The sequence below is a fragment of the Nelusetta ayraudi genome, unplaced genomic scaffold (assembly GCF_046127955.1).
Source record: "Nelusetta ayraudi isolate G7.1 ecotype Tasmania unplaced genomic scaffold, CSIRO-AGI_Nayr_v1 ptg000023l, whole genome shotgun sequence".
Lineage (NCBI taxonomy): Eukaryota > Metazoa > Chordata > Actinopteri > Tetraodontiformes > Monacanthidae > Nelusetta > Nelusetta ayraudi.
The window spans coordinates 1,525,674-1,596,465 of NW_027466073.1; the positions used below are offsets into that span (position 1 = coordinate 1,525,674).

Genomic DNA, 70,792 nt, shown 5'->3' on the forward strand with positions numbered 1-70,792 from the left:
AAATACTCAATATCTACCTCTACATGTTTGTCTTCCAGCCGGCTGTGAATCACACCAAAGTCATCAATGAAGTTGTGGAAATCACTGTTGGGAACGAGATTGTTACTGACTTAACCGACCCAATTACCATTGACTTCTACCATGATGTCATAGATGTAAGTCTGTGGGTGCTCTGTATATTTGTTTATATATATATATATATATATGCATGCATACATACATACATACATACATACATACATACATACATACATATGTGTGTGTGTGTGTGTGTGTGTATATATACATATATATATATGTATATATATATATATATATATATATATATATATATACATACATATATGGTGGTGGGGGGGTTTCTATGTCTGTTATGCTTTCCTGAACCACTTTGACTTCTGAAGCAAATTATTACGGAACCCTGACCAACTGCAACAGTTTGCGCACTGATGAACACGCACACGTCGCGACTGTGGTTTCCTTTACGTTGTTCCCATGGCCTTTCTTGTTCTTTCTTTTTTCGTTCATTGACATCTGCGTGACTGCTGGGAAACCGCTCAGTTTCTTTTTGTGCCACGTTGTGAAATTTCCGTGTGTCCCACAAACACTTTCGTTATTAGCAACTGAAAATAATTGTTGGCCCTTTTTCACTAAGCCATTATTTGGAAATGTATATATTAACAGTAACTGCTTCCATGATTTTGAAACGTGATTATGAAGAAGCGTGGGCTCTGCCTCCTGTGTAACTTCTCGCATCTCCTCCTCCTTCTTTTTCATTTCAGAGAAATTACTCAAGAAAATGTGTTTCATGGGACACCAATAAAGGTCTGAGCGCTTTTGGAATCTTTTCAACAATACGCACAGCACACAGTTACATTTTCCTTGTCCTATCTCGAGCTGTCTTTCCACCATGCTTCAGTGTGTGTGTGTGTGTGTGTGTGTCGTCTCCATGTGCAGATCCACTGCAGGTCAACTGGCTGCTTGACGGTTGCGAGACACTCGAGCACGGAGGACAGCACACAGAGTGTCGCTGCAATCACCTGACCTACTTCTCTATCCTAGTGGTGAGACAAGCGTGAGACGTGCTCCCTTTTTTTTGATGATGAAACAAGAAACATGGTTTCCTGAAATGGCTTTGTTCCCCTCCCACAACAGCAACTGGAGGCACGGCCGGTTCACCACCTCTTGGCGCTGACGATCATTACGTCTTTGGGCTGCGCTGTGTCTCTGATCTGCTGCATCGCCCTCATCATCCACCTCTGCAGGAAGAGGTAGCACCACGCATTTAGACCGGGGGGGGCAAACTTTTTGTCTTTTTAGTGGGCCTTGTCAATTTAATGTCAATTTAATATGCACCAAAGCAAAGTTACAACCAAAATCTGTCTTTGAATCCCCATGGTATTTAGCTCTTTATTAAATGACTTCTAAAACACTGGAAAAAATGTATGAATTACAGCTTATTCTTTACTGAGTAGTAGTTTGCCCACCACGTGCCTGCTTTAGGGTCTCAGGGGAGTTTGGCGAGATGAATCTTTTTCAACAAATATGTAACCAACCCTGTGAAGTGTTTGGATGCCAGCCGAGCGGGGGTCGTGATTAGGGATGCACCAATACTGATCTGGGATTGAGTTCTCCACTCTGCAATGATACCAGCTGTATATGCATGTATATGACTGTTTTGTTCAATTTGTGTTTGTACTGCAGTGAAACTTGTTCTAGAAAAACAGGCTGAAGAATGTTGTTCAAATAAGAGAAAAATCCAAGTAATTCTATCACAAGGCCTGTCAATGGCCTTATTAAGTACTCGCTATTGATATCTGTGAGTACTGAAATGAGTACTGAAATGCTAGATAGATAGTTTAAACATACACAACATATATATTGCAATACATATACTGGTAAGTTATATATTGTGTGACATGTCATTCTGATGGCTTTGTGTCTCGCTCTCCTTGCAGCAGGAGATCCAATGATCAGTCCATTCCCATTCACCTGGGTTTGGCCTCCTCGATGGCCTCCCTCTACCTCGTCTTCTTCCTTTCACCCATCCTGGCCAATGCCGGCGGGGAGGGCGTGTGCCTCTGGGTGGCGCCATTGCTCCACTACGCCCTGCTCACCTCACTTACCTGGATGGGCCTTGAAGTCTTCCACACCTTCTGGTTGGTCTACGTGGTTTTCAACACCTCCCGGAAACCCCACATCTGGAATGTGATTGGCTTCGGTGAGTGTGGGAAATGAAGTCGGGATCCAGCATTTTTTCCATTGATGATGTAGTTGCTACACTATAAAATGTGCCCTTTCAAACGTTTTCCCAGTTTTTCCTGCTGTTCCTGTTCTCATCCTGATCAGTGTGGGTGACATCTACGGCCTCAGAGAGGTCCATCAATACGAAGACCCGTCCGAACCTTACCTGATGTGAGCAAATCGATGTTATCTTTAAAGATCCAGTGTGTAATATTTGGAGATTTTGAAGAAGAAACGGCGACATCAAGTGGCTATATTTTAGACTGCAGCGTCTTTAAGTCCTGTTAGGGCAGTGGTTCTCGACTGGTGGAGTCTCAGGACCCACATTTTTGTCCTTATAGTTTAGTCGCGACCAAAAAAATTATATATATATATACATATAATATATATATATATATACACATCTATATATATATATTTATGTATGTTTTTATGTGCTGTATGTTAAGCTTTGCCCATATTGAAAAATCTGAAATTAAGCCAGATTTTACACACTGGACCTTTAAATAAGGTCAAATAAATCCTCTAAATCTCCAGTTTAAACCTTGAAATGTAGAGGATCTATCAGTCCTTCTGTAATAATATTTTTGTTGAATATTTGCTTTTCCTGTTTGCTGTCTCCAGGTGCTGGATGAAGAGCTCGCAGAAGGCCATGCTGGCTCACTACTGCACCAACATGACGGCGCTGGTTCTTCTCCTCTGCTCCGGCCTCGTGACGCTCTACATGGTTTACAGGCAGATCCGCACCAGGGACGAGTGGAAGCAGAACCGCGTGGCCTTTTTCAGCATCTGGGGCCTCAGCTGCCTCTTTGGGACGTCGTGGTGTCTGACCTTCCTAGACGTTGGATTCCTCTCCACTTCTGTCCTCTTTCTTTTCTGCATCCTCAACTCCTTTCAAGGTCTGTACAAGCAGGAAAAGAAAAAAAAATGTTGCTCTATCACAAATGTGGATACAGATATGTTACGTTAAGATTATTCTGCGTGATCAGACTGTGTGGCTGCTAGATAGGGTTCTATTGTTGACTGTGAGATTGTTGACTGTGCGTGGGTCCATTGTATCAGTGTGGGAACCACACAATGGCTGTGGTTAATCAAGGCCTTGTGTGAAGGGTGCCCGTTTCCTCTCGTATGTTTTTGGCTTTTGGTTTGCTCCTTGTTTGCTGGTGATTTAGTAGCAGCCTCTGACAGTTCAGCCTTGAGTCATTAGTAGCACGCATGAAGAAAGAATAAGCAAGGATGATATAATAAAAATGCACAGACATAAATATAAATGTGCCAACATTGTGCCAACTTTAAAATGATCACAAGTCCTTCACTTGTAAACTCCCCACTCCCACAGAAATACAGCCATTTCATGACTTACAGTCAATATCATTTCTTCAAGTTCAGCGGGCCGGATTAAAAAGTTTGACAGGCTGCATATGGCCCCAGGGCCATAGTTTGCCCACATCTGTTTTTGGGAAATCACGGATTGAACTATCAGAGATTGCAATACAAATGAGGACAGCAGCAAAAAAAACACTTTTGTTTGATGCCAACAACAGAACCATGATGGTATAAATGTGAAAGACGTGGCACAGGAAGGCACAATGGGAATACAAGAGTACACAATAAATACAGAAACATATGATCTGGCTGTACCATCTCCAACACATCGTCAACAGTGTGTACAACATGTACATGATACATTTTTAGAATGGAGAAACAAATCGGCAAAATGATGTTATGGCTTAACATCTGTATGACTGAACTGTCACCTCTGTGTTTGCAGGCCTGCTGCTGATGCTGCGCTTCTGCATGGTGGACTGGATGCGGAAACGCACGTCAAGCTCTTCCTCTGTGGGCAGCAGCTCCTCTGGTTCCACCAGGCAGCACATGCTGCAGTCGCAGGAGAAATGTTGAGGCACCCAGAAAACTAAGTACATTTACGGGGAAAAAAAACAAAAAACAAACCAAACTGTACGTGGACTGTAAGTGGAAAACCCGCCTCATTGTCTTAGCAATTTACTGGAAGGAACAAGCTGCACAACACACTGACATTTTAGAGTCAGTCGGTCGCCTTGGTGACAACATGCAGCTGTCAGTGGTCATTGAGAATTGCTGTAAAGATAGAAATACTTGAATATGTGTATATATATGTGTATATATATATATATATATATATATATATATATATATATATATATATATATATATATGTATATGTATATGTATATATATATGTATATGTATATGTATATATATATATATATGTATATGTATATGTATATATATATATATATATATGTATATATATATATATGTATATATATATATATGCATATATATATATGCATATATATATGCATATATATATATGTATATATATATATGTATATATATATATATGCATATATATATATGCATATATATATATGTATATATATATATATGCATATATATATATGCATATATATATATATATATATACATATATATATATATATATATATATATGTATATATGTATATATGCATATATATATATATATATATATATATGTATATATATATATGCATATATATATGTATATATGCATGTATGTATATATGCATATATATATACACACATATATATATATGTATATGTATATATACATACATACATACATACGTATACTATACAGTATAGTATATATACTTCTGTTGGCAGAGCCAAAACTGGTTACATAGTTTTATGCAAATGCAGCTCTCATGACCTCTTAAGATTCTTATGACCTTGACCTTTGCAAACTATTTTTTGGGCATTTGTTTTTTGAAACAGATTTTGCAAGTCTTTGCCATCAACACAGGTTAGATTTAGTGTTGTCTGGTGTAGAAGAAAATAAAAGACCCCACTCAGGAACTCTTCTCTCACTCAGGCCTGGAGCCTGATTGGATACTTAGACTGGGTGCAGTCAACGAAGGGAAATTGAGGGCATTGTTTTTTAAATCAGCTGATGATGTAATTAAACTTTTTTTTTTCCCTGGAAGGAAAACTTCAGGGAAGTGAACACAGTTCACAGTCTGCTGCTGCACTGTGATCTTCCATGGCATTAGTCTATATGTGACTGTGGAGAGAAATCTCTTTTTATCATACTTTTTAAGGCACTCAATAAGCTTTTTTTTTCTTTTTACTATCTGTGATTCTGTATCTCATAGGCATTTGGTTTTGAAATGAGTTCAATATAGCACTTTCTTTTATTTTTACTTCATTTTTTTCATAGTACTTGTCTTATTTGGTAAACTGTATACATATATATACTTTCATTGCTGAATGTTGAATAATTTGTACCCACTGTGTTTCCCCACAGTCAAAAAGTAGTGAAAGACATTTTTACAGCAACTCAGTTATTATATATATTTTTTAAATACTGTGACATTTGCACTTATTTCCCTTTGTTTGATTTGTCCCCATTGTGTTACTGCATTTATTGTGTGTTTTTACAGTTTGTAAATGTATGAAGACTTGTATGCATAATGACAGTAAATATCGGCTGTGTGTTTATCATGTTTCCAAGTGAAAAGTAAACACATGAAAGGTGGGGGGGATCTTAATGTGCTGTTTTTTTCCTCCACTGTACACATGCAGCTTGTTTTTCCCTCCATGTGGGACTAAAAACACAACACTCAGATCAGGGCAGAGAAGCAGCACGAGACTGATACTAATCAGGGTGATATACAGTATAAAGTGAGTGTTCGCTTTGACCGCCGGTACAGACGCGTTGCTGTGAAGTCGTTCTGAAACATCTTGTTGCGTTGACGGGAATGGACACTGCTGTGACACCCGAGTTACCTGCAGGGGGCGCCAGTTCTCTCTTGTCGTGACAAACCAGCCGCAATTTCTCTTATGAAAAGTACTACCTGCTACACCAGTTAGTGTCAGTCATGTGAGAGTTAATAATGATAATAATAATAATAATAATAATAATAATAGATTATACAAGCGCCATTCTGAACACTAAAGGACACTTAAGATAAAAACAAATGCTCTCCTGGGATCTATTCAAGTTGTCGTAGAGCGAAGGCAGGGTGACACCCTGGACAAGTGGCCTCTTCATTGCAGGGCCTAAGTAATAAACATTCATTCATTCATTCATTCATCTTCTATACCTGCTTATTCCTATTCAGGGTCAGGGGGGTCTGCTGGAGCCTCTCCCAGCTGTCATAGGGCGAAGGCAGGGTGACACCCTGGACAAGTCGCCAGTTCATCGCAGGGCCACATAGAGACAAACAACCATTCACACTCACATGCACATCTACGGACAATTCAGAATGTTCAATTGACCTCACATGCATGTTTTTGGAGTGTGGGAGGAAGCCGGAGAACCCGGAGAGAACCCACGCAGACACAGGGAGAAAGTAATAAACAATCAAATCAAATGAAATAAAGAAATGAAATAAAATGGAACAACACAGACAGGCAGAGTCGGCCTGTATGAACAGATGACTTTTTGGTCCAGATTTGAACAGAGTAAGAGAGTCCATGTTATGGATGTCTGATTGGAGTGACTTCCAGAGTCGGGAAGCAGCAGAGCGGCTAAAAGCTCTGAGACGGGAGGAGAGTAGAGAGAGAGACGAGGAGGGAGGAGGAAGACCTCAGGCTGCAAGGAGAAAGGGTGACAACACAGAGGAGATCAGACAGATAGGAGGGGATTTTGCCTTAAACGTTTGACAGAAGAACTTGAAGAAGTTGATTCTGAATTTGACCAGCAGCCAGTGAAGCTGCTGCACTGCTGACGGGGGGGGGGGGGGGGCAAACTTTTTGACTTTTTGGTGGGCCACAATGAGTTCTAAAATTTGACAGGAGAAGGGAGAGCAGGAAGAAAAAAATATATATCTTGGGATATGGAGAAAACGTGTTTCAATGCCAATTGAAAACGAACCAAAGCAAAGTTACAACAAAATCCCCACAGTATTTAGCTCTTTATTGAAATGACTCTTAAAACACTGATAAAATGGATGAAATGCAGCTATTTTATGACTCACTAACTATTAATATAATTTCTTCAAGCTTGAGAAGCTTTAATGGGCCACATATGGGCCCCCGGGCCACATATGGGCCCCCGGGCCATAGTTTACCTATGCCTGACCTACTCTATAAGAAAGCAGCGTAAGAGTCTCTCTGTGGTGTTGGTGAAATGGTGGTGGAGGAAACAAACTGAACAACACGTCGGCACAAATCCCCCCAAGTGTCTCCAGACATGAAATAAACCACAGTGGCCTCTGCTGCTGCTGCTGCTGTGCTGCTCTGCAAACAGCCCGCAAACCAGTTGTGCAAGTGTGTACGGTAGGTCTTAACTTACACCTCCTGACTATGACAATGGCACCTAGTGCTGAAGTACAGTCCCCCCCAGCCAACCCAACCCACCTGCCCCCCCCCCCCTCTCCCCCCCTCCTTGGCCTCTTGCCCCCTGGCAGGATGACTCTAATTACATCTCTGCTCCTCCCACAGCAGAGACGGAATCCACAACAGTTTCATGCAAGAGGGCTTTTCAAAATAGTTGATGACAGGAATTTGCAGCATTTCAGCTACATTAACATATATGCTGTTTATAGATTTTTCTGAACCATAGTTAATATTTTTAGTTATTTTATCATTGTTAGTTTTTATTCTATTATTATTATTATTATTATTATTATTATTATTATTATTATTATTATTATTATTATTAATTTGTCATAGTTTTTTTTTTTTTTTTTAACTCAGCCTAAGAAATCTCTTACAAAGACAACTAATGTTTTTGTCTTATTATACATCTAAAACCAGATACAAAATACGCCTACAGGACCAACACAACTTTGTTGATGGTGGTTTTATTCCCCCCCGCCCCCATAAACTTGTTATTCCACAGTTTGGGCTTCCTGACTTTGGCCGGGACCTGGCAGGTCTGGAGCTGCACCACAAGTCTCCCAAGGCTGCCAGCTAGTGTGTAGCCTCAGGAGATACAACATAGATCATAATTTCTCAACTTGTGAGTTGCGACCCACTTTTGGGTAATGAATTCAATAATTCATCGACTGGACATAATAGTGAGCTAGCGTTTGCATTTTTTTTTAGAATAAGTTTGGGTCCTGCGACTTCATGATAAGAAATAAGAAAAAATGTTGTGGGCCCTGAGACTCAGGCAATTGAAACCCACTGCCATAGATCGATAGCATCACTGTAACTGCCTCTTCAAAAGTTTTATTTTTTAAGTAATATTGTAAAGAATAGAGGGGCTCCTCAAGGTACTGCCACTCATGCTATTGTGTAATATTAAAAAATAAATAAATAAATAACAGAAGTCAAGTCAAACTTGACAACTTATTGCATCGCCTCGAAATTCTCCTATAAACCTGTTTAGACGCAGTTGATTGAACATCAGTGAGGATGTCTTCACCAGACTCACTCCACCTCCCTGACCCCCCCCCCCCCCACTCCACCTCCCTGACCCCCCAACCCCCTTAAACTGAGACAGACTGTTTAAACAAACAAAAAAAAGTGATTAAATGTATGAAATACTGACAAGTTGTTTAAATTCTTGGAGAATTTACCCTCCAACTTCTATTGACTATTGACATTTTTTCCTCCCACAGTAATGCTGTTAGTGTTTTATTTTCCCTGATAGTGCACTGACACCCCAGTGCGCGCGCACTGACACACTGCGCACAACCGCAAGAGACAGTGTGATTAAGACGAAATAACCAGGTCACGTGAGGCAATAGATTGCGCAACAAACATTGAGGAAAATCAGACGCTTAACAGAATATTTTAGTACTTTCTGTGCTGCACATTTTTGTTTGCACACACACACACACACACACACACACACACACACGTCGTGTAGCCTATTGATGTTGCAACGTTGCGCTTGAAATAAATTGAAAATGCCCGTGTGTTGCCCCACCTGCCTCGGTGTTTTAACGGCGGCGTGCGCAGCTGCGTCATATGACGTCTCCCCCCTTTGTGCAGCAGCGGCTGGTTGTTTACGGGACTGATGCTTGTGTGAGTGAGTGTGTGTGTGTATGTCTGTGTGTGTGTGTCTATGTGAGCTAAACCCCCTGTTGGAACCACCGTCAGACCCCACCGAGGCCCAGGACGGACGGACGGACAGAGCCGCTCAGGTGGGTCCATTCCACAACCCTTTCTGTGGGTCGAACCGCGGTGCTGTGCTGCGTGTTTCAGTTCAGGTTCGAGTGGTGCTGCCCGGACCAACAGGGAAGTGGGATTCTCCCTGTTGACACAAAGCCGCAGAATTTGGAAATTAAAACGAGCTTCCGCCACTCCTCACTCGCAAATTAAGCAGGGGAACGCTTCCATTGGATTAATGACAATGGAAGCGTGTGCGTGTGCGTGTGCGTGTGCGTGTGTGTGTGCGTGTGTGTGTGTGTGTGTGTGTGTGTGTGTGTGTGTGTGTGTGTGTGATGCGCTAAGATCAAAGAATGCCGGCCGGCAAGCTAACTTTGCCGACGGTTCTGTTCGATAACGTTCAGGTACCGTCAAGTCACACGATTGGACTACTAACCTATATACGGTATAGTTTTTTTGTTTTAAATAAAGCGCATTGGCTTGTTCCTTTGCACCGTTTTTGCCCGTTTAACAGCGCAGATGTCTATGATTTGACGTCCATGCTGTCTCACCAGTGGTCGGCGTCCCTCTTTAGAACTAACTGGTGTTTCTGCTCCGTCAACGTAGCGCGAAGCCAGTTGGAAATTGTTGAATTGTCAAATATTTTTTTGCAGCACAAACGTCGATTATTTCTTTTTCTTTTTTTTTCCTCGACAAAAAGCAAAAACAAGAGTCTTTATTGTGAAGGAAACGGAAGTCGCTGGTAGTGCTCCGCCGGGTAACTTGACACAGGATGCTGCGCTGCTATGTGTTTGTTTTTCCCCTTTCAGTTTTTGTGTGTGTGTTCTATCTTCAATCTTAGACACTGGTTCCCCATGCATCTGAGGTTTCATTGACCTCATTAGTTTTATTGATTGTGTTGGTTTTATTGCTCAAAAGTGACGTTTTCTGCTTTCTGTTCTGGCGAGGAATGACTCAAAGTCAGCATGTTCGTTGCAGGTTTTATAGAAAATGTTGGGCATTTATTTTACTGGACACACAATTCAATTCAATCGTTTTAAAGATTTGCCTCGACGTGATAGAAAGTGGGTTAGTGTTTTATTTATGTTGAATGAATTTGGGTCGCAACTTCATGATAAGGAAAAAAGAAATGATGTGTGTCCCGAGACTCCACCACTGGTCTGAAGTATTTATATTTTTTAATTGTTAATTCTATTTCAAATAGAATTATTAAACATACTTTTTATATTGATCAAGAACTGTAGTCATTTTTTTTTTAAACTTTTTTTTTTTTTATTCTCTCAGTTCTGTGAAGAGAAGTGGCTTCACAAACCAGTCCTCGCCGCTTTATAGTGTCTAACATCCTCAGTTTCAGAAAAGTGATTTCCACCGCACTGATTCCCAAAGCTGCTGCCCTGTGAGCCTTTGTCTAAAAAGAAAGAGCAATGCTCATTTGACAAAGGAAAAAGAGGGAACCTCACAGTTGTGTGAAAAGTGTGTAGGAGCTTTGTGTCCTCGTGGCAGTGGCTTCTATTATTGGATTTACGATACGCACGTTCTTGCTAACGTGAAATGTCACACAGTCGTACCATGTGGGGGAAAACCTATTACTGCGGTGGAACAAGTGGACAAAGTGTCACAGGGTTAACTGAAACGGCCTTGTTTGCCTCACCATTGCTCAGCCTTGTATGATTCCATAGTTGGATAGAGGGGGTGTGGTGCAGGTGGCAGGTATGCTCTTCTATCGGTGGCCAACGGTGGGCAAACCTTTTGTGGGCCACATTGGCTTCTAAAATTTTACAGAGGCAGGGCCAGAGCAGGAACAGATGCATGGAGTGTTTTGGTGACCCCCCTCATATGAGAAAAAATATTTCATGGGATGTGTAGAAAACGTGCTTTAATGTCAATTGAAAATGAACAAAGGCAAAAAGTTGCAACAAAATCAGTGTCTTTGAAACCCCGGTATTTAGCTCTTTATTGAAATGACCATTAAAACACAAAAAATAGATGAAATACAGCTATTTTATGACTCACTAGTAATATAATTTTGTGAAGTTCGGTGGGCCGGATTAAAAAGCTAAATGGGCCACATATGGCCCCCGGGCGTAGTTTGCCCATGCCTGCCATAAGAGAAACACTATCCACACTTGATAGCCAACTCATAGAAAGCTGCTTTTTTTATTGGTCAGTGGGTGAGGTACAGTGTGTAAAATTCTGCCTTCTTGTGGTCAGATTTTAGATTGCAGTGCTCATTCGCTCCCCCTCCCTCTGCTTCTCCCAAGCTTTTGCCAGTGAACTACAGTGGTCTGCACACCCAAACCTGGATTCTTCTTCTTCTTCTTCTTCTTCTTCTTCTTCTGCTGCAAGACCCTTACTGATCTATGGATATTCTGATATACGTATACATAAGAAACCATATAACTTTTATTGTACTGTGAGTATATATGCTTTTATTAATATATTTACGGGCAGTATATTGAGCTTTTACCAATTTAAAAATAATAAATCAGGCCAAATTTTACACAATGGACCTTTAACGCTTTTCCATTTTTGCTTTTGTCCTGTTTACTGATAAGCATATTGTGTTTGGCTGAGATCAAGTGATTTCTTTGCTACTGTAAAAAAAAATAAAAAAATCACATGAACACACAAGACCGTTTGAAAGGCTCACACCAGTACGTCCAGATGTTTTCATTTGCATCATGAGATCTTTCTTTGACTCATGATCACTTCTGCTATACTTAGTCTGAGTAAGTCCATTTTCTACGTCATAAGAATGAATGAAATCTTTCTTCTCTGCGATTCCCCTCAGTATTTCGGTCTCTTCCAACCCAAGACTTTCACACAGTTTCACATACAGTGAATGAACTCTTGGAACTGCTCGATTCGTGCGGACGTTCTTTATAACAAAAAAAACCCCAATAACCCAAACATTTCACAGAGATTATGTGTATTTTATTTTAGGTGGGAGGGGAGGGGGTTGGCGGCACGTTAGTGTTTAATGTAGTTGTGGCAGGTGGTGGAACAAAGCTGTTTGTGAGCTCACTAAACCCCTTTGCTCTGTTGTTTAGGCAACGCTGGTCAATGTGCACAAGTTTCATTATGTTTGAATGTTTTTTCAATTCTATTCTTTCTAAAGTATCCACATTTTTTTTCTGTTCATTTTATTTCAAGTACATTTATTAAACATACTTTTTTATATAGGTCAACAGTTCAAACAGATGATGATGATGATGATGATGATGACCGGGGTGTGAAATGTTCTTCATGATGTCTTTTGCCTCTTGAGAGTATGCGATTGCATCGTCATATTGCACAATAAAACAAAACAAAACAAAACAAAAAAATAACTGAGATCTGAATCTGTCCCTCGCAGGTCTCTGGGCAAGCTTTCCACTCGCCAACGTCCTACCTCCCCCTCCCCCCGTCCCCCCCCACCCCACCCCCCACCCCCCCTTTCCGGGACAGTGGGTCAGAGAGCGCGGCGCCATGGCGGCGGGTGATGCAGCATCGGAGCAGGCTTGTGGCGGTGGCACCAAGGAGACGGTGCAGCTGAAGAAGGAGATCTCGCTGCTCAACGGCGTCAGCCTGATCGTGGGCAACATGATCGGCTCGGGCATCTTCGTCTCGCCCAAGGGCGTGCTCATCTACAGCTCCTCCTACGGCCTGTCGCTGGTGGTGTGGGCGCTGGGCGGCGTCTTCTCGGTGGTGGGGGCGCTGTGCTACGCCGAGCTGGGCACCACCGTCACCAAGTCGGGCGCCTCCTACGCCTACATCCTGGAGGCCTTCGGCGGCTTCCTGGCCTTCGTGAGGCTGTGGACGTCGCTGCTGATCATCGAGCCCACCAGCCAGGCCGTCATCGCCATCACCTTCGCCAACTACCTCATGCAGCCGCTCTTCCCCACCTGCGAACCGCCCTTCACCGCTGCCAGGCTGGTCGCCGCTGCCTGCATATGTAAGAGCTCGACTCCGATGGTGGGAGGTGCTGGTGGCCAAGTTGAAGGTCCAGCGTGCGCAATAATAATTGGAGATTTTTGAGGAATAGGATAGAATAGAAAAGAGCTTGCCAGTGAACTACAGTGGCCCTGCGCACCCAAACGCGCTGTCAGGCAGCTGCATTGTCCACACCAGGCTTCCTTAGAAATATGCAAGCTAACTGGGAGCAAAATCCTAGGGTAGGAAAACCAAATTACTTTTATTGTATACTGCGAGTATACACTTGTAGTAATGTATTTATGGGCAGTATGTTAAGCTTTAACCAATATAAAAATGATAAAACAAGTCAAATATTACACAGTGGACCTTTAAGTAGATTTTTCAGGTATTTATACTTTAATACTTCTTACAATGTTTTATTTTGACTCCCTACATTTGAACACAAATATTTGTACTTTCTACTTCCTACAATGGAAAAACATTGTTACTTTTATGTTCAAAAGTCTTTGAAGGATACAAATTCTGTTCAAAGTCATTCACGTATTTGTAGTTGTTGTTGCTTAAAGTTGAATCAATTTTACTTTTACCAGAGCATTTTTTTTTACACAAGTGCCGGTGTCTGTAATTTTACAGAAGTACAGAAAGTGAGTAGTTTCGACACCTCTGGTTCTCGTGCAGTCTTTGCTCTGTCACTCTCGTGTTTCTTCCGTCCCCGGCTCTGAAGGGACTCGGTAAACCTGCTTCCACCCCCCCACCCTCACACCAAACCCCACCCCTCCACAGGCTTGCTAACGTTCATCAATGCTGCTTATGTGAAGTGGGGAACCCGAGTGCAGGACATCTTCACCTACGCCAAGGTGGCTGCTCTCATCGTCATCATCATCACGGGCATCGTCAAGCTGTGTCAGGGTGAGTTCAAAGGTCGCGCCCTCTGGTCCGGCACATTTACACGTCTTAATTTTCACCCGGGACTAAATAAATAAATAAATAAATAAATAAAACCCTGAAAAGATCTTAACTCACTCCCACACAAGCAGAACACTAGGCGTTGTTATTTTATGATTATATGTATTTAGTGTGCCGTTTTTGAGTCACAGAAAATGTTCCATTTCATGTTGGATGACTGGGCAATGAAGTTTTCTGGGTTGGAGCTCTGAGACTCGCTACAGATGTCCAGAAAGTGTTGTTGCAGCAGAACTACAGCCCAGTTTAAGCTTCCTGACCCACAAACACACAATGTTCTTGTATGTTTTCATACCAGGATTTAATGAAGCCACTCCGCTTAAACTCAATATTACTATCCCCCCCCGCCCCCCCCAGGTTACACTGACAACTTTGAGTCGTCCTTCCATGGATCGAGCACCGATCCCGGCAACATCGCCCTGGCGCTCTACTCCGCATTATTCTCCTACTCTGGCTGGGACACGCTCAACTTTGTCACAGAGGAGATCAAAAACCCAGAGAGGTATTTTGTCCTTTTTAAATATGTGCCTTTCTTTCGCCGCGGAGGCGGTAGAGTCGGGCCGCTTGGTTTTGAATCCGCCCCAAACGAGCCTCAAATGCCATTTCAGAAACCTTCCCCTAGCCATCGCCATCTCCATGCCCATCGTCACCACCATCTACATCCTTACCAATGTGGCCTACTACGCCGTCCTGGATGTGGGCTCCATCCTGGCTAGCGACGCCGTTGCAGTGGTGAGTCAACCAGGTGTGAATGAAGGCTGGAGGAGGAGGTGAAAAAGATGTGTCAGCGGAAAAAAAAAACGAATACCGGGCTGTGTGTATCCGTCCTCAGACGTTTGCAGACCACACCCTGGGCGTGATGAGCTGGATCATCCCTGTGGCTGTGGCTCTGTCCTGCTACGGAGGTCTCAATGCCTCCATCATAGCAGCCTCCAGGTACTGTTGCTGCTTCTCCACGTAGTCACGTGAGGGTGTTTTCTGAGGTTTTGGGGCTGAGCTCGACAAAAGACTGGCTCGAACGAACCTCGAGCCAGTCTTGCGCAAGGACGAATGTTTTTCGTCTTCTTCGTCTGTTTTCTTCTTCTTCCTCTGCTTCTTCTTCCGTGTCTTTCTACCTCATTTTGACACCCTTAACAAACTCCAAAATCAGCAAAATTTGGCAAGCATGTCAGGACTGGTGTAAGATTTTAGAAAATGCAAAAATGAAAACTGTTGGTGCTTCATAGCACCACCTACAGGCAAAAAAAAACAAACTGTCTCAGACCAGAATGGCCCTATGGCCACTAGGAAGGTCGTAGAGACATGGGACAAAGACCCACGTGCTCTTCTCTACACACGCTCTGACTTTTGGTCCTTTTTTGTTGCTGTTGTTGTTGTTTCATTCTTCCGTTGTGTTCTTGCTACATCCAGGTTGTTCTTTGTGGGCTCCCGCGAGGGTCACCTTCCAGACGCCCTGTCCATGATCCACATCGAGAGATTCACACCCATCCCTGCTCTCCTCTTCAATGTATGAAAATAGATTCCTGTAATGTTTAAGGTTGTGAAGCTTTTGAACACAAAACATGCCATGTTCCCTATACTGGGGGTTGATTTGTCTTTTAGCCTCAAAGGTCCAGTGTGCAAAATTCGCAATGTATGCTTTTTATATTGTTTAGTCACAGTACAATGAAAATAATTTGGTCTTCTAATACACCAACAAAGAAGAAGAAGTTTAGACGAGGTATTCAGCTTTGGGCTCGCAAGTCCAAAGCAGTTCGGGAGGGGTAATTTACAGAGGCCCTGAGGGTACATAAGCGAAAGAGCACTGCAATCTAAAATGTCATCACTTGATGTTGCCGTTTCTTCTTAAAAATCTCCAAATATTACACACTTCACCTTTAAAGCCTTTTTTCAGATAATACTTTTTTAAATTTAATGATTTTTGCTCATTTGCTCCATTCTTCTCCATTTAGTCAAGTCTTACTTAGGCTGCTTTGCCACAGATATGCTTTATCTCAAAAGGCCCAAATCAACAAAATGGCAGTGGACTCATCATATGTTGTTTTTGCGCTTTCTTTTTTTATCCTTTGTCCAGTGTCTCATGTCTTTGATCTACCTGACCGTGGAGGACGTCTTCCAGCTCATCAACTACTACAGCTTCAGCTACTGGTTCTTCATGGGTCTGTCCATTGCTGGGCAAATTTACCTGCGCTGGAAGCAGCCGGACAGACCTCGACCTCTTAAGGTGAGAACAGTGAAGACCCTTTTTTGCAAAGGACACAGTCAGTCAGTCAGTTGCTAGTTTAGGGGTGGGCAAAAGTTTTGACTGGTGGGCCACAACGGGTTGTAAAATTTGAGGCAGATGAATGGAGTGTTTTGGTGAAAAAACATATCATGGGATATGTAGAAAACGTGTGCTTTCATGTCATTTGAAAATGAACAAAAGCAAACTTCCAACAAAATCTGTGTCTTTTGAGCCCTATGGCATTTAGCTCATTAATTCAAATGACTCTTAAAACACTGAAAAACTGGATGAAATACAGCTAGTTTATGACTTACTGACTATTAATATAATCTTCAAGTTCGGCAGGCCGGATTAAAATGCTGGGCTGAGGCCCATGAAGGACAGGCTTGAACGAGTCTTGGCAAAAGACTATTGTATTTGTTGTTGTTTTGTTTTGTTTACCAATTGCATTATATTAATTGTTATTACCAGTTTATTGCCACATTATTGACATTGTTATTCATTTTTCTTTGATTGAATTGTCTGGGCCTTGCACCGCTTTAACATTAATATTTTTATTTGAGAGTGAGTGTTTCTATTTTCTTTAGTCTGCATTACTTTGAAATGAAGGAAAACATATTTTTTCACTCAGGTTTGTGGCTTGCAGGAGAGGGTCAATGTTGTCCATTAATTAACCTTTATACTTCAATGTGTAATGTAAACCTATTCTATTTTTCGTTCATTATTTGGAAACTGCAACCAGCAGTTACCATCGTACCATCTTTTCGTGCACAAATGGAGAAGATCTCGCTGCACTTGCAGTGGTCAGTCTGATTCACTGTCATGTATCCTGCTGACTCATTCCGAAGTCACTTCCTCCTGCCCTCAGTGTTGTGGTTGCAGTTGGAGCCTTTCCTGGCTTCCTCCGGGCGGAGGCTGGGTTCATGGTTACACCCTGAACAAACTGCAAGCGCTCATTAGCACTCGCACTCACACCTCGGGGCAACTCAGAGCTCCCAATGCACCTCACAGTGCACGACACCTTCTGGTGGATTGTGAAGAAGACAGAGAACCCCTTCCGTGTGTGTGTATGTACAGTACTACCCAGAAAATTAGAATATCCTGAAAAGGTTGTAGTATTTCTGCAACTCAACTTAAAAGGTGAGTTTGACATCTTATATACATGAATAATATGCAAATCAATATATTTCAAGTTTTTATTTCTTTGGATTTTGCTGATCAGGTCTTGCAGCTTAAAAAAAACCCACTCAAATTCAAAAACTCAGAAATTTAGAATATTACATAAAGTCAAATCTTTATGAAAAAATTAATCAGCAAAGTTACAACAAGGAACTGCTTGAGATATGTCAAATTGCGTGTAATGGCTCAATAAAATGTGTTGGTTTCATCTTTTATGTTAAATTGCCAAAATAAAACAACTTTTACTTGATATTCTAATTTTTCTGGGTAGTACCTATGTATGGATGTATTGATGTACGAACGTACGTACGTACATCCTGCTTTGTGAATGTTACTTCAGTATACCAGAGAGCACTCCTGGTATCATAAGGTGGCACGTTTGATATATATATATATATAATATATATATATATATATATATATATATATATATATATATATATATATATATATATGTGTATATATATATATATATATATATATATATATATGTGTGTATATATATATATATATATATATGTGTGTATATATATATATATATATATGTGTATATGTGTATATATATATATATATATATATGTGTATATGTGTATATATATATATATATGTGTATATGTGTATATGTATATATATATATATATATATATATGTGTATATATATATATATATATATATATATGTGTATATGTATATATATATATATATATATGTGTATATGTATATATATATATATATATATGTGTATATGTATATATATATATATATATATATATATATGTGTATATGTATATGTATATATATGTATATGTATATGTATATATATGTGTATACACATTACCTCCTGAGGTAATGTTGCTGATCAATTTGAATTTATTATTAATTATTGATTTTATTTAATTTTATTTTTCAGCTTTAAATAGTCAAAAAATGTTTATAGTTTAAATAAGGATTTTTTTTTTTTTTAAATTGCAGGCAAATTGATGCACTTTAAATCTTTTCTGTTACAGACTACAGAACATTGTTAATAAAGTTATTTGTTGTAAGTGGATCTGGTTGATCTGATGATCTGTGGGGGCGGGGGGCAAATGTTTTCTTCTTCGTAGGAGTGCATAACAGAAAGTAATTGAGAGGCACTGATGTATACATATATATTTATATATATTTTTAAATCCCCTTTATTAAAAAAATAAATAATAATAAGAAACTGCCTACAAAGCTGTGACGCAATCAAAACAGCTCGGGGACCCACATTTGGGTCGCAACCCACTTGTTGAGAAACCCCCCCCCCCACTATTGCTGACCGCTTGTGCCCCCTGGGGGTCTCCTTCTCCACAGTTCACGCTGGCCTACCCGGTGGTGTTCTGCCTGTGCAGCGTCTTCCTGGTGGCCGTGCCGCTGTACTGCGACACCATCAACTCTCTGATTGGCATAGCCATCGCCCTGTCGGGGGTCCCCGTCTACTTCCTGGGGGTCTACCTGCCAGAGTCCCGACGCCCCCCGCTGCTCACCAAGCTGCTGCGTGAGTCTCCGCCTCCACCGCCCCACCAACCCCATCTGTTCACCACTTCCTGTTTCCTCAGGGTTACTCATCGTCTGGCTGTCTGTCTGTCTGTCTGTGCGTGTGTGTTCCCCTGCAGGTGCTGTGACCAGATTGACCCAGATGACGTGTTTCTGCGTCCTCACTGAGTGGGACAAGAGTGAGTAGTAGCCAGAGATCTGCTGCCCCTGAACCCACCAGGGTCCCTGAACGCACCAGGGTCCCTGAACCAGGAGGACCACCAGAACCCACCAAGGTCCCCTAAATCCACCAAGGTCCACTAAACCCACCACGGACCCCTGACCCACCAGGGTCCGCTGAACCCACCATGGTCCCTGAACCAAGAGGGTTCCAGGACCCACCAGGGTCCCGTGAACCCACCAGAACCCCTGAACCTCAGTGACTCTGAGGCTCTCTGACCCCCACCGACCCGTTTACAAAAACACTAAAGACAGATTTACGTGCTGGCTTGAATGATTCTGTGATTTGACAACCTCGGTCCCTCAGGATGAACAGCATGAACCTTCAAGCAGATCATCGTCTCACTCTTGAACCTCTGTTCCCAAGCGTTTTGCCTTGTTACTACTATCTGTACGTTACTCCGTTCATTTTCTGGATGTATTTCTGCCGGTGAGATTTGCATGGATTCAGGAGGATGTTTGCTGTGCGTGCGTGCGTGCGTGCGTGCGTGCGTGTGCCTCACCTGGGAATTAAGGCTTTCATTTCTTCAAGAAGGGAAAAAAAAACTAAATGTTGCTGATGCATTGACCTGCTGCTATGTCCACATTTTGAAGGGGAGAACCCCCCCCCCCCTCCACATTGTAGCTTTATTTATTCTGGTTATTTATGTTTCACATTTCACATTGTGAAACAAGGTGTCACTGTAGATCAGCAGCAGCTGCCCTGTTCCGTCTTCTGCTCCCGTCAGCTATGCAGCACTAGAGCCACCTAAGAGTTTGTTTTAGTCAGTGTTGTATATCACCTGATGTCCAGGTAGTTTGGATTCCACTGTGGCGCTCGACCGGCACCCCGCTGTTATAATTTCACTCAGGTAAAGGACTGCTTTGGATCGTAGAGACTTCTATTTTTTTGGTTCATTAAGTTCTTCACACCTACCCACACACACATTCACATAGTGGTGAATGAAGTTGGTGTAACCAAGAAAAAGATGAATTTAATTTCAGCTGAGGGATTTTTTTCTATTTCAATAACTAAATCAAATAAAGCCTTTGCAATTTCGACGAGTTACGTTTTACTGTTTTTGTTAGAAACTACAAACATTACTTCCTCTCCACTCAACAAGGTGGTTTTAGGTTCTCTTGAAAATCACTACCGCCCCTACTGATGGGGACAAGGATAGGCGGGGGCTCCTCTCTGCCACCAAACAATTTTGCTTCCCTCCTGATGTTGTGATGCTGTATGTCTGATGTTTGTACAATATAAATTCAGTTTCACCCCCTTTTTTTTAAAAAAAAAATTAGGATTACAGTCAGATTTAAAGATGTTTTATTGTGAATTTCGAATTAATATTTTAATATTAATATATTAATTTATATTTGACAGAATTCCCAAACAGTTTGAGTGACATCAAGCGTGATCCATAGTGAGTGAAAACTCTTTTTAAACTTACATCTCTCAAATTTTACTAATTGAATAAAAAAAAAAAATGAATTTAAACAAAGAAATCTGCACAGCCGTCTCAAGTTTATTTCAAAGCTTTCTTTTTATACACATCTACATATTTACAGTGTTTAATTCAACAAGCTTCCAAGACAATCAAACTCAAACTTCAAAAAAGAGGAATTTGTGAACCTGCAACTTCACTCGCTTACGTACCCACACACAACAGAACAAATGCACCACTCTCACATGTTCATGTCACAAGTTTTACACACCTACACACACAACCATGCACAAACACCCTAAAAATGCAAACACACACACACACGCACACGCAGCCCAAAAATGTTGCACTAACAAAAGTGTTGACAGCGCAAACCGAAAACCAAACAACAAAACACGCAACATTTCTAACACACATTCACTGAAGAACAAACACCCACACAAGTTCACTCCACTAGAGTTAAAAGTCACTCTGGAACGTCATTAAACAACACCTACTCCATCACCTGTGTAGCGTGAGAGGGTGGGGGAGGGGTGATGGTGGTGGTGGGGTCACTAAACTCTGAAGCAGGGGCGGTGGGACGCTGATCTCGACATTAAAGCGGAACAACTTGGTTTACTCTCACAACTTTGTCGGCCGAGTGGAGAGTAAATTGGCTTCCAACGCAGTAACTGGTGGCTACACATGAAGAGCTACGGTCTGGATTTCCTGGAGGACCACTTGGTTCCCACTTGGTTCCCCAGAACGTCCACAGAGGGCCGGCGTCATTGGTCGAGAGGGCTTTGGGTGGCTTCACTGTCGGGGTGGGGGTGGGGGTGGGGCAGAGTTGGGACCGGATCAGTCAGAGTCATATTTATTGCCCTCCTCGTCATCCTCGTCCTCCTCTTCGCCCCGGCAGCTCAGCTCCTGCAGGACTTCCCTCTGGTACTGCGACCAGGTCCTCTGGCTGTACGAGTGCTCCTCCTCCCAGTAGCCTGCAAGAAACCAGCAACAGGAAGAGACAAAATGTGATGATGATGATGATGATGATGATCGTGAGAGCTTGTAAAAGTTAACTGGTGGCCTAAAAAAACCATGTGGGGCCATTTTCAATGGGATTCAAAAAGCCAACACAAACCTAAAAACATAAAGAACCACACTTCCTTGGTTTTTACTGCCAGCTGACTGACTGCTCTCTGCGTGTTTGTGTGCACGTGGCCCCACCTAGTGGACAAGTTGATTATGACACCATCATAGTCCAGTCGGTGACACAACTTCTAAAGGACACACTAAGCATGAATGCGTTTCTAGATTCCTGACTGACGAACGCAGGCAGTGCATAATAAACAGTGAAGCAATGCAAAGCGTCTTTCATACTGCATCAGCACTACCTGGCACATTGAAAAACAGTCAGTCGCATGCTTGCACTGATGACGAGGTGTCGTGAGTAAATGAGCTGCCACGTATACTCGATGATTGTGCGTGTGATATGGTCCGTCAGTGTGCACACACACCAAATGCTAATCAATTTCTTCCCTGAATTAAAACAAAGACATCTCTTTTCTGTTTCCATGAATCACGCAACCAACGGCGCGGTTCACTTCTCACTGGCGCGTTGGCCACTTCCTGTTTATTGACACCTGGCGGCCAAACACCTGGCGTCCACCACCGACTGCACACAGTACGTACCGCCGTAGCGCTCCTCTCGCCCGCCGTCTGAATCGCTCTCCTCGTCGGGGTAGTCGTTCCTCCAGTTCCCCTCCTCGTTCTCGTCGTCCTCGTCTTCGTACACCTCCTCTTCGTGAACCACCAGGTCGGGCACCTGAGACAAGCACTGTTCAAGAACCTCTGCTCGCAAAAAACATCAGGAAAAAAAAAAATCCTAAAGTGTTTTTTTCCCCCCTGACCGCAATACCGCCTGCACCTACTGCATTTAAAAGGGCCTGTTGATGTAGAAATCAGGTCAATGAAAGGTTTATCCACACGTGGCCTCGTGCCTCCTACCAAGAGACCGTCGCTCTCCTTCTATCCTCGATGCATTGCTTTCACTTCGACCCTCCTTCGCAAATCAGGGAGTTGCTTGTGCTTCCATTCGCAGCATGAAGCCGCCAAGCCCAGGGGTGGGCAAACTATGACCTGGGGGGCCACGTGCGGCCCGTTAAGCCTTTTTAATCCGGCCCGCTGAACTTGAAGAAATGATATTAATAGTCAGCAAGTCGTAGATTAGCTGCTTGTCATCATCAGCCACGGGGCTTCAAAGACACTGATTCTGTTGCAACGCTTTGTTCATTTCCAATTAACATCAAAGCACATGTTGCCCACGCCTGGTATCGATGTAGGGTTGATGAACGGTTTATCCACATGTGGCCTCGTGTCTCCTACCAAGTGCCCTTTGTTCTCCTTCCACCCTCAATGCTTTTCAGCTCAATGATTTTCTTCAGAAATCAGGGAGTCGCTCGTGCATCTGCATGAAGCCACCTGGCGTCTACACTTTGACCACGTCTTCATTCACTCACTGCGATTCCAACTCTCACTCATGTGTCCGTCCACCCCTCCATCCTTCCTTCCTTCCTTCCATCCATCCAACACACCAGCTCTCCCTCGTCAGCGTAGGGCCTGACAGAGAGGATGTCCTGGATCCAGCCCGGCGTGACCGTTTCCTGGTAGTAGAGGTCGTAGACGAAGTCCGAGTCCTGCTCGCGCTGCTCGTCGCCCGGGCCGCTCCCAGAAATGCTGAGCCGCTCGCGCAGCATCTTGGTGCTGTTGCACAGGATGACCTCCGGGTCGGAAGACGTCTGTTGAGCAGAGAGGGACGAGCAATCAGTCGCTGCACGGTTAAAGTCAGTGCACATGAAGTGTTGACAAATGGCTGCTGGTGTGTGGCTCAGGTCCCAACCCTTCATGTACTGATGCCTCACAATACATTTTTACAGTGGACACTATCACAATACTTCATTATTTCAACTTGTTTTAAACTGACAACAAATTTATAGAGTACAGAATATAATAGACTTTATTGTCATAGTGACACGCACAACAAAATGATAGTATTATAATACAATGTATGTGTATATATATATATATATATATATATGTATATGCGCGCACACGCGCGCGCACACACACACACACACACACACACACACACACACACACACACACACACACACACACACACACACACACACACACACACACACACACACACGTGTATATATACACTCATACATACATACATATAATCTTTTCATAGTTTCAATTCAGCAGCCACTCCCTACGATGCAGTGGCGTGCTTGTTGCATACCATCAAAGGCAACCATCAAGCCCATCTGTTCACCCCTGCCATACATGAGGATGTTCCTTCACAAAAGAAACGCCCCACTTCAAACGCGTGCTTTCAAACTCAAGTCTGCGTTGAGGCAGAGACGACTTGAGCTCGGACGGAGCAGCGGTCCAACAGTGGGGCCAGCGGGTCGCGAGGTGTCGGGGGCTCGGGGTAACAAACGTTCCGTCAACTGAAAACTTGATTTGCAGAGGGTGATGAACAGCATGTTTGTAAATTTGCTGTTTGGCGACCGCTGCCAGGTCTGTTCACCGGTTTCTGATCCTTGCAGGTGACAACAGGCTTAAGTGGAGGGCCTGGTGTAGAAATGAGACTTTGATGGTGCAGTACACAGCTACAACACAGCTATAACACAGCCAATACATTTTCAAAATGTGCTACATAAACAGTCAATGAGCACTGCACTAAAAAAAACCAGAAAAATGCAAAATGGGATGGATTTCTAATTTAAAGAAAACAACCAGGCGCAACGAAGAATGAAGATAAAGAGGCAGGAAAGGAAAAGCAACACGAAGGGGGCGGAGAGAGGACAAGCAGGCAAACTGCAGGGCTTCAGAGTCAAGGAAGCCAGCGGTAGGAGAGCTGCCAAGGTCCTAACACGCATCATTCTTGTTCGCTAGGAACACTGGGCAGTCGTGAAGGTAGGACCGGTCATTCTGAACCATAGGGGTCAAACTCTGGCCCGCGGGCCAAATTTGTGTCATTATATTTTGCCCACGAGGCCATACAAAATCACTGGTAGAGCTGGCCCGCCAGTATTATACGCCATGTGTACCGCTAATACTACAAATCCCAGAATGATCTCATCATCATCATCATCATCAACTTTATTTATATAGCACATATAAAAAACCACAGGTGTAGCCAAAGTGCTGTACAATGGGTCATAAAAGCAGTGATCTGCTGGCGTTTTGGCTCAAATCAGGACAGGAAGTTGATTGAAGGATATTATTACTATTATTATTATTACTTAATTGGTTTACCGTTTTATTTTTACATTCATTATTAGCCAGTGAAAAAATGTCACTTTTGAAATGTAAATTGGAATGCTGGAATTTATTGAATTTTGAATGTGTTCAATATTAGGTTGCTTACGGTATATTATTAAGCTTCACTTGTTCCTCATTCAGCTTGAAGCAAAACTTGTTCAGGTCCATATAAAAAGGTTCACTGTTCTATCTGGAGGAATATTTCAATATTCTGTGTACTCGAGTTCTAAACGTTCAGGACTCTCCACACCTGTTAACACCTGGCAGCCAACAGCAGCCACCTCTCTTAATGAACCATTGGTCACAATGGGAAATGAAGCAATATAAAGTGGAGAGTTTTGTGGCTTTGAGACTTGATATTAAAAAAACACCTCAAGTTAGAGACAAAAGTAACAATCCATACATGTGAACCAGGGATACCACTAACAGTTGGCATCCCTGTTGTCGACTAATCCATTGATTATTTTTCCAATTAGTCACAATGATCTTCTGTATTTTACAGCACCTTTTGGACTCCTGTTTAACCCGACTTGCTTAACTGTGTTATATTGTTGTACCCTGACTGCATGCATCATTAAACAAGGATATAATATAAACGAATATAACACATCAAACAAGTATATATATGACACACACAACATTTAGAAACTGTGGGTGGGAGTTTTCAAGCCTGGTTTCTGCATCCTTCTGTTTCCTTGCGGGGTGTAAAACAGCGAGCAACACTGCCACCCTCAGCACTCAGTTAGTACTGCAAGTACAGACGAGCCCGTAGCGGTCGGACTGAGATTTTAGCATTCAGCAATTAGCAACGCTCCCCAAAGTGACCACCGTAGCCGAGACTAAACTCGCAACTAAACGATGCAAAGCTCACCTTGCCGGAACCGGACTTGTCCTCGTCCTCCGCGTTCTCGTGCAGAAGATCCACCACCTGGATTTTACCCAGGACCAGACTCTTTTCCTTCTCCTTTCCCTGCTCCTTTGCTCCCTCGGGTGACTCCGCCCGGGGGTCCTGCTGCTGCTGCTCGGCCACCCCGGAGATGCCGCTGCGCAGGCTGGAGACGACCCTGTAGCGCGCCTCCCTCCTGGTGCTCCACTTTGTGCTCCGCAGGTCCCCGACCACCCGCTGAGCGCTGGTGGCGGAGGGCCGCAGTGCGTGGGCCACCCGGGGCCGAGCCAGAGCCTGGCGAACCTGGGCCTGCACAGGAGCATCCTGGATTCAAAAATGAAAAGATAATAATCAGCATCATCGTGTGGGACATCAACTCGCTGAAGCTGCTGGAGTGGAGGACTCTATCAATCTTATGGGCTCTGTTAGAGAACCTACGTATGAAAACATTAATTGAACACTTTTTATAATTCAACCACACACACGCACACAGCAATTCTTTCACACGACCCATCAGGAATCTAGTCCAGGCATGGGCAAACTACGCACGGGGCCATGTGTGGCCCCATTATATGTTTTAATCCGGCCTGCCGAACTTGAAGAAAGGATATGAACAGTCAGTAAGTCACACAACAGCTGTATTTCATCCAATTTGTCAGTGTTTTAGGAGTCTTTTCAATAAAGAGCTAAATACCGTGGGGCTTCAAAGATGATAGATTTTTATCAGAACTTTGTTTTTGTCCATTTGCAGCTGACATTAAAGCACATGTTTTCTACACATTCCATGATAGATTGTTTTTTTTCCTCCTGTGAGTGTAAAGTTGGCTCATCCCGATCTAAAATCTTGCCCGATCAAATGTGGTCCTACAGAACCGAACAAGGCAGGCAGCAACAACCCCCAACAGCCAATGAGAAGCACACAAAACATTTCTGACGTCCACTGAAACTTTGTGCTTCAGTTTCGGCCGTGCTTGTTTTTATTTACACATGCTTCTTTCTTCCACAGTCAGTTCGATTCTTCATTGGCTGTGTTACGTCACAATTCATAGTCTCATGACACAGTAGTGCCCACCCCACACACACACACACACAAAGATTTTTAATCGTAAAATTTGAATGAGTTTTAATATTGATGACATACAGCGGCCTTTACACGCTTGATGATCGGGCCAACCTGCCTCAGACCACACGATGATGAGAGGATAATGAGACATAACGTCATCTTGGTTCTTGGTTCAAGATGTTGACAAAATCAGCCCGGTTATCTTCCCAGCATCGTTACTGAACGCCATCGTCGACCATTTAGGAAACTTCTTAACAGCGGCTGGTCATCACAACCTTGTCTAGAGTTCACTTAAGGCGAGTCAAACAAAAAAAAAAAGAAAAAAAAGATGGATACTCACATTTCACTCGCTTTCACGAAAGCATTAATTTGAACGCATTCACAGTTTATGGGTATGTTTTTGTTTGTTTTTTTATCTTGAAAAAGAAAAAGGAAATTAAGAAACGAGCTAAACCATTCCGCTGCTAATGACAGTAGGGGGATGACGTCACTGGTTAACCGTCACAGCCATCGACGTTGGCTAGCTAGGGCGGTATGCTAACAACAACTAGCAACGGAGTTGGACAATAACGATCCGCATTTCTGGCTTTCAAGACGATTATAATTTGCTCTAAGGCAATTAACCAATATAAAAGCGTCTATGGTCATGTTAAAACTCTCGGGTAACGTCACCTGCCGTTGCCAGTGGTTATTTTTTCTAGTTGCGTTGACTTTAGCCCGCAGCGCTGGGTTAGCTTAGCACCATGCCATCTCACCTGTGTTGTTACGGTCGCCACGAGTTTAAAGACAGAGCTTTCGACCTCGGCTTCGGGCTCCGGAACCGTTTCGCCCGGGCTTTGGGTAGTCTCCGGGCGGATACGCTTGCAAGCGAGCAGGAGGGCATCCGCGGGGTCGGTGCCCCTTTTCCGCTTGACACGCAGGATGGTCGTGTTTGGGTCCATGTTGCTGCTCTGAGACTGAGTTTGTCTGCTGGTTTGTGTCTGTCTGTCTCGCTGTTGAACAGAGGGGCGGGGCATCCAAGAGTTGGCTTTATTTCCGGGGATGATGACGTCACAGCTGTTCATCGCGATGACGCAAAGGCGTAAGGAAGGACATTGGCGGAAAGCTCGTTTGTCCCTCTTTCAGTATTGCATTTCAAATAAGAACTTTTAAGAACTTTCAAGTGTCGAGTTTCATTTGAGATTTCAGTTCCGTATGAGGCAGAGTTAAACATGAGAAGGTGAGGAGTAAAGGATTAATCCACCTCATTAAAAAGCACCGGGACTATCAGGGTTGTTATTGGAGAAACTGGTCTTCTGCCTGCAGGGGCTTTGCTGGTTTGTGTTTATGTGACGAAGCAAGGCTCTCCCTCTCCAACAGCAGCAGCAGCAGCAGCAGCAGCATAGTCTGTGACCCGGAAGTGACGTGTTGCGGGAGTGTAACCTGGCAGGCTATACGATACGCCTACCGCCTATGTACGTCGCGTAGCGCTTGACCAATTAAGGTCAGCTCCGCCTATCCTGCCACGCTTACATCGTGTCAGTGTCACAGGTGGGCAACCACAAAGAAAAACGAATCACCATCTCTCACAGGAAATTCTACTTTTGGAGGTGCTGCATAGTGCAATGAAGAACCAGTTGCAGCTTTAGTTATGGTTGACTACAAATTTGTGTATGTAGAAATAGGACTGTTAGTCTTGTTCACATTCAAAACGTTTAGTCTGCAGATTGCAGACATATTAGGGTCAATGTTTAAGTTTTCGTCAATTTTAAAATTATTTTATATTTTTCGTGTTGAACTGTCCCAACCTGAGTGCTTCATAAGTACTGAATGGAGAAGATGAGAAAGCTCAAAAGAGAAAGGAGTTTTCTACATTGCAGGAATTATCTCAAGAGTAACTGAATGAAGAAATAACCTGCTTGTTTACATTGGCAGCGAAAAGTCTTCAAATTTGAAGAAGAAAAAAACAAAACAAAACAACAATAGCAACAACAATAACCAATGTACAAATATGCCCATTGATACATGCTGGAAGATTCTTATTCTTATCCTGAAAGGAGGCCTGCAATATAAAGAAATGAATAAGCTTCAGATAAATAACAGGTGTAGGCGTGTTGTTGTTGTGCATGAGTTATGTTCGTCACTTTCTTTTGCCGCAGACCTGGAAACAGACTTGCAGTTTCACAAGGATGTAGGACAAGTCACCAGTTCACAAATGATTTTCAATTGTTGAGCATTCGACAATCAATCAATTCATAACCAATAATTTGACATGCAATAAAATTTGGGGCAGGGAAATTGCAGTGGAAATTAAAGCAGTAACCAAATGTGCTTTAACAGCTGGACTTTAAGTCTAGTTTGAAACCAGGGGGAGATTTGGGGCTGTGGAGGTCAAAGGTTTGAGTGATTCAGTTAGCTGGGAGAGAAGCTGGATTTTGTTTTCAAATGCCAAACAAACTGATGACTTAAGATGCATATTTCAATTTTCTCAGTGATTAGCAATGTACTGGTGTGGTAACGTTCACACAGATTTCATGAGGTAAAGTATGATAAAGGTGCTATTTTCTTGGAATTAAGAATTAAGGATTATTTTTTTAGATGATTATGGAACTGAAGTTTACCGTGATATTACGTTATTATTGAATGAATAACTGACTTATTGATAAACATCAGTTGAAGTATAAACATGAACAGAAAGTCGCATGTTCCTGTTTTTTTTTTTTTAGAAACGACACCTTTTTCAATGAAATCTGACTCACTGCTCATCTCACAAGAAGCCTCTAGACCAGTCGACGATTGAAAACTGGGACACGTCATGTGATCACGATGACCCTGTTGTGTGCGTCAGAGCATCACACATCTGCTAGTATGTTGGACATTTAAAACACTGTGGGAGTGAAGACAATGACAAAACATATGTATGTATGTATGTATACTGTATATTGAAACTTCTGGCTGGTTCTCCTTAATGTCTCAGAGGACGGGTCGGCAAACGGCCAGTTTGGTTTGTACTTTTGTACAGCTTTTGTACGACATTACAGAACACGGTCCAAACAGTTGAGAGTTCAGAGTGAATCCTGATGAAATAAATGCAAAGTATGATATATTGCTACTTCGTAACAAGAACAAACTGTAATGAAATTGAAAGCAGTTAGGAAACATCACGATAATACTCAGCTGGACGCAGTTTGTCACCACAGAGAAATATTTGAGAAATAAAGTTGCGCTTTTTTTCATCAGCTAGATTTTTGTAACTTCTACTTTTGTTTTCCTCCTTGGTTGATCGTTACTCATTCTTCACCGCACTTCAAAAAGAACGTCACAAAATTTCCAGTGTATGTGATGACATTGGAAACCAGTGCTGCTGGGGTGCCACTTCCAGTTTTGGCTACTGACTCGGCACCACCTACATAGTTGTTGTTTCAAATCTTCTGTCTGTTGGAAAACTCTTTCCTCTTGACTCTTCTTCTACAGTTGCTGGAGATTTGATTGAAACGTTCATATACGTTGATTATTCAGTCTATTTTCAGAAAGCCTGTGCTAATTCCTGGACTAAATGAGATGGAGCTACTGATGAAGATGCAGCTTCTTTGGCACTATATCTGTGACACTGCAATAATAAAAAAAAAATCTAAACCAAAAAAGGTTGGGCAGAAAACAAACAAACAAACAAACAAACAAAAGAGTCAGACTTCATAGTCCCACACATGAAACACATGACTTCCTGTCAACAAGCAGTGAGCGGTCCTAGCTCCTCCTCTGCTGGTCGAGATGTGGATGTGAAACTCATCTCTGAGGGAAACGGTGACAGACGACAGTGTGACCAGTGTCACAGCGCAGCACGATGTGGATCGTTCTCGGCCTCCTCACAGTCTTCTGGCTTCCTGATATCCAAACAGCTTGTGAGTAGTTCACACAAGTTTTACCACCTGCTCTTAGTTGCTTTTAGATTTGTAATGGTCACAATATCACGTTACATGGCAGTGTAATGTTGGTGTGGCAGAACCCAATGTGATTGTGCACTACGCGGAATAAAGTAAGTTAAAAAAAAAAAAAAAAAGGAATTTAAAAAGTGACAAGTGGTAGTTAGATCATTTATTATTGTTATTATTATTATTATTTTTTTTTTTTTACAAAAATACAAAAATACAAGTTAAAAAGATTTAAAAAGTGGCAAGTATGGATAAGGGTGTTTGAAGTGTTATGCAATACCATATAATATAATATAATATAATTTAATATATAATGAGTTGCAAAACATGGAATGCAAAATATTACTATATATCATATTATATAATCCAATATAGTATAATATAGTAACTACATTTGAATTTACATGATTATGGGTGTTGGGTGTTGGGCTTGATGACAGAGTCCCGAGCTCTAATAGCTCTAAAGGGTGAAGAAGCTGTCTGCTGTCTGCCCTTTTCTCAAGGGATATCTGTCATTTTTAAAGTCGTGTCTTACTGATTTTGACTCTCCCCCCACATTCCTTTTTTTCCCCCTGCCCCTTCATCCTTAAGATTATTGTGAAGATGCCATTGTGCGGTGTGAAGAAGACTCTGTCTGGACCAGGTCGGTAATAGAAAAGTCAACCAATGACTGCCAGTATATATGCATGCGTCCATATGTGTGTGTTAATGGCAATGTATTGTGTAACTCCAGTCAATGCGTGTGTATGTTTTTGTGTGTGTAGATGTTATGAGGACAAAATTTTGACCTGTGACCAAAGAGGACGTTCCAACCCACACTTTGTTCGCCTGTCGTTGAACTCGTCCTTGGAGGTGAGTCCACATCCTGGATGACTTCCATCCGGCTCCTAGATACTGATACTGTCTCCTCTTGTACAACACAACTCAGTCAGAGTGGGTGATTGCATGTACAGATCTACCTCCCGCCAGCAAAAAACTCATCAAATGCACAAACTCAGAAATGCTTTCGTGGACAAGTTGTGACCTTCCCATTCACAATGCTATGAAACAATAATGTATAGTTATGGAACGTTTGAGGTTTAACAGCCAGATGTTTCTTGGACAAACTTGGCATGTTCTTCCCTGTGTGTGTTGAAGACTCTGAATGTGGCTGTGGGCCAACAGCACAGGGTGTTCATCCCATTGTCAGCGCTCAAAAGGACCAGAAGAGTCGACAAGGGACAAACCACCGTGGTGGCCACTGTCATCAACAGCAGTCGGTTCCAGGTTCGAAAGCACCGGCCCGCATCATTTGACATATTTTTCTTTGATAGATAGATAGATAGATAGATAGATAGATAGATAGATAGATAGATAGACACTTTAATGATCTCCAGGAGCAATTTGCATTTCTACCAGCTTGACAAGGGAACATGTGTAATAAAATAATAGTCATCCAAAGAACTAAACTGTAGTATAAAGACACTGTGTCTGACTGTGTAGAGAATGTTTCTCAACTGGCGGGTAGCTACCCAAAACTGGGTCACAAAAATGATGTCTGTCCTGAGCGTCCACCGCCAGTTGGAAACCACTGCTGAAGAGCCTTTGAATCGTTCCATGACACTTGGGCCAAGGAAAGAGCACTATCACATCACAAAGCTCTTTACATTTACATCCGTTACAAATGATACCCATGTTCGCAGTCTCTGTATCCTCTATATGACATTTACTCTCTCTCTCTCTCTCTCGCTCTCTCTCTCTCTCTCGCTCTCGCTCTCGCTCTCGCTCTCTCTTCCTCTTGCTTCAGCTGGATCCACATCAAGGCAGTGACCAAGGTCAGGCTGCCCAGCTCAAACGCAGGTCCGGCTCCGTCATGGGCCAGTCGGTCCTGGTGGTGAGGGTCGGCGAACATCCTGTAAAAAACCTCTTGGTCCCAGTCAGGTTAACCTTCCGACACAATCTGCCAGAGGTAACTCCAACCAGCGAAGCAATCCACTTTCTGCTCTCCGGTTATTTACCTTTTTAACACTGTGTTTCAGATGGAGGAGGGGACTTGTGTTTTTTGGCAGGATTCAGGGTTAGAGAATGGGACAGGTGGGGGATAAAACACAACTTCCTGTAATTTCAGATTTGTTTCATTATTTCTTCATGTGTTTCTTTTTGTTTCTTTCTTTTTTTCTCAAAAAGGTTTTTGGATCACAGACGGCTGTGACACCAACCGGACTGCGAGTGAATTTGTTTGCACTTGCAACCATTTGAGCTTCTTTGCTGTGCTTGTGGTAAATATATTTAAATGGAAAAAAATGACCTTAAAAGGCTAAAGAAAGCGCAGGAAACTGGTGAAGCAATACCACCACAAAAAAAGTGCGCATGCAACAGCAGATGTGGGTCTTTTTAATTTTTTTTTTTTTTTTTAAAGCAGCTATGCCTCCAATGTTTAACACCAACTAATCCAATAGTTATCCCTTGTGGCAGTAGTATAAACATACTGTCCATTTTGTATTTTTTAAAGTCAGGAACCAACTGTTCTACCTCTTGCTGATTTAAAATCACCCAGTCCCAATTCTCCCGGTGTGTTGACAAACATTGGGCTCACTTCATCTGTTGGTTAACCTCAACGGAAGATTAAGATTTCAACACTGAAGTGAACAACTATCAACAGTCCCTTGCATTGAATGTGCAAGCTATCAAATGCCTGCCCCTTATCTGTTGATATGAAATAAATATGATGTTAAAAGATCATCCCAATAGATGCATACATGAAAAATCTAATGATGATAAGTTGTGGTTGCCTTTTGTTGCAGAACCCCGTTTCAAGTGTGGCAAAACGTGATTTCATGGCACTAAGTTACATCAGCTACATTGGATCAGCTCTGTCCGTCGTCTTCACGATCATCAGCTTGATCATTTACAAGTGTACACAGTAAGTGTAATAAAACAAATACGCTGTGGTTATTGTGACTGAGGTTATGGATATGGAGGGAAATAACAACATTGGGAGTCGCGCTAAAGTCTCTCTCTTCATGCGATCGAGCCGAACTACCTTCGCAATCGATGGGTAGATCGCGTAATTTATGACAGGCCTCACGCGGGCCGGACAGGGACAAGCAGCGGGCCGGATGTGGCTGGGCGGAGGATGAGCGGGAAAGGAAGAGTTAGAGGAAAAATACATACCTGGAAAACAACATTAAAATCAAATTAGATGTATACCAACCTGGAAAACAAAAAAACTAAATTAATACCTATCTGGAATCGTCCTCGGCATGACGTTCATTTGGACAGGCTATGCAGTCTAATTTTTTGAACCCTCACCATCTTATGGGCTTGGTGCCGAGCCTGGAGTTTTCTCCCTCTGGTGTGAGCGAGCACTACCTGCCCTGGGTCTCAACTGGGACGGGACTTTTTTAAAAAAAGAAGAAAAAAACCCTAGGAGCTAGGGTTAGGTTAGGTTAGCCTCCGATTGGCTCATCAGTGTTAGGCCTAAATTTGACCTCAATCTATTAGTACGGTAAAAAGGTTTTACAAAAGAATTCAGTTCAGACCCCTTATAATTGTTATGGTGTCCACGAAACTAAAGATAACACACCGTGACACTGACATTTCTTTCAGCCGTCGGCCTACGGACAAATCCATCGGTGTGCACATGAACTTGACAGTGGCGCTGCTGTTCCTCCACCTGAGCTTCCTTGTGTGCTGCTTCCTGGTTCAGCTACTGAACGAGAACTGGGAGAACTGGGTGTGCCCGGGCCTTGGTCTCCTTTTACACTGGTCCCTGCTGGCCACCTTCAGCTGGATGGCCCTGGAGGGCTTCCACATCTACCTCCTCCTCATCAGAGTGTTCAACATCTACATCAGGAGATACCTGCTCAAAGTCAGCCTGGTGGGGTGGGGTGAGTCAAGTCACCATTAGGCAAACACAACTAAGTGGCCTTAGAACACAACCCTTAGGGGTCCAGTGTGTAATATTTGGAGATTTCGAAGAAGAAGAAGCAACATTGAGCGTCTACATTTTAGATTTAGATACATTTAGGTCCTGTTCACACAGGAACGTTTCTTGGTGGAAACGGTAAAGTGTAAAATTTAACCGTTACGGCGTTTCGTCAATATGACAACGGCGTTTTGGGTCCCCCGAAACGGTATTTTTTGAAAAGGGGTCCCAGAGTGGGAAAATCTGACAACGCCGTTTTGTCGTTGTCACATTGTTGCCGTGTGGACAGTGGAAACGGCTTTTCCTTGTAAAACGATGACGTCATCGCACCGTCACTGTCGTGTGACTGGAAAAAACACGGCATGCAGTGGCACAAAAAACAACGATAGCGGCGAGCGGAGTTGTCTTTGTATCGCAGGCGCTTCAAGATTCGTTGGCAATATTACTACACAACCTCACAAAACCTCAGACTCACTTTTTTTCCCGCTACTCGCCGTTTTTGTTTTCTGTGTGTTTAGTGTGTAGTGGAAACGCCCTCTTTCTATATCTTGGGTCCGGTGGCTGTGTCAGCGTCTGTTAACAGCGCCACCTTTCGGTGTGGCATACGCATTACATCGTTTTCACCCACCGTTCCGTTTCCATCTGCCAGCGTGTGGGCGCGACTTTTTTTGACCCCGGGAAAGAAAAAAAACGGCAACGTTCCCGTATGGACAGGGCCTTAGTCTTTCACTCCCCCTCCCCCTCCTGAACTTGCCATTGTGCATCCTAAATTTGAAAAAGTGCTGTCAGGTGGCTGGATTGTCCACATCAGGCTTTGGTAGAAATATGGCGGTGCAAGATGGCAGCTAAATGGGAGCATGAACCTTATTTCTCTACGTTTATTCTTCCATCCATCCATTTTACATACCTACTTCTTCCCAAACTCAGGGTCACGGGAGATGTATATTCTTAAACATAAAAAAGAACCAAAATGTATAAAAGTGTCCTATCATTAATCATACATAAAAATCATAAATCCAGCCAAATATTACACACTGGACCTTTAAGAGCAACTGGAATGCACGTGCAGGTCTTCCCCCCTCGAAAAACGAAATCAAATGCACAATGAAACCCAAAATGCTCTCCTGGACAGGTTGTGACTTTCCCATTCACCATGCTTATTAAACAAGAATGTAAAGTTATGTAACATTACGACACAAGAAGCGAATACTCGAAAACTTATGTTTTGAGTGAGATATAGATATACATATATATGTGTGTGTGTGTGTGTGTGTGTGTGTGTGTGTGTGTGTGTGTGTGTGTGTATGTATGTATGTATATCAGACGTCGGCTTCCACTCGACTATTGCTTTGTTGATGGTCATGACTGCGCTTTTTAAAATCACTCCGCTGTATGTTGTCTGGAAAGTATTTCCTGGCGATGCATTTGCCCTGAAAACAGTTATGTCTCATCATGTTACATTATTATTTCACAGTGCGGTGAATGTGTATGTCAAAACTTGTGCACAAGAGCATTTTGCAGTTGTTGGATGGTGTATGTTGAATGATGAAGAGTTTGGAGGGAGGGAGACCCTTTCACCTTTCACCGTTCACTGTCATCTTGGCTGCTGAGCGGCCCCCGGGTCTCAAAACAATGTGCACTGATAATGACTGGAGTTACAATAGCTACAAGAAACATTCAAGTCAATATATATACAACAAACAAGAGCAGATGTGCAAAAGTAGGGGTTATGATGATAGCCCTTTAGGCGAAAGACTAATTTAGATGAATACAACAATACCAATGTATTGTTTGGAGAGAACTTGTGAAACTGAATTGTTTTTTTCTGTGCTTCTCGCAGGTCTTCCCACACTGACAGTTGTGGTTTGCTGGGTTTTTAGTGTTTATGGCAAACACACTTTGGTTGTGATAGATGACAATGGCCAAAACTCAACTGCACACATGTAAGAAAGCAGAAGTCACTGTTGAGAACTGAACTGGCTACTGTTACTGCCTTTTATTGAGTCAATTTCGATGCAATAATTGGTGTCCAGCACCGTAACTTTTATACTCCTGCTTCACCTTTTATGTTTGTTGTAGTGTTTTTACTTTTTTACTGTCTCATGTTCTTTTTTCAGTTTGAGCTTGAATTTTAATGCATTTTGATATTTTGTTTTAACTTGCACTATGTTGCTTTTAGACATTGTTTTAATCTGTCATTTTAAATTGCCTTGTGTTGATTTTACATGGTCTCTTGTCTTTTAAATCATTTCATCTTGTTGATAATGTGAAGCACTTTGAGTCGCATCCTGTCTGAAAACGTGCTGCTATACAAATAAACTTGCCTGTGTCTCTGAGTGTGTGTAGCTCTGCCAGCTTGGTGCTTGTTTTCAACCTCTTCTTGTTTCACTTCAGGTGCTGGTTGAGCAGCGACTTCCCGCAGATGCGGCCGGTCTACTACACCACCACAGTGACGCTCCCTTGCTCGGTGGTACTGTCTAACTGCTGCTTGCTGGTGCTGGTGGTGATCAAGCTGCGGAGGTTGAGGAGAGAAGGGGGCAACAACTGGAGAAACATGTGCAAAGACAGAGGGGGCCAGCTGGTGAAGGACTGCACCACGGTGCTGGGCCTCAGCTGTGTGCTGGGTCTCACCTGGGCCTTTACAAGCACCACCTACGTCTCCATCCCCGGCATGTATATATTCACTGTACTGAATTCCCTGCAAGGTCAGTCAGTGTCGGCTAAACCCCGTGGTTGAAAGTGACATGTTTGTCATTTGTTAAAATAGAATCATAACATATTTCTTTTATTCTGCTCTATTCAGGCGTCTTCATGTTCCTGTGGTCCTTGGCTCTCATTTCCAGGTCTCGTGCTGACAACTCCTCTCTCAGAGACACCTCCTCACAGAAAATGATGATGACCAGTTTCAATAGTAATAATGAAAAATAGCCAATTGCCGACCTCAGGCATTTTCTTTCTTTTTTCTTTTTTTTTACTATGTTGCCAACCCAATACTTGACCTCCTATGTTCTTTATGTTAATGCAAATGATGTTGTCTATAATTAATTGAGTATTATGAAAATAACCACTGTACCACCAGTTTTTTGGCTGCAGAAATATCGCACTCTTATATCGTACTCTTAAATTGGATTTTGAAAATAGGGGAAAAGCACAGTGATGAAAAGACGAGAGTGTAAATTATTCAGACTGAATAAGGTCAGTAAAAATAAGACTTCAGTTTTGAAATCTGCAGACTGCAGAGACAGAATGCAATCTGTTTGCTCCGGAGTGACTCAGTGGGGGCTTCGCTGACTTTTCGCTTCCGCAGACGCTGCCAGTTGAAACTATCGCACTTAAATTGTGGATTTTTAGTGCCACCTACTGGACGTATTTTTTTTGTGGGAAAAACTTGTAGAATCTTTTACTCTGCTGATGATAATAATATCAACAATATTAATAAGACAAACGTATCATACGTCGTGGGACGGAGGAGCAATGGGAGAAAAAGGAACAACTTTAATCAGCCAAAATCTCATCAAAATCAACGTCCTATCATAGTTTAGCATGAGACGGAGAAGTGGAATACCAAATTTCAAATTGTAATCTGGTACCAACTGGGATTTGAACCCACATCTCCTACACCACCGTCAGAGGTTTAACCTATGTCAGCTCTCTGCTTATGATAAACACACTATTAACTTTTAAATTGTAGTATAAAGGGACTTTTATTTTATGTATACCTATGAATTTGATCTTCTTGATTCAATTGTGATTCATGAATTATGAGGGAAGGAGTTGAAGAATCTTTTATTTTGGTTACTTATTGTCCTTTGTTTTATTTCATTTTATATTTTATTTTTGTTTGTGTGTCTTTGTAGCTGCCGTCTGTATAACCAAAACTTGTGTTGTGTTTGTCAAAACCCCCCCCCCCCAAAAAACGATACTTCAAACAGCCCAAAAAGTCATTGAAATGACCGTCCTATTATAGTTTAGCATGAGACTGAGTTGTAGAATTCAAAATCTCAACATGTGCGAAAACTGAAAAATCAACATAATGTTGTTTTCTTTCGGAAGCAAATAGAACATTTAAAAAGAGTAGTGAGCAATGTCCATATTTATTTTTCTATTTCTATTATTTTCTACTTTTAATAGATCCAGCGAAGGAGGGCTTACAATTTCTTACAATGGATATATTTACCCAGTAACAAGATGATATTAATAATATCTGAAACATAACCATTGAAGTCATCCATAAAGAAAACAATACAACACAATCCAAAATGTGGAACATCATTGATTTTAGGTGATATCCAATTATTTATGTCTGTCCATAAACAATGAGATAAAGGACATAGAAAAAACAAATGATCCAGTGTTTCGTCATCATTCTGGATCCAGCTCATATTTAAATCTTTTTTTCAAGAAATTCTGCCATATAGATCTTGTTTATGATTTTGAAGTGTGTTTCTTAAACTTTAGGCAAAACTAGGCCATTTAATAAATTTAGAATATGCTTTGTTTAATGTGGTTGAGTTTACTAAGATAGAATCGTTGTTATCCTTCTACAATAATCGTGGAACAATCTGGATTTGAAAACATTACTGAAGAATTTTTTTTATCTGTCAGAACACATCCTTCAATGAAGAGATACTGAAGCATTGTTATACACTAACAGGTTTTGAGTCAGGTGAATTAAAGGTAGAGGAATTACCCTATACATTTTGTTGAATTCTCTTTGAGAACGATGTAAATTATATTTTCCTATGAATTCAGTGTAATTTAAATGGGTCCCTTTACTATTAACCCCAAAACCCATAAAATGTAGAGTTTACAACAAAAAGGGATGCTGAACAGTATCAAAAGCCTTGAAAAAACATCAAGAATCAGTCTAGTATGGTTATGTTTCTACTCTTAACAAAAAGCTGATTGACACTCGTCAACTAAAGTTTTTAAACCCATACCTCGTCTAATAGAGTATATATGTGCTAGTAATTTGTAGTCATTACAAAACAAAATTATCGGCCTCCAATTATCAAGTAGAAGTTTATCCTTGTTGGGTTTTGGGATTAGGGTAATAATTCCTTGTTTCATGATAGAAGACAGGTGTCCAGTTGAAATTCATTCCAAAAAGCATTCTAAAGCATTTCTCTGATATCCTCACAAAAAAAAGATATAAAAAAAGATTCTGACATCCAATTAATCACTACATCCAGTTTTTAATTTTTAAGGTCAGTCTGTCTCCATATGTTGCACAGAACTCTTTTTTTTTTTTTTTTTTGTTACAACCCATACTCCCCCCCCCCCCCCCCCCCCCCCCCCGCCAAAATAGATTACAATCCTCCCTTGAAAATTTGGATTTATACAGATGATTATAAAACGTTCTTATTTCCTCATTGACTTGGTATTGATTAATTGATCTTCAATGTTAGTATTATTAATGAGCAATTTATGAATTTTCTATTTTGTTTGTCTGTTTTTCCAGACTAAACGGTGGCAGTGTGAACTGTAGTCATCTGGTGTTTTGAAGGGAACTCTGATGCTTTTCCACTTTTCTTGTCACACGCCTGTCAGTCTTGCCTGCTGGGTTCAGTGTGCCCTTGGCTGGCGCGCAGCTGAGGCACGTTTCCACCTGATTGGACACACCTGCTTTCTCTCTGCCATCACTGCTGCATATAAGCCCTGGTCCCCACACTCACTCGTTGCCAGATTGTCCGCTAACTTTGTTATGACCTTCCAGCGGTTCCTGGGCTGCCCGGCCGACCCCAACCTGGTTTCGTCCCCTGGTTTCTTCTTGCGTTCCTGTCCCGCGTTCTTGTCCTGGTAAACCGACCTCGCTTCTGTGTCCGACCATGAGCCTGCTTCTCCTGACCTGTTACTGCCGACCTGGAACAGCCTTGGACATGAACCCTCGATCTTCTCTCTCCGGGTTCTCCGGCTTCCTCCCACACTCCAAAAACATGCATGTGAGGTCAATTGAACACTCTAAATTGTCCGTAGGTGTGAGTGTGAATGGTTGTCTGTCTCTATGTGGCCCTGCGATGAACTGGCGACTTGTCCAGGGTGTCACCCTGCCTTCGCCCTAAGACAGCTGGGAGAGGCTCCAGCAGACCCCCGTGACCCTGACCTCGGGACTAAGCGGGTATGGAAAATGGAATGGAATGATTTGATCGGAGCACCACCTGCTGTCTGATTGTTGACGTCAGCAGAAAACGCCAGAATCAGTCTCAATACCGTCTCCTTAGCAGGGATCGAGGGAAAAGAATTTCCCTCGGGAAAAATAAAGTAGTTCTGATTCTGATTTGAACCACACTTTAATAAGTCAGTCAAACAATGACATCAGGCTTAATGTGCATTTATTTGTGTAACAATAGATGGTTCAGCATGACATGAATGTGATCATAAAGACACAATCAGCAACGAAATGTGCGTGCGTGTGTGTGTGAGAGAGAGAGAGGCTAAGTAAAGAAAATCTAAACTTAAGCTAAGTAACAAAATAAAAGAAGAAATATAAAAGTTTTGTTTGTCTAGCAAAAATAATTTGGCAGTTATTGGTTACACTGATGCAACAACCAGACTCTGGTTGTCGCATGACTCTGAGACAGTGAGCGAGTGATGAGGGCTTACGTTGGATGAGCTTCTTCCAAGGTGGTCTTGGGAGTTTGTAGTGTACCATTCGGGTCCGGTGCCGCGCAGGGAGCTTGGATGAGCGCACCGACCGCCGAGGTGGAACTGCCCGTTTTGCCCTGTCCTGCAGGTGGCTTCACTGGCGTTTTGGCATCAGAGTAGAGTCTTTCTTCGTAACCAGTTGTAATTTTGGTGATCAAACGAATTACACGGTTATGAGGAAGGAAAAACTGCTTGGCTGGTCCAAAAAGAAGTGTCAACTCTTATTGTGTGGTCTGCGGGGAGTTTCTTGTTGAAGGACAATTTTGACGCACATTATAAAACATAAAACATAGTTGCTGTGTGTTTGTGTGTCGGGGAGGGGGGGGGGGCGTAAGTTATTAATTAATAACTACTGTTAATATTTATTTATATGTTAATATTAACATAAGTTATTACTATGACATTTCAACCAAAGAGTGATGAAGTGTTGTTTTTATTTTTTATTCATATATTATATTATATTATTTTTAGAAAGACGGCACATTCCAGCTCTACCTACTAATATGCTTTAAATCGCAGTGGATTCCATATGTGACGGACGTTAAATGTTTGCCAGTTGAAATGGTGCACGCACGACGCATATTAATCTAATGTCATAAATCGGGAAATATCGAAAAAGTCTTGGTTCTTAATCGCATGCGCGACTCACATTGGGAACCCGTCGGAAACCGTCTCATAAATCCGCGCATGCGCTTTTCACTTTCGTACCTACTGCGCATGCGCGACTCACTTCGTGCAGGTACTCAGATCGGGTTGTGACAGTGGTAAAGGAAGACCAAGGCTTTGAGGTTTTGATTGGTTTTTGTTTTTCTTCTTCGTCTTCTTTGCTTTTTTTTTTTAATAACGTTCTCAAAGGAACGGGAGGAAAATGGTTGCGCTTGAGTGAAGTAAACACAAAAAATGGGGGGATTATAAAATTACGCAAACCTTGCATATTTTGCGCGGAAATCGTTGATTTATGTGGTGAAAGTGCGGCGTCTTTGGAAAAATGCGACCGCCGCATGATTACGCGGACTTTGACTGATTATGCGTTGAATTACGCGATCGCATAATGACTAGACCACTGAGCAGTTAGTTCCAATAGCCAATCAGATCTCGAGTCTCCGATGGCAAGGTCAGGCTAGCTGGCTTTAAGATGAACTTCACACTTAGGCATCCTGTGATTGGATAAGAAGCCCTGAGAACCTTGAAGACTGAACTCAACCTGGAGATCCAGTTGCCACCACGGCGAACCCGTAATACTTGAAGAAGAATATAAAGATTTAGTTACCAAACCATCTGCAATTTCAAATCTAAATACTGTGGTGCATTGAATTGGACACAATGTTCAGTTCATTGGTCCAGTTTGGACAAGAGTTGAAGCTCATTTTGTTTTAATTTAGGGTTGACTAAATATGACGTCGCTGACGGCCTTGGCTAGAATTGCACGGCTCGCCACTGCAATACTATATAATATAATATAAAATAATATAATTTGTTGTAAACAAAGTAATGCAAAAATATGGCATTATACCATTATAATATAGAATAATAGTTTCAATAATAAGTAGTTAATAATAAGTTAAATTAAAGCTGCAAGTAGCATTGGCGGGACTGAGCCACAGTGGCTGACATGGACCCCCGACTTCTGCCGACCCCTGCAATTGACCCCTGTCCTCTGCCAACGCCCCCGACATCTGCTGACTCTGAAAGAGGTCTTATTAAGCATAAGTCTGTGTTTGCAAATGATGTAGATTTTTTTTTGGAAGAGTCTGTCAAATGTAAAATATAGGCCTTGATGAGACAAACAAGTGGATGTTTGAATGACGTCTGTAGCACTAAAGGAAACTGCAGCCATTTATGTGTGTGTTGAAAAAGAGGGAGAGAAAGAGAAAGGCGTTAGGCCTCCCAACTAGCAAGAGCAGTTGCTAGTTGGCCGCTAAAAAATTGTTACAAATACTCTACACACAAACCTACAGAAACCGTGACTTCATCTACTATCACACAAAGCTGATGTTTTGAGATTACTTTTTCATGCGGACATTTAAAAAAGCAGTACATGCAGGGTAAAACAGAAAAGCAACAAATCTGGAACCATATCATCATAACCATTTTTGCATGCAACTGATTGTCAATGATGTGTTGAAACGTTTTCTTCTCATCAATGGATTAATCAGTCATTAATCACATCAAATTTCCTAATTTTTTCCGTTTCTTCTTTCTTAACTTGCAGCACTCAACATTGAATGATGGGCCTGCATCTTCAAGTAGTCTTTCAGCAGCACCAGACCCACCTGAAAAAGAGCTCATCCTTGTGAAGTTGAGGCGGATAAACATACTTGAGGATGTCCTCAATGTCTTTATGGAACCAAAGGTACTGAGTGTTCATTTAAAAATGGAATTCATAAATGAGAAAGCTGTGGACATTGATGGGGTATCAAGAGAGGCACAGTCCGCATTCTGGGAAAATTTTTTGGAACAATGTGAGGGGGAAGATGAGCGAGTACGCAGACTACAACCAGACTATTCGGAGAAGAATTGGGAAGCTCTTGGAAGAGTGTGGTTAAAAGGATACCTTGACCACAAAATCATACCAGTCAGGTTGTCACCTGCTTTTGTTCTTGCCTGTTGCCAAGGACTTACTTCAGTGGATGAAGATCTGTTGATGACGTCATTTGCCAGATTTCTTTCAGAGAGCGAGCGTGCATCACTTGAAAAAGCGATACAGGGGACCATTGACGAAGCTGTTGAGGAGGACTTGCTTGAGATTTTTTCAAGAATGGGCTCACACTCCCTGCCCTCTCAACACAACTTGCGGGCAGCCATTTTGAAAATGGCCCACAAAGCTCTTCTTCAAGAACCCAAATTCATAATTGACTGTTTCCACAACATTATTCACAGCTCCCTGCCAGTGCACATAACCAAGGACAGCTTAATGATGCTTTATGAATCCAAGAGGCCAACTAACAAAAAAGTGGTCCAGATGATAAAGCCATCAGCTGACAGTCTAAATCCACAAGAGCAGGAAGCACTTAACTACCTGATACGGTACGTGAGAAACACAGACCAAAGAAAACTAGAGATGTTCCTGCACTTCTGCACAGGATTGACTGTACTGTGCACAGACAGGATTGAAATAACTTTCAATACACTGTCTGGATTAAGCCGGAGACCTGTAGCACACGCATGTGGAGCAGTGCTTGAGATACCATGCACCTACACCTCATACCCTGAGTTTCGTAAAGAGCTTGACAATATCCTGTCAGGTGACTGCTTCACAATGGATATTGTGTAGTCAATGTAGTAAATGTTTTGACAAGTGTGTCCTATTATTGTTAAATGCACTTTCGCGAAAACGATTAAGGTTATAACTGTGATGTAGTTACATTACGTACACACACACACACACACACACACACATACAGCATCCGTTGCAAGTTAATGTTCATCAGTGAGGTTCTTTCAGGATGGAGTTATCATGTGCATGAGCAAGTAGAATAGGTGAAACACGTTCTTGTTCATTCAAAAACTGTGTTTATGCAGACTGAAACTTAATTTTAAGCAGAAAATTGTTCAATAAAGACTCAGTTTCTCTTTCATGTCTGTGCTTCATTGTATTATTTAGATGGTAACGGAATAAAGCATTACATCAGTTTAGTTATATGGATGCAAATGTGTTCTATGTCACATTAGAGAGCGGATCTTATCTCATTCCTCAAATGCAGGTACAAATCCACTGCTTGATAAGCATCAGCTGGAACATGAAGCTGTGACTCCACCATCAGAATGTTGCAGAGGTCATAGATATCTGCGTCACATGGCACTGCTGGTCGAAATGTGCAGTTGATCTGACACAACTATACGTCAGCTCTGTCCACTGGTGAAATGTGGTCATCACTTGCATAGAGTTCTGGAAACATGTACATGATACGGGGTCGACCACTGGGTACTCTGTCATTCTTTGATGGTCTGATGACGTGTGAATCCCACACATGGATGGTCTCATCTAATTCGTCCTGGAAAAAAAAAAAAAAATTATATAGGCTATATATATTGTAGAAAGTATGAAAATAATACACAATTTATTGTTCTCATGTGGCCAGATGACCTAAAATAAAAAGTGTTAAGTTTTGATAAAGTTACATAACTGACAATAAATAAGATATCGAAGAGCAGAGAGTAGGGTGCACAGCTTTGGCTGTGTCAGCGCCATGAACAGCGCAGGACCTGATGTCAGGTGAAAAGGCCAAGCAGACCACTGTGGCCCCATGCATGTTCAAAAAGGTAAAGCCATTTTTGCTTTAATTATGCATGATTATTGTAGTACAACAATTTGATAACAATAAGTCTAGGGGACACAAGAAGATATATTAGTCCCTCCCAAATTCACTATTCACTAAATTAGGGAATTTCTCTCTCTCTCAGAAAAGTATATGTCAGCACTTACAGGGTTTAATATACCATTACAACCTTACCTGAATGATGCCCAAAAAGCAGAACTTAATTAGACTTCTGTCCAAATATGTGCCTCCAAACAAACCACGGTGCTTCAGGTCAGTAAAGAGAGAGATGTAGAATTCCATCGATTCCTTTCTGAGAAAGCCCCACCAACTCTCTATGCGCTGATTAGCTGTGCTTGCCCCTTCGATGTAGCTGTCGATGCCTGTGGTGTCCGGAATGTTGCGACGGAGAAAACGTTGAAAGTCTCTGACTTTAACATTCTCTGTACCCCGATCACCTCTTACAATCCTTGGACAGCCATTTATTCTCTGCACTGCCTCCACGTAGTAGCCCCCAATGATTTTGGGGTCACTGCTGGTGGAGAATAATAATAATAATAATAATAAACTTTTATTTGTACAGCGCTAAATCACAGCCAAAGGCGTCTCAAAGCGCTTTATACAATCAGAGAGAACCAACCGGGCCCCCGGAGCAAGCAAGATGCGACAGTGGCTGGGAAAAACTCCCCTGTGGGAAGAAACCTAGGGCAGAACCAGACTCCAGAGGGCGATCATCCGCCTATGAGTAGTTGGGGTGAAGTATAAAGATAGAGGAGAGACAGAGAAAGAGAGAAAGGAGCAGAGTGAGCCAGGGTGGCAGACAGGACAGAGTGAAAAACAGATACACCAACCAGGCAAAACGGATATAAACACAAAGAATAGGAACTAATTCAAGGCTGCTGTCCATGTGGAGTGTAAGTGTCCATGCTTTGGAAGGCAAGAGCCTAGCTCGATGGACAATCTACCGATAGGACAAGTCCAGGTCTTAAGCGTGGCGGTGGGATGAAGCGATGACAGCAAGACCCCCAGGACAGCACAATCCAGCTCCTGGCGCAGTGGTCATCACCTGCCGGGGACACAGAGACTGCGGCAGTATCATGCATATCGAGCATACTGTACAAAGCATAATGAGAGCTTGGACAGAGTGGATAGAGTAAAAGATTGGATAGAGTAAAAGATTGATTGGGTGAGGAGAGTGATAAAGGTTCCGCCTGCACAGAGCAACGATCCCTGTAACGGGAGCGAAAGATCTCCCTCCACGGCGTAAGCCTACAGCAGCTTAACTGACAGTGGATGGAGTCTAACTATAAGCTTTAAGAAAAAGGAAAGTCTTAAGTCTACTCCTAAATAAACTAACTGTGTCTGCCCCCCTCACCGAGGCTGGAAGATGGTTCCAAAATAGAGGTGCCAGGAAACTGAAACACCTACCTCCTGATCTAACTCTAGAAATTTTTGGGATAACTAAAAGACCTGAATCCTCAGAGCGAAGGGCTCTTGGAGGATGATAAAGTTCAATGAGTTCCCTAATATAAGAAGGAGCCTGAGAATGAAGAGCTTTGTAAGTTAAAACTAGAATCTTAAATTCAATTCTAAATTTGACAGGCAGCCAATGCAAGGAAGCTAAAATTGGAGTAATATGCTGCCTCCTTCTAGTTCCGGTTAACAATCGTGCCGCGGAGTTTTGGATTAACTGTAATGTCCTAAGGGATGAATTTGGGCATCCTGCTAGTACCGAGTTACAGTAATCTAGCCTCGACGTAACAAAAGCATGGATTATTTTTTCCGCATCTTTGAAGGACAAAAAACTTCGAATTTTGGCAATGTTTCTTAAGTGGAAGAAAGCTGACCTCCCTACATTCTGTATATGAGAATTAAAGGTCAGGTCCTGATCAAAAGTGACTCCTAGGTTCCGCACGGTAGAACTGGGTGTAGTACCAAATAGACCACTTTGTCCATCAAAAACTCTGTCCCTACTCTCTCGCGATCCAAATATAATGACCTCAGTTTTGTCGGAATTAAGCAACAGGAAATTCTGTGTCATCCAAGTTCTGACATCACGAAGACAAGATTCCAATTTGGCCAACTGATGAGCCTCGTTTGCCTTAAAAGAAAAGTACAACTGTGTGTCATCTGCGTAAGAATGGAAACTGATGCTATGCTTTCTGATGATGTCACCAAGAGGTGACATGTAGATGTTGAAGAGGAGTGGCCCAAGTACAGATCCTTGCGGGACACCATGACTAACCCTCCTACGTTCTGACGAATGATTATGAACATGAACAAACTGAAAACGGTCAGACAAGTAAGATCCAAACCAGTCCAAGGCGCGATCCTTGATGCTGATAGTATCTTCTAATCTCCTAAGAAGAATGCTGTGGTCAACTGTATCAAATGCTGCACTGAGATCTAGGAGGACCAGAACAGAGAGAAGACCTTTGTCAGATGCACACAAGAGGTCATTACTTACCTTAAGCAATGCAGTTTCAGTGCTGTGACCAACTCTGAAGCCAGACTGAAAAGCCTCAAGTAGATTGTTGTCGTTCAAGAAGTCCACAAGCTGCCTAGCAACAACTTTTTCTAAGATCTTGGAGAGAAACGGAAGGTTCGAGATTGGCCTATAATTTGAAAGCACACTCGAGTCCAAATTGGGTTTTTTGATCAGAGGCTTGATTACAGCCACCTTGAAAGCATGAGGGACAAAACCTGTTGATAGAGAATGATTAATAATTCTAAGAATGACACAATGAAGCAATGGGGAAACCTCCTTGAGAAGCCTGGTTGGAATTGGGTCCAGAAGACTGGTGGTCGACTTAGCAGAGGAGACAAGAGAATCAAGTTCCGAGAGTCCAACTTGCTGAAAACTCCCGAAATACACACTGGGGTTGCCATGTTGAGAAAGATCTGCCATGTGACCTGTGGAAGACAAAGAAGACGAGGAATTCCCAATCTCAGTTCTGATACCTTCTACTTTTTGCTGGAAGAAGTTCAGGAAATCGTTGCTTGACAGGCCAGTAGGGACGCATGGCTCAACACACTGATGGCTCCTCGTCAGCTTAGCAACTGTACTAAATAAAAACTTTGGGTTGTTCTTGTTAGAGTCAATAAGAGCAGAAAAGTAGGAAGTTCTACTGATACGCAGGGCCTTTTTATAGGACCTAAAGCAATCCTGCCAAGTCTTGAAGGATGAAGCTGTTTTTGACGAACGCCAAGTTCTCTCAAGCCTTCGCAAATTTTGTTTTAATTTGCGAGTAGAGGAAGTAAACCAAGGGGCTGATCGATCCTGCCTTTTCATACTTACCTTATAAGGGGCAAGATCATCCAATGTTGATTTCAGAATACAAGAAAAGCGATCTGTCAAGGAGTCCAGATCAAGATCAGTCAAGTGGGTGGGGGGAGAGGCCGGAAGCATGTCAAGAGGTACAAGGGCATCAAGCAGATCAGGAAGCCTCTCCTTAAATTCAGCAACAACAGAGTCCGAAATGTTTCTACTCATTATAGACCTTGCTTGGGGAATGTGATCCGCTACAATAAAGCCGAAAGTGATCAGAAAGTGGTCAGACAAAACGTCGTTTCGGGGAAAGATTGTCAGCTGCTCTACACCAAGTCCAAAAGTGAGCACAAGATCCAAAGTATGACTATGCTTATGAGTGGGTACATTCACAACTTGAAGGAAGCCTAAGGAGTCGAGGATAGATTTGAAATGAGAACTCAGACTGTCACTCTCAATGTCGACATGAATATTAAAATCTCCAATCACTATGATCTTGTCTTTAGTCAATGCTAAAGTAGACAAAAACTCTGAAAATTCATCTAAGAAAGAAGAATATGGACCCGGGGGACGGTAGACAACAATGAATTCAATGGAATCTGCCTGCCTATCAGGTGACAACGAAATAGACATCGCTAAACTCTCAAATGAACTATAAATAGAATGAGCCTTGAGATTGACTAACAAATTGGAATTATAAATAGCTGCAACGCCACCTCCTCGACCACTATCACGAGCCTTATGAGTATTAATATGACTAGGAGGAGTGGCTTCATTAAGACTAAAATATTCATCTTGACGTAGCCATGTCTCTGTGAGGCCGAAAATATCAACACTATGTTCACTAATCAAATCATTAACTAAAACTGCCTTGGAATGTAGAGACCTAATGTTAAGAAGGCCACATTTCACCATTTTGTTTGTGGGAGCCCCTGGAGCCCCCTTATTTCTACAATCTATTCGAACTAGGTTACTATGATCTATTGGAGATTTGCACAGTATAAGAGGTTTGGAGGTGCGAGGGACCGACACAACTTCTATTGGAAAAGACTGGCAGGGCTTCGGGGACTTACTAACGGCTGGGGACGGCAGTGAGAGAAGCCCAGAGTAGCGTATAGGACTACAACTCTGTTGCCTGGTCTCTACCCTGGAGCGTCAGTGAGTGGAAGCTAAAATTTTAACTATATTGCTAGACAAGAGAGCTGCACCTTCCCGGGTGGGATTAATGCCATCCCTCCTAACAAGACCAGGCTTGCCCCAGAAAGGCTTCCAGTTATCTACAAAGCCCACCGAGTTATTGGGACACCACCCTGACAGCCAACGGTGAAAAGATGACATGCGGCTAAGCATCTCATCATTCCTAACATTTGGCAAGGGGCCAGAGAAAACTACTTCGTCCAACATGGTCTGAGCAAATGCGCACACCGAAGCTATGTTTAACTTAGTGACCTCGGACGATTTCAGGCGTGCATCATTGAAACCACAGTGAATTACAATCCGCCTACATCTCCGTTTATTCTTAGCCATTAACTTTAAATGCCCTTCAATATCGCCCGCCCTGGCCCCGGGGATGCACTTCACTGTGGCCGATGGCTGTCCTAGGTTAACATGCCTCACTATAGACGAACCGATCACCAGAGTGTCAATCTCAGTCGGCGTGCTGCTGAGTGGAGCAAACTTATTCGAGACATGGACGGAGGGGGCCTGGTGCTGAGAATGGTGGTGGTGCCCGGCAGGCTTGTTAAGGCTACGCTTCCTCCTGACAGTCACCCAACCGACCTTTCCCGGCTGCTCGGGAGCCGCGAAGGGAGGGGAACTAGTGGGACCTAGAGACTCCGACGCTACGCTAGCGAATGAACGCTCCGCTCCAGCTAAGCTAACCCTACTAGCTACAGGACTACTATGCTCGAAGGAGCGAAGTCGTTCCTCAAGCTGGCTAAGTCTCGCCTCAAGCGCTAACATAGTACTACATTTAACACACATCCCTGACTCGGTAATTGAGTATGAGCTAAAGCTAAGCATCTGGCAGTGTGAGCAAGAAAAGACGGGAGGAGAGAGAGGAGGGACAGAGGAGAGGTGAGAGGGAGAAGCCATGGCTTCGACTGTGCTTATGCAAACAGATAGAGATAGGTGTATTGAGAAGATACTAAATAATTTGGAGAACGATCACCTTTTAAGAGAAAACAGTCCAGTGGTTCGCTCAGTCAGAATGCATTCATCCAGATAATTTTCCGTGAAAACCCGTCAATGCATCCATTGATACAGATACCAAATGGTTTAAACTTATCATACGAGTCGAAGTGCCAAATATAATTGGGCCCTTTAGCAAAGTAGCTGCGGCGATGGAGCCGTCTCCTCCTTCTAAGTTCAACACCCCTTGGGTCAAGTTCTTTCACAATTAAGTGCACCTCTTCTTTCTTGACACGCAATCCTGCCTCTTTACATTTTGTGAACATCCACCTATAGCCGCAGAGCCGGCCAGGTGTTTGAAGTTGTTCCTCAATGAAATCAAATACACGATTCAAAGCGGTATATCCGTTATGCCGAAACAGACCACAGGACTTCAAAATTCTCTTCAGGTTTCCCTCGGACACAATATAACCATGGCGACTTGAAAGCAAAGCAGCAATGTCCTTATAATGAAGTCCCAGGTCAAAATACACACGTACTAACTCCTGTACTGTCATTTTGTACAGAAGAAAACTTTCAGGTGCTCACCAGAAACTTTCAGGTGCTCACCAAAAACATTTCAGGTGCTCACCTGAAAGTTTCTGGTGATAGCCTGAAATGATTTTATTTTATTTTTTCTCTCCATGTACCTTTAGGTGCTCCATATTATCCAGTACACTGTGTGTAGTGTACTGCAGTCAATGTTGTACTTCCATCCACATATGCTCGCCTGAGCTCTTTGTTTCTTTGGGAGTTTCTCTCAAATGGCACCTTATGAAGTTGTTTCATCTTAATTTGGATGTGAGCCAATGTGGACAGGCTGACTCGTTGGATGTTGCTGAATACGGTGTTGTCCTGGATGATGTGGCTTTGAATTGCTCGTAATCTGATTTCATTCCTTTCCAAAACCAAGTTTACTATGGCAGCTTCCTGTACCCGAGTGAACATTTGGCCCCTTCCTCCACCATGGCTGCGTCTCTCAGTCCTTTAGAGAAACAAAATGATAAAAATATAGGGCTTGGACAATGAACAGTAGAGTAAATTGTACAGGAAACTTACACACTTACTGTAGTGTATGACATCCGCCATTCATGAAGTAAACGGGTGTCACCCAACTGATATGCTATGACATGAGGTGTTCTACATAGTGTGAAAGAAATGTGGGTTACATACCTGTTCTCCAGTCTAAATGTCCAGATGACAGAGGCGACAGTAAAACGTCTTCTTCTTTGGCCATGAACTCCTCTACCAGCTCTACCCCTACCTCTCACTCGTCCTCCCCCTCTTATTATCACCCTCCCTCTTCCTCTTCCTCTCTCTGCAATGTCTTCCATTGTTGTTAAAAAAAAAAAAAAAAAAGGTGCTCACCTCTTGGTCTTTTTATAGTGCTTACTTCGTGATTGAAGTGTTAACAATTAACCAATGAGGTGTTTGGCCAGGTGGCACATATGTTGTCCAATTAGCTCATGTAGTGTCATTTTGAATGGCAGTGTTTTGAAATGGCAAACTGTTAGATTGTTGTGTCTTATGCAGTGAATCGTGTTCAATGCATTTAAACAGAGCCATTATGAATTGCAAAATGTGTGTAAAGCAGAAAATATGTTTAGAGTTTTTGAGACTTGATTAGAGGTTTTGCTCTCTGTGTGTCAGTTTAAATAATTGTGCTATGCATGTCATTTTAGTGTGCTAGCAATGTGACCACCGGCTGCTGGACAATGGTTCTCTGGTCCTCCAGCTGAAGGGGACCTCCAGTGGCTCGCTCGACCTTTTGTTCTCCAGCTGGGCGGACGAGAAAGTGAGTGCGACTTCAGCTCTCTGTTGCTACTGCTGATGCTGTTTGACCCATGGTTGCTGCTGCTGCTGGTTGCTGGTTGCTGGTTGCTGCTGCTGCTGCTCCAGTTGCAATCCCACCTCAGCATCATGTGTTGGTCACCTGATCTCCATCCTGGCCAGGGCCCCAAATTGGTTGAGGGAGCCGACTTTAACCCTGATAAGGTTATGAATGTGAATAACAACAGCACCACCTTGAGGAAATGTCTGTTTTGTGCTTTGTGTGGACAAGTCAACAGTATTAAACCAAATCATTCTGAGCCCTGTTAAAATGTCTTGCAGAAAAACAAGACAAAAACCCGGCCAATACTAAAAGTAAAACCTTTGATTCCGGGGACACGGAAGGCACAACAAACATCCAGGGACCTTTGGTCCTCCTTGTAGCCGTAACTCCGCCCACGCTCAGGTAGTAACCAAGCCAATGGAAACGCGTCCCTACTAAGCTGTACTGTGCCGAGTAGAGCAATAACCAACCGTGTAGAGCCAGTGGAAACACTCCCCAACTCTCTCTGACTCTCTCTACCACTCCTCCCCTCTGAGGAAACAATAGAAAGAAAGGTTTTTCCTTGGAAGGAAAATTCCTGTGTGTGTGTGTGTGTGTGTGTGTGTGTGTGTGTGTGTGTGTGTGTGTGTGCAAGGTTTTCTCCATGCCACTCCCTATTGGCCATGTTCCCCTCAGCCTGCTTCAGTCGTGAACTTTGACCTCACTCTTGTCTCTTGTCCTCTCCAGATCCTGCTGATGGTCCGGTGCAACGGTAGGTGTCTCTGATTGGCTGCTGTGACTCCTATTGTGGTGATGTCATCAGTGTTGGTTCTCACTAGAATCTGGGACTCTTCATGGCTGCCACACACACCTCGTCCTCCTTCATCACAAGTGTTGGTGGGTGTTTGTTGACCTTCATCTCTCAACTTCCTCCAGAAGAAAGTTTTTTTTTTTATCCACAACTGAGGAACCAACATAGACATTTTAAGATGCAAAGACAAAATAAAATCAGATAAGATAAAATCCGACCAATTAAACAATTCATTCTGTACCATTTCTGCAATGCAACTCAGTGAGTGGTGTCATTAATATATTATTAGATAATAACTAGGGAAGATGAGCCTTCCCCTAAGATGTCACAACAGTCCAGTATGGACTGTTGTATTTAAGTGTTAGAATTTCATAAACTCTGCGGCGAGTTTGTTCAGAATTTGAAAACAGATCTGAGATCAGATCTTCTTCTCGTGTTTCATCTCCTCCAGTTTTTGTCTTGACCGTGTTTTTGATCCCTACAAAACATTTTTTTAGTTGGACTTAAAATGACTTTGCTTCATACTGTTGACTTGTAGCAACACATTGTCCTTGCAGACAAAATGTTGGCACTCATCCCATCACTGAGTCACAAGGTGAGACAATTATCAGACAAAACTATCAGCACAATTTAATTTCACATAAAGCACAAAACAGCAGCAGCTTCATTCAAACAAAGTTAACACGCTGGCATGCATTACAAGTTGAGAGGCAGCAAATGCAGCTGCTCAAGCAGATGTTTCCAGCCAGTTGACCAATCACACCAGTGCAGCACAGAGTTAGCAGAGTTGGCTAATGGGTTAGCTGCATGACACAGCGGTTCTACTTTTTTAGAGCCTGAAAGCCACTGATGTGCCTCTGCTCGGCTCAGCTAGTAGGCGTTTCCAATGGCACCTACAAGGTTCCAAGGGGTTACTATTTTTGGACCTGCTTCCTAGGGGTTCCAAGCCTGATGACCAGGGACCATAGCGGTGACGTAGCACAAAGCAGGGCACTGATTAGGTTAGAGTTTGGACAAAAGTCGAGTGGGAGTCTTTCACAAAAACCAAAGCCGCTATTTTTAAATACCCCGTACGCAAAAAAAAAAAAAGCTCTGTTGAGCTGAACGGACGGAGCGACGGAGGTGGGCAACGGGAGGGAGACGGCCTCGACTCGGCCGGTGGACGACGAGAGAATAGTTTGCCCTGGCAATATTTGAAAACGTGTATGAGGACTATGAGTGTTTTGTGACGTCAAGCAACTTTAGTTTTAAGGCTATTTGCAAAGTACGGTTGCTTAACTGTGTTGATAAACTGTTAGCCACCACCACTAACTCTGCTTGTATGTTGTGTTTGCCGGCAGAAAAACTTAAACGTGATTTGAATCTAAATGCCAATTGTTAAATATTAAATAGTCTTCAAAGTATTTGAAATTACCATTAGATCATGCTGGTGTGACTTCAAATGATGTTAGTCTACATATGTTGTGTTTTAACCCAGATGTTCCAGAAACACCCCCTCCCCCTTTATGATAATACTATTATCTTAATGGGGGACAGCAGGAGGACGGAGAGGGGGCTTATCTTTAGATGTGAGGATATCCTTGTCTAATGATAAATCATTTTGTGACTTCAGTGATGGTTTCAGCGACTTCATTTTCTCTGCTAGGACAGTGTTTTACTACAAGTCAAACAGTATTAAACAACTGATGACACAGTTTGAGCCCAACGACTCTGTGTTTGCCCGCAGTTACACAGGAGCAAGATGGATGCCCGCTGTGGTGGAGAGGGCCACTCGGCCAGTATCGTACAGTGTGAGGGCTCCTGATGGACAGATGCATCGGCGCCATGTGGACCAGTTGAGAGGGCGGGCACTGGAGGAAGCTCAGGGGGAGTCGTCCCAGCTCTTGTCAGCTGGTGAGTGTCTGCCCCAAGAAGAATCCAAGGGTGCAGTAGAGTCCTCGTCAAGGAGAGGAGAGACAATGGATCCAGTACAAGGGGGGCATTCACCAGTCAGCAGCCCAAGCCCCTCTTCATTGCCTGTTCGTCATCAGACCCGCAGGCCTAGAGTTCGTCCCAAAGGGTGGGATGATTATGAACACTAACTAGGGGAAAGGAGTGTTATGTATTTAGTTAAGTAAATAGAACGATATAGGAGTGACCCACTAGGGGGAGCTATAGGATTAGGATTAAGCGTGTGGACTTCTAGAGTCAGCGTTTGAGTGGTTGTTGCTTGCTCTCTCGTCAGCGTTGTTAACCCGTTTTGACTTGGTTCCAGTTCCGTGTTATTAAAGCTTATTTATGTCCCTACAATCCTCGTCATTCCTATATAAGTAGCGGACATAATAGTTTACAAAGTGAGCTTTGAGCTTGAAGTTAGCTGTTTTGTCAGTTGTGTGTTGTAGGTGTGTTGGTGTCTCTGCAATTTTGGAAACGTGTGAGAAGGATCGGTCATTGTGTTCTGACGATTGTTAAAAACTGTATACCGTAAACTATAGACAATCACTCTCTGGCCAGTAGGGGGAGACAAACGCTGTTCCAGGAGGGCTTCTTGACATAAACCTGGGCTGTGTCTCAATTCAGGGTCTGCAGCCTTCGAAGCCTGCATTTGAAGGCCAGTTACGTTATAGCACTGTGCAAAGGCTTGTCCCAATTCATTAAAATTCAAAGAATGCTCCAAATACGCCCTTGCAAATGCGTCCTCCTTTTAGCCGACTGCTGCAAAGCATCCTGGGATCCTGGGAAGTCAGCTGAAATGGCGTCATCTACTGTCAAAGGCACGACATATAAATGTATTTAAGTATTGAAATTTCACAGGTAATACTAAGATTTTACTGTAGGGTTTTTACTTATTTGAACACCCAACGCTATATGTGTTAAACCAAAACACCAAAATTCAGTTAAAATATGTGACTGTTAATGCTGAGTAATGGTGAGCTTGATGCTATATAAACATCACTTCGGGGGTTGGCCAGCAGTAGCGAACGGCGGTGAAGCAACCAGGAAATACGCTCAAGGCTAGACCGTCCCATGTGGTTACCGTGGAGACGGGTTTGGGTTTGTCCGCCTGCCGACGGAGGACCCAGCTGACAAAGGGTGCAGACTCTGCTTCAATGTTCCACTTCTCACACACTCTGCAGTCACTTCAGTCACTCGCGCTGCGGTCCCGTATTCTCTCGGCCGCCACTTCCTCATTCATTTCCTGCAACAACCGCCATCTTTTAAAATCTTCACAGAAGATTTGACTGGTCTTCTCCATTGCTGAATTACAAAATCCGGTTCATGGAACACAAAAAACGTATTCACACACACACACGCGCGCACACACACACAGAGCTTGGAGTGGGTAGTTTCACTTTCAGTATGATGCCTTGGCAGGTCGACACAGTACACAACAGCAACACGTGATTCAAAGTACATAAAGGAATGGTTCATTGTGCTGTGTGCTCTTACAGCATGCGTCTTCCAGCAATATAGTCATAAATGTAAGGCATCACAATAAAGGCCTATAGTGACCACATCTTACAACAAGTGAAAACAATCTCTATGAATGTAAAATGCTGCAGAACGACATAATACACTTTTTTTGAGACCACGAGTACCAACACGGCCCTCGAACTTTAGTTCGTACAGTAGCTTTAAGTAACCATTCTGATTGTGCAACGTGGCTATCAGGTGAGCTGCCAAATAGGGGAGAGGGGTTGGGGAGTTACAAAGACAGGAAGTTGTTGTGATTGTGTGTTACTACAGGACATGTCCTGTCCTGGTGCGCTGTAACCACACCGCTGCTTGGCCCACAAAGTGCCCAAGTAGTCGTTTGTAAAAAGTAAACTGTGTTGGGTCTGATGACCCATGTATGAATGTGCGCGTGCGGGTGTGAGAGTGTGGGTTATTTTAAGTGATTTGTAATTTTTACTTTTAATTGTATTAAGTTCTATTGTTTTGAGACCGGTGGTGGCGCTGCTGGTGTTGTGGTGGTGGAGGCTCCCCTCATTTGGTTTGCTGTGTCCTGGGAATGTTTTTTTTTTTAATCATGTGTGTCACGTTTGGCGGGTTGACTTTGGTTCTTTTGTTTATTTTTGTGGGTTCCCCCCTTGCACTAGCTCATCACCAGACACAGAGAGAGAACAGGCAGAGAGGGAGAGCAGGGAGGGAGACAGAACATGCAGGGAGGGTGGTGGGGAGGGAGAGAGAACAGGCAGGGAGGGTGGTGGGGAGGGAGACCGAACATGCAGGGAGGGAGAGGTGGGAAGGAGAGTCAGCCAGAAGGACTGGGACTCTTCATGGCTGCCACACGGACCTCATCCTCCTTCATCACAATTGTGGGTGGGTGTTTGTTGACCTTCATCTCTCAACTTCATCCAGGAGAAAGTTTTTCTTTTTTTTCCCACAACTGAGGGACCAACGTTGACATTTTAAGATGCAAAGATAAAATCAAATCAAATACAGGTGTGAACCCTTTTGGTACAGGTGAACTCAGGCCTTTTTTATTGGAATATAAACATTCCTCTCCAGCTTTGCAAGTTCTTCTAGTTTTTTGTATTTTCTATTTTTCAGATTGAGAAATAATCATTGGAATAAGACATGACCACAGAAGAGACAGTGTTGAGATGCATCATTTGTATTGATTTCTATTTTTAAACTGATCTACTAGTGGCAAAATAAGGAATTGAATTGACAGAACAACAACAAAAACAGCATTTCTTAAAATAGGACCTTTGAGATGATTGACTGTCAGAAAGTTCAATTTGAATCTAAACGTGTCTTTGTTAAATATTAAATATTCTTCAAAGTATATGAAATTACCATTAGATCATTCTTGTGTGACTTCAAATGACATTAGTCTACATACGTTTGTGTTTTAAACCAGATGTTCCAGAAACACCCCCTCCCCCTTTATGATAATACTATTATCTTAATGGGGGACAGCGGGGGGACGGAGAGGGGGCTTATCTTAAGATGTGAGGATATCCTTGTCTAATGATAAATCATTTTGTGACTTCAATGATGGTTTCAGCGACTTCATTTTCTCTGCTAGGACAGTGTTTTAATACAAGTCAAACAGTATTAAACAACTGATCTGAATGAGTTCTGACCTTGTTCAGATGGGTTACAGTTTGTTCTTCCTTCTTTTCAAAGTTATTTTGGGGAAAGAAATCCTCTGTATGAATGTTTCTATTAGTTTATGTATGTAACAAGATCTTTCAGTCCCACTGAGATTGTGAAAGTTTGCGCGCATACACGCACACGCGCACACACACACACACACACACGCGCACACACACACACACACACGCACATTCTGGCACTCCTCTTCCCGGAATGAGTCAGGAGGTTAGAAGCCACGCCCCCTGCTCTCCCTACAGCCAATCACAGCTCTGTCTGGTCATTTCCCCCCTTCTAGTCAAACTGGTTTCGTTTCCGAGGCAGTTGGAGCTCAGTCAGTCAGTCCGTCAGTCAGAGGTTCTTGGAGGTAAAATGGCTCAGTCAGCAGCTCAGCTGGACCCAGAATCCTTCTCTTGTTCCCTCTGTCTGGATCTTCTGAAGGATCCGGTGACCATTTCCTGTGGACACAGCTACTGCAGGAAGTGTCTCCAACACCACTGGGATGCAGAGGAGGAGAAGAGAGTCTACAGCTGCCCTCAGTGTAAGAGGACCTTCACAGCGAGGCCTGTCCTGGAGAAGAACACCATGTTAGCAGCTCGAGTGGAGACCCTGGAGAAGACTGGACTCCAAGCTGCTCCTGCTGATCACTGCTATGCTGGAGCTGGAGATGTGGCCTGTGATGTCTGCACTGGGAGGAAACTGAAAGCGCTCAAGTCCTGTCTGCTCTGTCAGGCCTCCTACTGTGACTCTCACCTCCAGCCTCATCGTGATACTGCTCCCCTAGAGAGACACAAGCTGGTGGAACCCAGCCAGCAGCTCCAGGAGAACATCTGCCCTCGTCACGATGAGGTGATGAAGATGTTCTGCCGCACTGATCAGAAGATCATCAGTTATGTCTGCTCTGTGGATGAACATCACGGTCATCAGACAGTGCCAGCAGCAGCAGAGAGGACTGAGAGGCAGAGAGAGCTGGAGGAGACCAGGCAGAAGATCCAGTGGAAGATCCAGCACACGGAGGAAGACCTGAAGGTGCTTCAGAAGGAGGTGGAGTCCATCAACGGCTCTGCTGATAAAGCAGTGAAGGACAGCGAGGACATCTTCACCCAGATGATCCGTCAGCTGGAGAGGAGATGCTCTGAGGTGCAGCAGCAGGTCAGATCCACACAGGGGGCAGCAGTGAGTCGTGTCAAAGAGTTTCAGAAGAAGCTGGAGCAGGAGCTGATGGAGCTGAAGAGGGGAGATGCTGAGCTGGAGAAGATCTCACACACACTGGACCACAGCCAGTTTCTCCACAGTTTCTACTCACTGCCAGCACTCAGTCCGTCTCCAGACTCCTCCAGCCTGGAGGTCCATCCTCTGAGATACTTTGAGGACGTGGCAGCAGCTGTGACCAAGCTGAGGGATGAAATACAGCAAGTTCTGATGGAGACTCAGACAAACACCTCATGGACAGTGTGCAACGTTGATGTTCTACTGCCAGAACCAGAACCCAGGAGCAGAGATGACTTCCTCAGATATTCACCTCTAATAACTCTGGATCCAAACACAGTCAACAAACATCTGTTCTTATCTGAGGAGAACAGAAGAGTGACACGCATGGAGGAAGTTCAGCCTTATTGTGATCACCCAGACAGATTCACTGTCTGGCAGCAGGTCCTGAGTAGAGAGAGTCTGAATGGACGATGTTACTGGGAGGTGGAGAGGAGAGGGAGGGTTGAGGTAGCAGTGGCCTACAGGAACATCAGCAGGGCGGGAAGGTCAGAGGAAATTGCATTTGGATCAAACGACAAATCCTGGAGTTTATATTGTTCCTCAGGTGGATATAAGTTTCATCACAACAACATCAGGACCGATGTCTCAGGTCCTCAGTCCTCCAGAGTGGGAGTGTACCTGGACCACAGAGCAGGTCTTCTGTCCTTCTACAGTGTCTCTGGAACCATGGAGCTCCTCCACAGAGTCCAGACCTCCTTCACTCAGCCGCTACATGTTGGACTTTATGTTTATTTAAATTCTTCAGCTGAATTGATGAAAGTGGGACTGAAGTCGTCTGAGAGACTCTGAGCTGAATTCTCACCATTGATTCTTCTTCTGTCTTCATGTTTGATGATGATGACTGTCGCTTACTTGATGTTTGTCTCCACGGCTGCTGGATGTTTGTGCAACGTTGTTTCTCTTCCTCTGCAGCCGTTTCATCCCACAGAATGCGTGATTAGTCCAGATTACAACTTTATTACTGTGGAAACACAACTCAGGTGTGTTTCCACTCTGGACCTTTCCTGACCTTTGATCTTTCAAGAACTAATCCATCTGATGAACCTTCTGACTGTTGATCCATTTGTCAAGAATAAGAATGATGGATATAAATATTCTTAGAGAATTTTGTCTTTTGATTCTGGTTGTTGGGCTCAATGTGACAATAGTGAATCAATAATATATCATAATAAAAATATGCCATAAGTATATATTCCACAACAATGTCAAGTGAATAATCAACTTTTGAATTGGACCAATAAAGCAACAAGACAATCCAGTGGGAGTGTTTCCTTGCAGTTGTAACCTGCGTCTGTTTCACTACAAAAAAATATTCAAACTAGGGCTATAAAGCTCAGTTCAATCACAGGTTTTGAAAAAGAAAGGGAGATTGGCAGCAGCAAATTAAAATAGACCCTCAACCCGCACAAAACACACACACACACAATTGCTGAGAGACTGTTTACTTGCACACATAAAACAATTATGATTCAATGTGTTCCAATGATGTCTGGTGTGCAACTGTCTTCCCAATAACAGAATACATTCACAATAATAATAACAATATAATATATTCACAATGAAATTAAATGTATCCTTGCAGGACCGAATGGGAATTGTCTATTTTGAGCTGAAGAACATAGAATAAAAAATAAATAAAATAAAATAAAATACCCGAGATCTCAGAGCAAAGTATCAACAAAAAAATAAAAAATAAAACAAACCCAACAACTCCTCAATAAAGTTTCCACCTTCCTTACTGCTCCCCTGCAGCAGCGCAACATCCACGTGTCGTGCGCCAGCGAAATGGAGGCTCCGGTGCAGATGAAACCCGCTTTCTCCGTGTTGTGCTGAGTTGTGTCCTCAAAAAAAGAAAAAAAACAAAAAAACAAAAAAAAAAAAACAGTCTACACCGAAAGTGCAAAAAAGGAATGTCACAATCATGTCCGCTAACAGAATAAAAAAAAAAACATCGCTCGACACACATTGCTTTAGTTTGGCTGCCAGGCCGCAGTCCAGCCGGCAGCAATGAACGGAAAACTCACTTGTTCAAGTCATATCCTGACTGTTATTTTATTTATTTATTTTTTCGTTAAACAACATGCAACAAACAAAAATACAATTCCAAAAATAGCAAAGAAAATATACATATATCACCAAAATTGACAACAACTTCGTAATTTGGGTCAGCTGACTCACCAGGATATTCAAAGAAGAAAACACTTGTAACTTGTCACGCAGATCCCCGTCAGGAGCTAACCAGCACTGCTGACACTTATTTTCAACAAAACTACAATTAACAAATAATAATTGTCCAGTCATTAATCAACTTGTTACACTGTTCAACTTATTACCGACCTTTTTCCCGTGTGTAGCTCGAAGCTTAATAACTGTCGGAGCAACGTGCTCTGCGTGTGTTTCAGTGTGCTGCTTGCGTGCTGCTAACAGCTCATACTCAGAGGATGCGTTCAAGTTCGTGGGAACTCATGAAACCAGCACGCTAACGGATGCGGCATTTAAGACAGTGGGAAATTAGATAAATATAATAAAAAACGAAATAATAAAAATAACCAGGGTTACACAGTGAACTGCTACCAGTAAATGAGCTGATGTGACTGGTCAGGCTGCAGAAACAGGTTGTCACCAGAGGGGGGAATCAGAGGGCAGGTTTCCAGCGCACCTCGGCTTGGCTTTGCTTAGTGGTTTCCACTGATGTCAACAAGCTTCCAACCGTCACCCTTTGGGGTTTCCCAGTGGGCCGAGCAGGGACCATAATGGTGATGTAAGCAGGGCATTGATTGACTCAGAGTTTTGACCCAAAGACGAGTGTGAGTCCTTCACTAAAATCAAAACCCCAATTTTAAAATGACTCGCTGTGTGGAGATTTTTACATTTTCACATATTGAAAACTTGAAGGCTTAGGAAACTGTGACGTGGGTGAACAAAGAGCTGCTGACGTTTTTGTCCTCGGTGGCTGAAGACAAAGGTCAAAGGTCACTGGACGGAGATACACGCAATGAAAAAGTCCTCCTGGTTTCACAGCTGATGGCCGCAGCACCAAGTGACCACCAAAGCATCAAGGACCACAGCAGCCGGAGTGAGGAGAACAGAAAAGCTGGTGGAGGTTTGTTCAGTAACATGGATGTTGTGAGGGTGACTTATTTCACTTTAAAGAAAACAAAAAATTAGCAAACTTTATTCCTTTTTTGCTACAAAAGTTTTTGTTTATTCATTATTTTACCCCAAAACAGTTTAAAATAAACATAACATGCATAGAATACTGCCAGTCTTTGTCAAACAGCAACAACAGAAACTTGAACACTCTTCTATTTATATAACACGTCACACAGTTCATAAAACTGCTGATGCTACAGAAAACCCGTTTAAATATAAACATATATATATATATATATATATACATGTATATATATATATATATATATGTATCTATATATATATATGTATTCATATTTACGTGTGTATGTATATGTATGTACACACACACACACACACACACACACACACACACACATAAATATATCTGTATATACTCTGTCTCAAAAACGTTGGTTTCATGCGGACAGCATGAAGCCAAATAAATTAAGGCGCCACTTGCAGACAACTCACCCCAATCATGCTGACGAGCCACATGAGTTTTTTGAGCGGAAAAGGGACGAATATTGCCAGCAACCATCCCAGTGTATCATTGCTACGTCAGTAAACCAGCGAGCAGTGTTGGCGTCAATTAAGGTGGTGTACCAAATTGCTCGGTGCAAAAAAAAACACACCGTAGCAGAGGAAAGGAAAATGAGCTAAAGTGGGAGAACTGCATTGCTGTTTGTAGTGATGGCGCGCACACCACGCTAGGGATGAGAAAAGGACTAAGAGCACTCATCAAGAAGGCCTCACCTAATGCTGAGTGGACACACTGTGTTATATATCGACAAGCACTGCCAACAAGGCACCTTTCCTCTGAATTAAGTGAGGTTATGACTGACATTGTAGGTGTAGTCAGTTTTATAAAGACCAGACCAGTAAAAACAAGAGTCTTCTCTGCTGTCTGTGAGGAGATGGGAGCTGAACATCAAGCTGTGCTGTTTCATAGTGAAGCAAGGTGGCTGTCAAGAGGAAAAGTCCTGTCCTGAGTTTTTGAGCTCGGAGAGCAACTAAGAGTGTTTTTGGAGCAGGAGCACAAGTATAAAGATGCAGAAAAATTTAGTGATGAGAACTTCCTGGTGAAACTGGCCTACCTAAATTGCTTCAAGGAAAAGATAAACGCCTCCTTCAGGTCACAGGCAAAATCAGCTCTTTCACCCAGAAGCTTGCAGTCTGGGGCAGGCGACTTGATGAAGGAAATACTGATTCATTCAAGAACCTGCATGAATTTGTTGACACTACTGACTATGATGCCACCTCAGTATGAAGCAGCATACTTCATCACTGATGGAATTCTTTAAAAAGTATTTCCCTGAAGACAATTCCCAGAATGACTGGGCGAGGGGTCCTTTCAATGCATCAGCTCCACCTGCTTTCAGCTCTGCAGAAGAGGACCAGTTCATTGACATGACGTCTGACTCCACATTGAGACTGAGGTTCACATCACAGACACTGGATGAATTCTGGCTGAGTGTAGAGAGGCAGTATCCACTCTTAGGGGTGAGGGCTATGGGCATTCTTCTTCCTTTTGCAACAACTTACCTTTGTGAGACTGGTTTCTCTGCTGTTGCTGCACTGAAGACCAAGTACAGGTCCCAGCTAAACATTGAGCAGGAACAGAGAGTTGCAGTGTCATGCTTAAAACCCTGCTTCGAAAACCTATGCATCACAAAACTGGCTCACTGTAGCCATTGATCCTGACTTTCTCATTTTGATTAAAAAAAAAAAAAAAACAGCACAAATTGTTCTATTTATTTTTGTTTTCTAGGTTGAAGTGCTTTATATATTGTGCTCCTGCGTAATGTTTCTGATTGATTAGAATTTACTATGATTTATTGATTTCATTTTATTTTATTTTTCAGCTTTAAATAGTTCAATGACTTGGTCAAAAAGTGTTTTTTTTAGCTTAAATTATGTTTTTTTTTTTTTTTTTTCAGGCAGGTTGATGCACAATGTTGATAAAGTTATTTGCAAGTTGATCTATATTTCTGCCTTTTTTCTTTTCTTTAAAGGTCACCTATTATACTAATTTTCTGGCTTTTGTATTTGATATCTGGCCCCTCCAGAGTAGCAACGCACGATTTTCCACGCTGAAAGCTTTTTAGATTTGCATATCTCGCGGCTCGTTTCCTCGTATTTACTGCATCCCGCGAAAACGCTCTGTCACACTCTTCGTCGCTGCTGAGCCTCACTCCCTCAGTTTGCCGGTGCGAGAGTGAATAGTAAACGGCAAACTTTACGAAACAGGCACAATTTAAACACTTCCCGTCTTGAAGGCTTCACCCTTTAGCAGCTGCTTAGCGGCTAATCCAGCTTCGTAGGGACCCGGCGCGAGCTGAGTTACGGCCGCAAGGCGAACCGAAGGTCCCTGGACGCTTTTTGTGCCTTCCGTGTCCCCGGAAATATATTTTATTTTGTGTACTGACCGTGTTTTTGTTTTGTATTTTTGCGAGACATTTTTTTTTTTTTTTAAACACTTTATTTGTGATTTTGCATATACATATATAAAGAACACACTTTCTATATAACAATCACTCAGTGCGTTTACATGCAGAGCTTAATCAAACTAAGCAATAATTCGGTTTTCTCGTCCAATCGGAGTTCTCACCTTGCCCCCGTATACATGCAGCTGAGAAATTTGAATTATTGACGGGAACGTGTCCTCCTCCCAACACTAGGGGGTGGAGTGAGTCTTTTCAGCTGGTCAGCTGCTTTCGGTTGACATATTAAATCATTATGATATGGAACGATAGTTCATAATGTACGTGTTACTTACTTTGCAGATAAGTTGTACCTATTTCTCGTGCTCATGGTGATTTTAAAAGGCAGACAAGAACGTTGTTTGCTGTTGGAGGGCTACAACAACACAATGTCTTCGATGCTACGCTTTGTGCCGTCGCTACGGACCCGAAACTCTCGTTCTTGTTGGATTCGGGTTCGGAGCAGACTGGTGGGAGAGTTTGTGTAAAGGTTTTGCAAAGGAACGGTGTCTTCAGTTATACACACGCTCATTAAAGTGCCGACCGTGGAGGAAGCTCGTGCCGCTGCACGCCGTTTCCAGCAGAATAACAACGAAATTACCAAAATAAAAACAAATCAGAAAAACATCTCTTTGGTGTGCTTGTATTTACAAAGTTAAAATTCTTCTAACTTACAAAAAATGTGAACGAAAAGGTAGAAATATAAATACGAACGAATACGTATTTGTTCAGGGATGCGCAAAGCCGCAGACCTGCATTTGCTGCGCTGCCTTTTTAAAAAGATCTCCGTTGCGCGTTATTTTAATATGTCCATCTCTTTTAGAAGAGAAAGCATCGCCCCGGTCTCATCCTCTCTCCCAATGTCAACATTGTTATTCGTGTTTGCCAGGTTGTTTCGCGCGGTTTTGTTAGACGACGTGGTTGTGCGGTCATGAGTTGCGAAAGGGAGGCGTGGTGCATGCGCACTCGCGTTGTCCAGTTAATAGTCCGACTAAGGCGTATACATGGCAGAGAAATTCGAATTCCAATCGCATTATCTGGGTGTCTCAATCGGAGTTCTCCGATTCCAATCGGAGTTCTCAAACTCCAATCATAATCGGACTATGGTGTTTACATGCACGTGAGTTCTCCGATCATAATCGGACTAAGGCAATAATTCGAATTTCTCTAGTGCCATGTAAACGCACTGAGTGTAGTAGAGAAAAGAGAGAAAGAAAAAACAAACAAACAAACAAACACCCCAAGTAGAAGAGAACAATAACAAACCAAAGCCAAGGTCAACAAAAAAAAAAACAAAACAAAAGGGGTTACAAACAACGCACACATACACACACACACACACAAATGTAAAAATAAATAAAATAAAACAAAATAAAAGAAATAAAACATCAACAAAAAGCAGACAAACCACAAGTGCACCAAATATCAATAATTGAACAGAGCAGGAGTAAACACTTAATGTTCCAATTCTAGGCCAGAGAGATTATTTACATATGTTATTAGAGGGTCCCAGGTTTTGTGGAATCGGTCAGAGAAGCCATTGAGAGTGCATTTGATTTTTTCCAGTTTGATATTGAACATAACATCCTTGATCCAGTGGTGATGTGATGGAGGAGTAGCTGCCTTCCATTGAAGTAGAATCAAGTGTCTGGCTAATAAAGAAGAAAAGGCAATGACCCTCTGCAAATGATCAGGGGGGACACATCCCGTTGGATCAGAATACAGTCCAAAAATAGCAACCAAAGGAGAAGGTGAGACATTATAGGCATAGGCATTAGAGATATCTTCACAAAAGGATAACCAGAAAGGTACAAGTTTTGGACAAGACCAGAACATATGGTAGGAAGTAGCTGGGGCCTGTTTACATCTGTCACATGATGTAAACAGGCCCCAGCTAGATATTTCCCACACTGGGAGATATCTTTGCTAATTTAGCCTTTGAAAAGTGTAACCTATGTAGCACTTTGAACTGTATTAAAGCAAGTCTTGAGCATATGGAAGAAGAGTGAACCTTTGTAAGAGCCATATCCCATTCCTTATCAGACAGAAGAGCCCTCAGGTCTTTTTCCCATTGTTCCCGAATATGTGCAATGGACTATCCATAATACGTAAATAAATATATGATATTCTCATCTTATTTAGCATATTAACTTTTAATATGGAATCTAGGCATGAAGAGGGGGGACAGAAGGGAAATTAGCGAACCTTTTTCTAGTAAAATCCCTAATTTGCAAGTATCGCCAAAAACTACTCTTGGTCAGTCCGAATTTTTTGGATAGCTGTTCAAAGCTGGCAAAGATATTATCGATATAAAGGTTTCCAATACTATTAATACCCTTATCATTATATTACCCTTAATAATATTAACTAGTGGCGGTAATGGTGCACAAAGTAATGCCGAGAGTATTGTGAGACATTTTAATAGGGCTTAGAATGATTTCGTTTCATACTGTTTCACACTATCAAAACACTGTCGTAGCAGAGAAAATATGTACGCTGAAACGATCACTTCAGTCATAGAGTCGTTTATTATTAGACAAGAATATCTGCACAACTTAAGTCCAAACCAAGCACAAAGCAGGAAGAGCTCTCTACAACCGATGTTACCATGCTGGCAGCGTGAACAGTGATACTTGAGTGAAACTTGCGAGTCAAAATCGCTGCCTCTTCAGTTTCGCTGCCAGCGAACACAACACACATAACAAGCAGAGCACGGAGTTAGCGGTGGTGGCTAACAGTTCATCAACACCATTCAGCGGTTGTACGTTGCAAGTAGTCTTAAAACTAATGTTGCTTGAGGTCACAATACACTTCTCACAGTCCTCATACATGTTTTCAAATATTGCCGTGGCTGACTATTCTCTCGTCGTCCACCGGCCGAGTATATTTTTTAATTTCCCTGACACCGAAAAAACATTTTCTTGGAGCAGCGCATTGCGGAATCACTTCCGGGGCAGAGCGGGGGAGGGCGGAACCAGTCCGAGAGTGTGCCGGAGCTTGGCCATGAAAGGAGATCCGGCACACAATGACGCCATTCCGTGCCCAGTGTTGAAAAATCTCCGTGAACAGAGCGTTTAGAACCATGCCCAACAATTTGCAGGGCTCACGTCCAAACGCATTTCTTGCTGTGGCATTATAGGTGACTTTGTTTTTGCGGCTTGTCCCCCTGTAGGATACATCTGGTCTATGTGTCGCCGCCACACAATGTTTGGACCCACCTGCACTTCATAGCTCCGTGGTCCGGTCTGGGCCTGTACTACTCCGTACGCCCACTTCCCACCCCTCCGATAGTCTCTCACCATGACTTCCTGTCCCGCGGTAACTTGGCGCTCCCACCCGCCATGCAGCATCTTTGCTTGTTTATTTAACACCTCGTTGCGTCTTCTTGGTTTCATGAGGTCTAGACGTGTCCACAGACTCCGTCCAAACATCAGGACTGCTGGGCTCTCACCTGTCGTGACGTGTGGTGTGTTCCGGTATGATGCCAGGAACCAAGACAGTCTAGTCTGCATGGTTCCTCCATCTCGTTTTGATGCTCGGAGCCCCTGTTTGAGGGTCTGGACGAATCTCTCTGCCAGCCCATTTTTGGCTGGGTCGAACGGGGCTGAGGTTGTTTGTTTGATTCCGTTGACTGCCATAAACTGTGTAAATTCGTCACTTGCAAACGTTTGTGCGTTGTCGCTCACCAGCTGGTGGGGAAGTCCAAAGCGAGCAAAGATGATTCTCAAGTACTCAATGGTTTGAGCTGACGTCTGAGACTTGGTGCAAAAAACTTCTGGCCACTTCGTATGTGCATCTATGACCACCAAAAAGTTGTGCTCTTCAAATGGTCCTGCGTAATCCACATGTATTCTCTGCCAAGGCTCCGTTGGCCACTCGCAGGGATGGACCGGGACTGGGGGAGGCATGTGGCGTGTCTCTAGGCACCCACTACAGTTCTTAGTCATCTTTTCGAGTTGATCATCCACTCCAGGCCACCAGAAATGGCTATGGGCCAGCAGTTTCATTTTTACTGTTCCCACGTGGCCCTCATGGATCTGCTGTAATACTTGAGTCTGGCATTTCTTGGGTATGATCACTCTCATGCCCCACAACAAGCATCCCTGGTGTGCGGTTTCCTCCTTTCTCTGTCGGTAGGGTGCTACCTCCTTGCTGCATGTGGCTGGCCAACCAGTCATGGTATATTCATACACCTCTGATAAGATTGGGTCCCGTCTTGTCTCCTGTTTAACCACTGCGCTGGTCAGCGGCAAGGCTTCCAGCTGTGCCGCATGGAAACTCTCCACTGCATCCACCCGTTCCTCCTGGCCCTCGGCCAATGGCAGCCTCGATAGACCATCAGCATTGGTGTGTTGCGATGTCTGTTTATACTCAATGTCATATCTATGACCAGACAGGAAGAGTGCATACCGCTGTAGTCTGGCAGCAGTCGCTGCTGGGATCCCTTTTCGTGGGCTGAAGATTGACAGTAATGGCTGGTAGTCTGTTACCAGTGTAAAGCTTCTCCCATATAGGTATGTGTTGAATTTCTTGACTCCCCAGACTAGAGCCAATGCCTCTTTGTCAATCTGTGAATAGTTCTTTTCTGCACTATTCAATGTCCTCGACACAAATGCCACAGGCCTCTCTGATCCATCTGATAGGACATGTGAAATAACGGCCCCTAGACCATAGGGCGAGGCGTCGCATGCTAGCTTCACTGGGAGTTCGGGGTCATGGTGTGTCAGTACCAGTTCCGAAGTGATGAGCTGTTTTGCTTCTCTGAACGCCTCTTCACAATGTCTTGTTCTTCTCTAGCAGCTGGTTGAGGGGCTGCAGGACTGAGGCCAGGTTAGGGAGAAACTGGCGGTAATAGTTTATCAGTCCCATGAACGATCTCAGCTGTGACACGTTCTGTGTTTGTGGTGCTCCAACCACCACGTCTATCTTCTCTTTGGTTTTGTGTAGTCCGCTGCTGTCGATCCCATGTCCACAGAACCGAATTCTGTCCTTGAAAAACTCACAC

The 70,792-nt window shown here is 42.9% G+C and overlaps 6 protein-coding genes across 9 annotated transcripts in view; 4 read left to right on the forward strand and 2 right to left on the reverse strand.

The window, feature by feature from the left end:
* Window positions 1-4,247, forward strand: part of LOC142889645 (adhesion G-protein coupled receptor G1-like) — an 18,897-nt gene extending 14,650 nt beyond the window's left edge. For 2 of the 3 annotated variants that reach the window (XM_076028433.1, XM_076028432.1), the window contains 8 exons: window positions 39-155; window positions 783-825; window positions 958-1,064; window positions 1,156-1,271; window positions 1,959-2,221; window positions 2,316-2,415; window positions 2,869-3,143; window positions 4,016-4,247. In XM_076028433.1, coding sequence (XP_075884548.1) covers window positions 39-155; window positions 783-825; window positions 958-1,064; window positions 1,156-1,271; window positions 1,959-2,221; window positions 2,316-2,415; window positions 2,869-3,143; window positions 4,016-4,146 — 1,152 coding nt within the window. In that variant the 3' untranslated portion in view covers window positions 4,147-4,247. The remainder of the gene's footprint in view (window positions 1-38; window positions 156-782; window positions 826-957; window positions 1,065-1,155; window positions 1,272-1,958; window positions 2,222-2,315; window positions 2,416-2,868; window positions 3,144-4,015) is intronic. The other variant, XM_076028434.1, reaches the window with a different exon arrangement.
* Window positions 4,248-9,227: 4,980 nt separating this feature from the next.
* Window positions 9,228-20,780, forward strand: slc7a6 (solute carrier family 7 member 6). The gene is made up of 10 exons (XM_076028435.1): window positions 9,228-9,368; window positions 12,689-13,267; window positions 14,032-14,157; window positions 14,569-14,713; window positions 14,820-14,943; window positions 15,044-15,147; window positions 15,622-15,718; window positions 16,286-16,435; window positions 18,950-19,133; window positions 19,252-20,780. The coding sequence occupies exons 2-10, from the start codon at window positions 12,802-12,804 to the stop codon at window positions 19,317-19,319; spliced, it is 1,464 nt and encodes a 487-aa protein (XP_075884550.1). The 5' UTR covers window positions 9,228-9,368; window positions 12,689-12,801; the 3' UTR covers window positions 19,320-20,780.
* A 56-nt stretch (window positions 20,781-20,836) lies between these two features.
* slc7a6os (solute carrier family 7 member 6 opposite strand) lies at window positions 20,837-28,063 on the reverse strand. 2 transcript variants are annotated; one of them, XM_076028436.1, is made up of 5 exons: window positions 27,791-28,050; window positions 25,958-26,296; window positions 23,346-23,549; window positions 22,444-22,576; window positions 20,837-21,749 (listed from the first exon to the last, which is right to left on the reverse strand). In XM_076028436.1, the coding sequence occupies exons 1-5, from the start codon at window positions 27,974-27,976 to the stop codon at window positions 21,613-21,615; spliced, it is 999 nt and encodes a 332-aa protein (XP_075884551.1). In that variant the 5' UTR covers window positions 27,977-28,050; the 3' UTR covers window positions 20,837-21,612. The 2 variants fall into 2 exon arrangements, with proteins under 2 accessions (XP_075884551.1, XP_075884552.1); XM_076028437.1 differs by lacking the exon at window positions 20,837-21,749 and having other exon boundaries at window positions 22,438-22,576; window positions 23,271-23,549; window positions 27,791-28,063.
* Window positions 28,064-30,706: 2,643 nt separating this feature from the next.
* On the forward strand, window positions 30,707-38,752 carry LOC142889648 (adhesion G-protein coupled receptor G5-like). Its single transcript, XM_076028439.1, has 12 exons — window positions 30,707-30,916; window positions 31,538-31,589; window positions 31,711-31,798; window positions 32,084-32,212; window positions 32,733-32,894; window positions 32,965-33,019; window positions 33,113-33,204; window positions 33,730-33,848; window positions 34,535-34,815; window positions 36,694-36,796; window positions 37,248-37,558; window positions 37,657-38,752. Exons 1-12 carry the CDS (start codon window positions 30,859-30,861, stop codon window positions 37,779-37,781), a joined length of 1,575 nt encoding a protein of 524 aa, XP_075884554.1. The 5' UTR covers window positions 30,707-30,858; the 3' UTR covers window positions 37,782-38,752.
* An 11,428-nt stretch (window positions 38,753-50,180) lies between these two features.
* On the reverse strand, window positions 50,181-51,228 carry LOC142889609 (uncharacterized). The gene has a single exon (XM_076028391.1). It carries the CDS (start codon window positions 51,117-51,119, stop codon window positions 50,181-50,183), a length of 939 nt encoding a protein of 312 aa, XP_075884506.1. The 5' UTR covers window positions 51,120-51,228.
* A 7,516-nt stretch (window positions 51,229-58,744) lies between these two features.
* Window positions 58,745-61,428, forward strand: LOC142889649 (tripartite motif-containing protein 16-like). The gene has a single exon (XM_076028440.1). The coding sequence runs from the start codon at window positions 59,117-59,119 to the stop codon at window positions 60,959-60,961; it is 1,845 nt and encodes a 614-aa protein (XP_075884555.1). The 5' UTR covers window positions 58,745-59,116; the 3' UTR covers window positions 60,962-61,428.
* Window positions 61,429-70,792: the final 9,364 nt, after the last annotated feature.

Bases quoted from the DNA above. Each gene is read 5' to 3' on its own strand.
- slc7a6 (XM_076028435.1), top strand. From the start codon at position 12,802: ATGGCGGCGGGTGATGCAGCATCGGAGCAGGCTTGTGGCGGTGGCACC. The intron at 14,714-14,819 runs GTATTTTGTCCT...ATGCCATTTCAG, and splicing joins GAGATCAAAAACCCAGAGAG to AAACCTTCCCCTAGCCATCG. The intron at 15,719-16,285 runs GTATGAAAATAG...TCCTTTGTCCAG, and splicing joins TCCCTGCTCTCCTCTTCAAT to TGTCTCATGTCTTTGATCTA.
- slc7a6os (XM_076028436.1), bottom strand. From the start codon at position 27,976: ATGGACCCAAACACGACCATCCTGCGTGTCAAGCGGAAAAGGGGCACC. The intron at 22,577-23,345 runs GTGTGTTGGATG...TGCTTGTCTCAG, and splicing joins ACGCTGACGAGGGAGAGCTG to GTGCCCGACCTGGTGGTTCA. The intron at 21,750-22,443 runs GTACGTACTGTG...GGTTTCTTGCAG, and splicing joins GCGAGAGGAGCGCTACGGCG to GCTACTGGGAGGAGGAGCAC.
- LOC142889648 (XM_076028439.1), top strand. From the start codon at position 30,859: ATGTGGATCGTTCTCGGCCTCCTCACAGTCTTCTGGCTTCCTGATATC. The intron at 31,590-31,710 runs GTCGGTAATAGA...TTGTGTGTGTAG, and splicing joins GAAGACTCTGTCTGGACCAG to ATGTTATGAGGACAAAATTT. The intron at 31,799-32,083 runs GTGAGTCCACAT...TGTGTGTTGAAG, and splicing joins CGTTGAACTCGTCCTTGGAG to ACTCTGAATGTGGCTGTGGG.
- LOC142889609 (XM_076028391.1), bottom strand. From the start codon at position 51,119: ATGGCTTCTCCCTCTCACCTCTCCTCTGTCCCTCCTCTCTCTCCTCCC.
- LOC142889649 (XM_076028440.1), top strand. From the start codon at position 59,117: ATGAGTCAGGAGGTTAGAAGCCACGCCCCCTGCTCTCCCTACAGCCAA.